The sequence below is a fragment of the Equus asinus genome, chromosome 25, assembly GCF_041296235.1.
Source record: "Equus asinus isolate D_3611 breed Donkey chromosome 25, EquAss-T2T_v2, whole genome shotgun sequence".
NCBI lineage: Eukaryota > Metazoa > Chordata > Mammalia > Perissodactyla > Equidae > Equus > Equus asinus.
The window spans coordinates 15078238-15149551 of NC_091814.1; the positions used below are offsets into that span (position 1 = coordinate 15078238).

Sequence of the window (71314 nt, forward strand, 5' to 3'; positions counted from 1 at the left end):
GTGTGTGTGTGTGTGCATTCACACATCTTTCTTGTGATAGAGGGTGAAGAAGCTGTTGCCTCATGACTGTCTCCCTCAGCTCAGCTTCCCATGAACTTCTATTTGGACGATTCATTCAACAAATATTTATTGCGTTTAGCTCCACATTCATTTGAGCTTGCTAGTAGTCAACCTTCAAAAACTAATACTTGGTTGCTTTGTTCCTTAAGACTGTTATTTAATTTTCCCAAAAGAAAACATTCCCTCAGCCACTGGTCTCATCCATGGCACAGCATGACTTCAATTCCTGGAACATTTACTGGGATCTTGTTATGCACCTGGCTCTGTGCTAGTCTTTAAGGAGGGAATTTGTGGGTCTATCCTCCAGGGTATAACACTATTGGGGTTAACAAATCTCATGCCCAAATACATACCCAAGAACCAAGAAGAACATCCTAGTAGATGTGGGGAAGGCTATGGAAGGCTATGGAAGAGAGAGACAGTGTCTTTAGGCAGAAAGGACATATTTCTTGGGAATGAGAAAGACTTTATGAAGAAGACACCATTTGAATTCTATATTTCAAGGGTATTTTTTCTTTCTTTTTTATTCTATATGGGAAACTCAAAATATCAGAAACTACTCATTTAAAATGTAGATGGCTAATTTCTCACTGTGTCTTCACTCCCTCCCTCTGGAGATATCTAAGCATCATTTCAGAGAGCAACAACTTGTTCCTTAAGTTAGCTTTGACCTCCATGCCCGACAGTACTTCCGTTCTCTCTTTGCCACTACAGCTCTGGGCTCTAGTGTCTCTGAAAATCTCCAATCACATCCGTGTTTTATCCTCTAAATCTCCTCCACTTGCCTCTTTCCCCTGCCCGGACCACAGTCCAAACTACCCTCCCCTCAAGGTTTCCATCTCTAGCGATTTGATTGATAGTGCTCTTGAGTTGATTCCAACTCAACTCCTCGCGACCCTGTGTACAGCAGAGCAGAGCCCTGCCCAGTCTTTTGCACCATCCTCTCACCTTCTGGTGCTATATCAGACAATGTTCCACTGCTATTCATGGCTAATTTTTTTTCAGAAGTGGGTGGCCAGGTCCTTTTTCCTTGTCTGTCTTAGTCTGTAAGCTCCACTGAAAGCTATCCACTATGGATGACTGTGCTTGTATTTGAAATACTAGTGGCATAGCTTGCAGCATCACAGCAACGTACAGCTGCCACAGTGTAACAGCCAACAAGCAGGTGGTGTGGTTCCCTGACAGGGAATGAACCCAGGCCACAGCAATGAGAGTGCTGAATCTTAACCACTAGACCACCAGGATTGACTTCCATCGCTAGTAGGGCCTTTCTATTGGCCCCTATGTGGTCCTCAGACCCAGGTCAGCCCTACTGTCTAATCCTGCTGCTCCTCCTTCTGGACCCACAGTCTTCATGGGGAAATGCATAGGTGCAGCCCTGGCCACCCCCAGTCCATTCATCCCAACCTCCTGCCATTCTATATATTCTTCCTTCTTGAGCAGATTCCTAAGGTCTTGTCCTCTCCTCAGAGAGTGTTATTCCTCTGTCCATAATCTGACTCTCAATGGAAACTGGGGAGTCTATATTTACATAAAAACTGAGCTCCCTTTTGCTCACTTTTGTTTTCTCCAGCTAGACTTAAGCAACTTGAGGACAGGATATTTTTTCACTGCTTCCGTGCTCAGTGGTACTTAGCCCTGTGCTTAGCTACTTGGTAGGTGCTCAGCAAACACCTGGGGTTGCATTTTATTTAGATGTGCTTCCTTCAGTTCCTAGCAAAGGACACTGTGCAAGAGAGAGTCCCCTGCATAGTAGTGGGGACCGACTGAGGGTGTGTGCACGTGTGTGTGTATGCATTTGTGTGTAGTACAGGATATAAAGAGTCTAACCCTCATGGACCCTTGATATGACTCAGAATTCCAGACACAAAGTCTGACCTCTCTACTTGGAAACAAACACGATACCTGCTTGTCTGGGTTCCACACGCCCACTTGCCAGTATTATCCCAGCTCAAGGGTGTGCATGGAAAAGGAGGAGGAGGCATTGTTCTCCACTGCCCCAGTCTACTCAGCCCCAGCCTCACTGCTGAGTGCAGAATGAAGTTAACCAGAGGCCAGGAACCAGGAGTAATGGGACCTGAGGCTCCTGGGATCTGCTCTTCCATGTTTTGTGGCATCACTATGTCTCATGCCCGTAAGTGGTGGGAGACCAGGACCCAGCCTTTTTGCCTGATTATTTGCTGCCTAAAATGGAACTATATTTCAAACTGCTTATTTAATGCATTTCTCTTCAGGTTTCTTAAGAACCAAGGAGTAAGCCTATATTTTAACATTGTAAGGATGCATTTTACTTAGGTAAAGAGTGATGTATTTATAGATTTCCATATACTTGTAGCTAAAATACGTTAGGCCAACTTTGGAAACTCTGCCTTGCATTTTTCATGCAATTTTTCTTTCTTTCTTTCATGCAATCTTTCTTGAAATCTGCATATAATTGGGCAGTTTTGTGGCCTGGGTAAGAGATGTACGACATTCAAAGAAATGCCTCAAAGAGCAACTAAATATTTTAACTTAAGATCACTGGAGAATACCAAGGGAAGTTTCCATCAAAACTCAGAGCAAAATTTCCTAAAATCACATTTCTTACCACCTTATCTAGATATAGACAGATAGATAGATATAGATATCATACAGAAAGAAATTGTCCCCCTCAAAAAAATCTCTCCTTCCTGCCTAAAATTGTGCAGAAACTGTACCAACACCCAGACACTCAGTGTGAGTATGCAGTCTCATTTCTCTCCCCCTGCCCCTTCTGTGGCTCAGTTCTTTAACATGGAGAGCTACTTAGCCTTTCTGTTTTCTTTAGTTTACTTTTAGTTTTTCTCACTTGCCTGTTTCCCTGACTCTGAACAATACAGAAAGACAAGTAAGAGCCCTCAATCTGGAGGAGTGAGATGATTCGTACCTACTTATGGTATCTTCCCTTTAATCTTCATCAAATCTAAACCTAGAAAGAAGACTCATGGTCCTCCTCAATGTTCCTGAGGGAACAATTTGTCCCTCCCAGGTCAGTGAATATATAGGCAGATGTTGCATCCCACAGACCTGGATTTTCCAGGCCGGAGGATGTCCTTCCTCTCCAGTCATGAGAGCCTATTGGAATATCCTCTTGGTTGGGGAAGAAGTCTCATAAATACTTTTTAAGACTAGATATAATAGCCAGTTGACAACCTTAAAGCTGGGGTGAAGGCCGGGATACTTCTAGGAAGAGAAAGCATGCATCTTGTCTGCCTCTTACCCCTGTCCCCACCCCTCTACACACACAGGTGTGAGCACACGAATGCCCCTGGCCTCCAGCTTGAACTTACTGTGCACTGTGCAGACTGGGAGCTTCTTATTCCCTCTTTAGAGGGAACTCACTGGAGGTTTAGTTGTCTCTTTTAAGAGAATCAGGAGTGGAAGAGGGCCAGCCTAGATGACAACTGTCCTGTCCCTGAGTGACAAAAGATAAAACCAAAGATACAAGGGTCCCCTTGGGAGAAATTGGTCTCACCAAAGAAACTCCTCAAGTTCTCTGCACCTATGTCTAACCACTTAGAATCAGAGGCTGTTCCTCATAAACCCTTGAGTCTATCGCAGGGTTAGGGAAACTAACCATAACCATCTAGAGGGAAAAGCTTATGGAGAAATGGGAAGCTCATCTAGCTCCATCCACCATTTCATGTGTTTGACGCGTTCCTCTGACACATCCAGTAGCCAGAAAGGGGCAGGCAGATGTTGGAGATTCCCATCAGAAAGACCATGTGAGCAAAGACTTCACAATGAGAAACAGCAGGTTGTCTGCCAGGAACTGCAAGCAGGTCATTAGTGATGGGGCAAAGCATGAGCCAGGTAGTGATAAGATAAAGCTGGAGGAGGTAGGCAGGGCTGTATCATATCAGAATTTAGACTTTATCCTGTAGGTAGAGGGAATGAGGGCCTTTGGGGGATCTATGTAGGAGAATGGCGTGGGCTCATTTACCTTTAAAATGTGTTTATTTAAAAATTGTTTATTTTGACAAAATTTCAGGCTTACAGTAAAGTGTCAAGAACTGTACAAAGAATTCCTGGATATCCTTCATGCAGATTCACCTAGATTCCCAAACATTGATCTATGTGTGTGTGTGTGTGTGTGTGTGTGTGTATGTATTTACATGTACAGATATATAGATATATATGTATGTTCAGGAAAAAGAAAAAACATATATATAGACAGATACAGATATATAGATATATATGGAAGCATATATACATGTGTATTTGGGTATACATATATATCTATATGTGTATATATGTATAGATAATACATACATATTTATATATCTGTATCTCTATGTATGTGTATATGCATGTATCTCTATCTATCTATCTACGTTTTGTTTTCTTTTTCCTGAATATCTGAGAGTAAATTGCAGGTATGCTGCCCCTTGGCCCTAAATATTTCAGTATATATTTCCTAAAAACAAGACATTCTCTTAAATTTTTTCGAAATTATCATTTTGACTTCTGTGTAGAAGATGTTTTCACTAGAGAGACTACAGACAGTGAAATGGAGTAGGGGATCTCTTCAGCAGTCAAGGCAAGAGTTGATGAAGGCCATACCAAGGTAGGGGCCTCTTGAAATCACATACATCATGTGTGGTATACATCACATACCTAGGTGATAGATTGATAGGACTTGGTGGACGGTGGATGTAGTTAGAAGTTGGGCCAGGTTTCTGACTGGGGCCGTGGGTAAGTGGTATATGGTAGGTGGTGGTGCTGTTCACTGAAATGGAGAGTGAGCAGGGGGAGGGATGACAAGTATAGCTCCAGGCGTGTTAAGACCAATGTGACTTTGAAACATCCAGATGAAGATATTCAGGAGGCAGCTGATGTACTGTGGATCTGAAGCACAAGGTAGATGCCTGGGCTGGAAATACAGATTAACAAGTCATTAGTGTAAAGGTAGTAATTAGAAGAACAGGAGTGAATGAGCTCACTAAGGGAGACAAGGAGCCTGGAGGCAGATCTCTGTGGAACCTCAACCTTTTGGGACCTCATTCCACATCTTGGGGCCATGCGGAACGAAGTTAAGCCTTCATCCCCTAAGGTAGCAAAGAATCCCAGGACATCCCTATTATGACAGTGAAACCACTGGTTCTGAGCATAGAAAAGCAGGCAGTTGAAGAGCCAGCTGTTGGGGACTTGGAGGTGAACTACTCACTTCTCACAACTAGGGGCCTCCTAAGAGTCAGGAAGGGGAGAAGTGATTTGAAGGGTTAATCCTCTCTGATCTGAGAGGCCAGATAAAGGCAAGAGAGAATGGATTCTGGCTCAGTGAGGTCAGTGTGTCCCCCGAGGAGAGGGGCAGGCCAGAGCCTTGCACTGCATTCTGGAGAGCCTGGGAGAAGACAGAGGTGGGATGTGGGTGACATACAGGCCTGGTCCTGTCGTCACTGCAAAGGCCTAGCTTTAAGGAGGGGTAGGGGGACAAGCAGGAGGGGAGGAGAATTTCCTGCTGAAATTTTGACATCAGCCAAAGTCCTGTTCCATTTGTTTGTTTGTTTGGTTTGGTTGTTAGACAAATACCCAGAGTTCAAGTCCTCTCTCTCACAACTGATAAGATGTGATCTCAAGTAGGTCTACCTCACCTCTTCCATATCTGTTAGCGATAAGACTGGATGGACCACATTAACAGTAACCCAGGCTTTTGGATTTCACCAAAACTATTTTTTTTTTAAACAATGCAATCAGTAAAGAGGGACAATCTTTTATTTTGTCAAGGAAAGGTAAAGGACCTTTATAATTACTATCATTTCAATAAATTAAGGCAGTTTTAAAATCAATAACTCTGTAAATCGTATAGTCTCAAAAAAGCAAACAAAAAATAAGACCATCCAAAGAAATAAAAGTCAGCAAACTTATACCAACCTCTATAAAATATAGTAACATTTCTCATTTCTCCATGGCTTGTTGAGAATGTCATCGAGTGTGACACAGCCCTTGGACCAAGAATTGGGACTGTTTTGTCTGGTTCGGGGCTCTATCTTCCCTTGTCTGGAATGTTCTCAATCATTTCACAAACATTTAGCTCAGAATCCGAGCTGGAACATTTGCTGGGTAACAGGATACAAAGATGAAGTCAGTGTTTCTGCCCTGAAGGAGCCCACACTCTAGGAGCTTTTCCTGTTTCCCCTGATGCATTGCTGTCAACGCGAGCCCATCCCATAGTGATGACCACTCCTCTGAGCTCCTGTGCCACCAGATCATCCCTCAGGTCCTGACTCATGGTGTCTGCCTCCAGTTCCAGTTCCTCTGTCACACTGGGCTGACCTTATCTCCCCAAGAGGATCATACACTCCTTGAGGGTAGGGCCTGTGCGTCACTCAGTTCCTCAGCTCCCAGAGTTACTTGGAATGGTGTCTGCTTCCTATACATGTGATAACTGACCGGATCCCTGAAAAGCTCAGCCCCTTGCCCCTTCGCCAGCTAGGTCCTGGTACTTCTCAGGCTGAATGTGCTAATATGTGCCTATAACTAGAAACCAAGTAAGCTGGTATCTATTTGTAAGCCAGAGACATCCTAGGAGGTAAGGTTCCCCTCCTACCTCTTTTTTCCAATACATACCTCTCATCCTCACTGTCTCACCATCATGTTCATGTTCATCCAAGTGAAATGAGGGTGAGATGAACACCATGGAAAACTAGAAGAGGGAAAAAATGTCCTCAAGAACCATATGGAACCTAGGGTATGAGAGCCATACAAAGGAAGTAGGGGTCATATGCCTGCTAGATATGGACCAATGGTAGGTAGTGAGTATGTCCACACGTTTTGGACATTGGTGGAAAATACCACCTCATCTCATCACTTCCATCTTATCAACCTTACTGGGAACAGGCCTTATGCCCCACTCACACTTGGATCTAGAATGTGGCAGAGACCCATGTGTATATATGCACGTGTGAGTGTGTGTGTGTATGCATGTTTGCATAAGAGAGACAGAAGATTGGAGAAGGAGAAAGACAGAGAGCAGTGCTAATGAAAACCAGTGAACAACACCATTCCAAGTGTCCAGGATAAGCGTTTGGTTTTATTGGTGTCTTCTAGATTATCTGCTCCTTTTCTGTCCTCTGGTAGTAGAAGCAATATTGCACAATGCATTCTTGAAGTAGCTGACTCTACCACAAAAAGTGTGTTCTGAGTAGTTGAGGCACATGAAAGAAAAGATTGACAGGATTTAACATCCAAAACTCATGAATTAGCTGATGCTCACACTTTTTCTAGCTATACAGGCATCACTCCAGTGATATTTAGGATTGATTTTTTCAGCTAATCCAAGTCAGACAGTCAAAAACTGTAAGAGTTGGAAGGAGGAGGAGGACGTTAAGCAGTTGTATTCCCCCTTCCCACTTACACAGGCCCAGTCACAGATGCAGACTTGCCACACTAAACCACACCCTCTGCCCTGTTGCCTTGTCAACAGCAAGGGCCTGGCTGTCCTTGTTCACCACTGTCCCCAGCACAGCACAGTGCCTGGCACTGATGCGAATGTAGTACCTCTCGATAAATAACTGGTTATCTTAGGATAACTACCCCTCATGGCCTTTCTTCTCTGCTATTAGCTGAGCTGAATCCTTTTCCAAGGCTATCTGAGGTTGCCTCTGTCAGAGTGACACCAGGTCAAAGGGATTCTCCCACCAGGAAGGCCTGGATTCCTCTGGGTCTGTGTTAGTTACTTGCCCACGTACAGCCTGTGATCTCAATGTGGCAGCACCATGAGTTAAGAGAGAGACCACTGGGGAGTGGCTCGGTGTCATAGTGGTTAACTTCAGGTGCTCTGTTTCCGTGGCCCAGGGTTTGCCAGTTAGGAACCTGGGCACGGACCTACGCATGGCTTATCAAGTCACGCTTTGGCAGGTGTCCCACACGTAAAGTAGAGGGAGATGGGCACGGATGTTAGTTCAGGGCTAATCTTCCTCAATTAAAAAAAAGAGAGAGAGACCACTGTCTTCCAAGCCTGTGTCTTCTAGTTGTGCAGCATGACTTCTCAAGCTCTCGGGATATTGAAAGCCTTTCAGCAGAGCTACAACTAAATTCCACGTCTGAGGTTTAAAACATACCATCTTCAGAACTAGCTTGCCTATTTCCATTTCTCTCAGTCAAGGTCTTATGACACTGGGTGGCAAGTGCCACTACTTGCCTTCAAATTTTGCAGCTACCTCTCCCATACTTCTAACAGTGTGCCTTGCCATGGTGTTCAGAGCCTAGCTACACGGAGCACCCAACAATTGATGATCACTTATTCTGTGCCAAACACTATGCACGTCCTTTACATATGTTGTCCACTTTAACCCTGACCACTGAGATGCAGAATGGTGTTATTGTCCTCTTCAGAAGTTGAGGAAATTGAGGCCCCAGGACATTAAGTGCCCAAGGCCACCCACCTGGGAAAGGTGAAAGCCCCAACCTGAACACCACTCAGAGATTTTTTAGAGATATGTCCCATGCTTTGTCAGATATGGGGAGCATCCAAGTCTGTGCCCTGTGCCATCCCTCTTTGTCTTGGAATCTCTAACAGGAGTGCGGAGGAAGAATGTAGACTGGGGCCATCAAAGGTGAGCATCCAGGACCAGCCCAGGTGACTCCTCCATGAGCTCATTCTAATTGAATGCTTCTTAGTTCCCCCACCCTCTCCACCTTATGATAATCATTTCCCTGGGAACCCTGGAGCCTGGGTGACTTATACATAAGTAGAGAGATACAGAGATAAGTACTGTCTACTGTAACCACCCAGTTTCTCTTAATGAAGCCTAATCATTTTCTCAATAGGAGGCAGGACAAAAAGCTGCATCCCCTTTTTATGCTTAAATAACAATAGGCACAAAAACCAAAGCCACTTGCCTTGTCTTCCCACCAGTTCAGGCCAAATGTGGCTCTGATCCTAGGTTTCCTCGGCAGTCACACTCTACTGAGTTTAATGAGCTTCCCAGAGAACCATTCACCCCCTCAGTCGTTAAGTTTCCCTTAAAACAATGCTGTCTGTGTACTCCACCCAGTCCACCCCCTCCCCTCTGTCAATCAGAACATCCTGGAACACTGCCCTCACACCCCCCACACCCAACATTGTCCTGAATGCTACCTTGGGACCATCCCGGATGCCAAGGTTGTAAGTCAAAAGTCCTGAGTGGGTTTGGAAATTCAAGCTAGCCAGGCCTCATAAAGTGATGGGGGAGGTGGGGCCAGAGCCACAGTGAAGGCACCATTGTCATCCCCAAGTGCTGCCATGCCAAGAGGGAGGCTGCCAGTCCTAGGGGGTGAGTAAAACCTGAAATTTGAGGAAGGACAGGTAGATCCTATTGTGATTAGGGACTAATTAGGACATCCTAATCCTAGGCCACCTCATGGCCTCAGGCAGGGATGTAAGATGTATAAAAGGTGGGCAGGCGCAGAGCATCCCAAACCCCTTGGCATTTGCAGGCTCCAGTCGCTGGTGAACTTGGGTAAGTCTGGCAAAGTAACGTCTCTCCTTGCAGCCTTGTTTCACATGTTCCCAAACTGTGACAGGAAGCTGGGGCTGGAGCTCTGGGTGGTTGGTCAAAGAAAGGCTTCCTTTGGGCATCCTTCTCTTCCGTATCATTTGGGACCAACCTGTCTTGGTCTGCAAATCATCCAGTCAAGGTGTGTGGGAAGCTGGCTGAGATGAGAGAGGAGGGTCTGCCAAGAGGCCAGTGGCTCGAGGTTTCTGCTGGCATGGTGTGGGTGTTGTGTCTTGCCATGCGCTGAGAGGGACTTGGTAGAAGGAGCGGGGTGGGGGCACCAGCTATGGGACAGAGCAGCCCTCAGAGCTGCCCTTTAAGGGAAAGGCAAATACATGGAGGGAGGAGAGCAGGCCGCATCAGGGAGCAGCTGTGCAGAGGCCCCAAGGAGCACAAGAGGATATGGTACAGTGGCAAGCTCCTACTCTGGGAATCAGAGACCGCTGTCCCCAGCCACCTGTGCTAAGGACCTGGGAGCAATCACTTCCCTCTCTGTGGTTTGCTTTCCTCAACTATAATTATGAATCAAGCTAAAAGGCCCATTCTTCTCTAGATTCCTCTTCTCTATAAATTCTCTTAAAGAATGATTAAGATGTTCCTTACCATCCTTTTTAAATTTTTAGAAACTTATTTAATAAATCAAAGCCCTTACACAGTGCTCATCACATGCTAGGTACTCTGTGTGTGTGTGTGTGCACACACACACATTTATGCATAGATGTATGCATGTTTGTATGTATGCATTTTTATATACTCATACAGTCCTTCCAACAACCTTTAGGGAAACAGGTATACAAAAGTTAAGTAACTTGCTCAAAGTCACACAGCTGGTTGCTGGTTTAGCCAGGACTCAGATCCCTTGCAATCCTGTTCCAGATTCCATAGCTTTTGCCATTACAGTATATTGCTTTTTGTTCTTTTTCCCTGTCTTTCCTTCTTACTCTCTCTCATTTCATATTCCTCTTTCTTTTCTCCCCCCGCCTTCCTTTTGTTCCTTCTCCCTTCTTCCTTCCTTCCTTCCCTTCCTTCTGTGTTTCTTCGTCTCAAAAAGAGTTGAAATGATTTACAAACATTTAGCTACAGTTTATACTCACACACACACATGCACACATTCACACACACACACTCCTTAAATTGGTGAAGCGATCAGGGCCAGGTAAAACAAGAGCAGGATATGAATATGGCAGGAGGTTCAGCAGGGCCCAGAGTCTCTCTATGGCTTGTGTTCCTCACTTCTGTGCTTTCTTCTTCCAGTTGCACATCCAGCCCAGAATGTCTCAGCAGAAGCAGAAGCAGTGTGCTCCCCCGAAGCAGCCCTGCCCTCCGCCTCAGCAGTGCTGCCCCCCACCTCAGCAGTCCTGCCCCCCACCCCAACAGTCCTGCCCCCCACCCCAACAGTATTGTCCCCCACCTCAGCAGTCCTGCCCCCCACCCCAACAGTCCTGCCCCCCACCCCAACAGTATTGCCCCCCACCTCAGCAGACCAAGCAGCCTTGCCAGCCTCCACCCAAGTGCCAGCAGAAATGCCCACCGCCTCAGCAGTGCCAGAAGTCCAAGCAGAAGTAAGCCCCCGGGCATGTGACCAGAGGCTAAGCCCCCAGGGACCACAGAGCGCATGAAGTCCACTTCCTCTCCCTCGGACAGCCGACTCTCAGCCCACTCACTCCCTGCTTCTGGAGGCCGCCACACTTAGGAAATGACAGCACCAAGATGGCGGCTCCGTCCATCTCTGCCTCTTATTAATTAGCAGCTGCAATTTCCATCCCAGGCAAGGATCTGATTCTAAACCATCTAATCATCTTTGCTGAAATGCATCGACATCTCCTTGTTGGCTTGTTGGAAACTTGGACAGCGTGCCTACACACTCCTCCTTCCTATCACCCTTCATTTCTGCTCTTGTTTTCCAAACAATTAAACATAATTCCTCTGGCACTAATGTCTCAGTCTGACTTATTTTGTTGTTTAACAATTTTATATTCCTGTGGATTTTGCAATCTGCTCCCCTACCCAGAGCCCTAGGAGAGCTGGGCATGTGGGTGCAGGTAGAGGAGGAGGCATGGTGTGAATGCACTTCTGAGCTGGGGGACATCTACAGTGGTCCTGCCAGGGTAAGGAGGAGAGGTGGGCACTTCTGTAGCATGGAGATACAGAAAATGAGAACACCACAAAGAACCAGAGGGAAAAGATGCCCATCCAGAGAACGTGTGCAAAGAAAAGTCATCCTCATAGAAAAAGTAAGGGAAATCTCCAGCCAAGAGCTACACAGTAGAGGAGAAGGGTTGAGGCAAATAAACTATAACTCAAAGAACACCCTCCAAGAGCTTATGGGTCAAAAGGAGTTGAGGATTGTCTTAAAAATTCTCCTAGGTGCTGGCCTGGTGGCGTAGCAATTAAATTCACACACTCCACTCTGGTGGCCCAGTGTTCGCCAGTTCAGATCCCAGGTACAGACCTACGTATCGCTTATCAAGCCATCCTGTGGCAGGCGTCCCACACAAAATAGAGGAAGATGGGTACAGATGTTAGCTCAGGGCCAATCTTCCTCAGCAAAAAGAGGAGGATTGGCAGTAGATGGTAGCTCAAGGCTAATCTTTCTCAAAAGAAAAAAAAATTCTCCCATAAGTAAAAGAAAAGACCAAAGTTTCTTCAAGCTAACTAAATGTGTAATTAAGAGACAGTCTATGCAAACATCATATGCCCAACACATATCCATCATCAATGTTTGATCAAAATCACAGCTCCCGTTATTTCTCCAGTTGAAGATTTTCCTGGGCTATTTTTCCCCCCACTGCCCTCCTACTTTCAACTCTCTAAATTCTTGGGGGATTGAGGTAACCAGATAATTCAAACCCACAGGTAATCCAAACTGCTGGTTTCTATTGCTTCCACTACCAACTTTCATTCCTCTCTATGAAATACCTCTCTTACAAAGTAGTCCATAAATTTGAACCTCCTCTCCTATACCTGCCTCCTCTCCCATGCCTCTGGTCTCCAGGGGAATCACGAAGAACCAGCAGAAGTACCAAAAAGGAGCCAGAGAGGAAAATAACATAAACTAGAAGGCTGGATTATCCCTAACATATACTGAAGACCCTGGAGAATACAGAGTTAGCTGAATAATGAAGCTTTTAGCACTGCTTCCTGGGATGGCTGGGCTCCTCCTCCTCTATTAGAACTCCTTCCATGCCTTGTCACTATGCTCCATCCATCTATCCATTTATCCATCACAATCCATCCATCCACCGTCAATCCACCAGTGCCCCCTTAGTGAGCAACTTCCTTCCCATTTGCTCAGAATGTGATGGGTGCTGTGAAAACACAGAAGCACAGCACAGGGCTCTGGGTCTCTTGGTTTAACAATCCCCATAAGAAGATCAAGCTAAGACCCTTGAGATAACAAAGAACACCTAGGCAAGGTGGCATCTAATTAAGATGACTTGGGTGGTATGGATGCGTCATTCACGGCCTTGGAATTCAGAGGAAACAGAGAGAGAACAGTGAGGGCTGTGGAGGGAGGAAGGAGAACTTGGCCATCTCTGTCACTGCAGCACCTGCCGCAGGGCTATCAGGAAACAGCTGTTCAGTGTGGAATGCCTGGAGCAGCTGGGATTTCCAGTGGTGGGATGGGGGGATTTGGTTGGGCAGGGAAGAGCGCATTCCAGAACTGGGCACAGCATGAGCCACAGCTGTGAATGTCAGGCATACCCAAGAAGGCCAGCTCTCCCGTGTCTAAGCCCCAGTCCATGGTGGTCAGAGTGTGGCCTCTGCAGCCACCCACACCAGCCAAGCCCCACAGAAAACTGGAACATGTCTTTAGTCTTGTGACCCACATCTGGGAAACATTTCCTCCAGAGTGTTGCATTCAACAGAAACTCAAGTATGACATAAAAAAGCATTGAAAGTTATGTAAACCTTAACTGAACTCCCGGAAAGCGATGAGAAGTTTAAACATTTCCCCACACTCAGATGTCTCATTCAGCGAAGCCTCCAAATGTCTCCTCCCTAACCCCCCACACACCACCTTCCCTGGGATCTCTCTCGATTGGGTTCTACTCCCTCGTTCCTTACCCTCCCTCACTCAGCAGCTTAGCATAAGGCATAATTTTGCCTCTCTGGGCTTCATTTAATTTTCTCCTCTACTAACGATCATAACTAGCACGTGTGCACATGTGCTAGCGTGTGATCATCATGCTGGTTTTTCTTTTATCACCATCATACTGGGTTTGGGCCCCAGAACCACGCCTCTTTCACTGTGTTATCTGAAGCAAATTACGTAACCTCTCTGGGTCTCACTTATCTGTAGTGAGGAGAATTATATCTGCCTCTTGGGGTTGAAGGGGAGGGGTTCAATGAGTCAATGTAAGTAAATAATCATAACCAAACCCATAATAACTGATGGATAAATGTTAGCTATTGCTTTTATTATCATTCTCCAAATTCAGAGCACAGTAGCACCCTCTGCTTCTTTCCACCACTTGAGGACATGGGATCCAGACCTTTAGCGATACAAACGTGTGAGGGACATGGCACATTTTGGGGTTAAGGGCAAGGACCAATTAAATAGAGCAAAGGTCTGAGTGGTGTTCATAGGGGGAAACAAGATTTAGTCTAAGGCATAATTACCCCATTTGGTGGTTGCCGTTTCTTCTGAAATCTTCCCTTTTTGAACACCTGCCCATGATGGATCCTGCTCTCCAGGCAGTCCTGGGCAGCTCTGGCCCGCGTGATTTCCACCTGTCAGGTTACAGTCAGCACGTCTTTTGGGACAGGCCACGCTCCCTGAGGGCAAGAACTGAGGCTGAGAAGCTGAGGAAGCAGGGACAGGGGCAGGGACCTGACCAAGATGGGGTGCCAAGCACAGACACACATTGACACCACTCTAGTGAACCAGGTCTTGCTGTTCCCATTAGAGGTGGGGGAACAGCAGCTCAGAGAAGTTCCTTACTTGCTCGCAGTAATAACAGCTTGTAGGTGGTAGAGCTGAGATTCAAGCTCAGTACCCTCTGGCTCTCTGGTCTGTATTCTTTGCAACATGGCAGGTCCTCTGACCATGTTAGTGACTGGAAGAAGCAGGAAGCCTGCATCCTGTCTTTCCAGAATTTACAATCCACCAATCCATTGGGAAGGTAAAGCCAGCATGGTCACACACAGTCACACATTGACACTTATTTGCACAGGGTACACATTCGTGCAAGTTCTCAAACTCACGTCAATAACACACACAAGGCTGTGACTCAAAGAAAATTCTACAACTTTGTAGACTGACATTGAGCATTGAGAGCGGAAGCTGGAGCGGCATTCAAGAGGCCGCTGCTGTGACAGGCATCGGCCTCCAGTTTCTTGGTGGTATAGAGGGCTGAGCTGGCTAGCCAGGGTGGTGGCAGGGGCACTGATGGGCAAGGGAGTTGGTGCAGTGGCTATTTGCCACCCGTTACAGAAGTAGTTTCAATATTTTAACCATGGATTCAGCAACACCTGTCATACCGGTGTGTACCTGCTGAATATCAGCCCTGTGCATGCTCACTCTTGCACACTCGCACGTGCATGCACACTCATGTTCTTATTCCCACACATATACATTTATGATCCCTCACATGAGGTCACAACTCACCACACGCTGACACACACTTACAGATGACTGAACACACAAACACACATGCTCACATTGTCATCCTGAGCCATGTGCATGGCCCCAGAGCTAAGAGGCCAGCCTCTGTTCTCATGTGCCAGTGGCGTTTCCTCTCACATTTCTCCAGGCTGCTGCCACATTCCAGCAGGGATGTCTGACCATCAGCCTTGAGTGAATTTCCACAGAACAGAGATCCCAAGATGAAGGGTGTGATGCTGAGGGCTTGGAAGGAGGTCTGCCCTCCTCAGAAAGGATATAGTTGTGTATTCCAAATGAAGAAATTCCCTGGAAGGTGGTATGGTGCAGGAAAAAAGAGCACCCACCCGTCTTGGAGCCTGATAGACCAGTGTTCAAATCCCTCCTTTCCTGCTTTTTCACTGAGTAGCCTTGGCCAACTTAACTTTTCTAAACTGTAAAATGAGAACAGCTCAAACTTCAAGGTCTGAATTAGAAACTCCAGCAGACAGGCAGTGGTGGTCTGCCTTTCTCCTGTCCCCATCTCCACAAGCCCATTGGGAAAGTGCAGCATCCCTCAGCTTCCGGGTTGCTCCACACACGCCCTGCTGTGCCCCAGAGGGATGCCCAGCCAGTGGTGGACTTCAGCAAAGAGGCTCAGCTCTAGCCACCAGGATCCCTCTAGCAGAAGCCCTGCTTGTGGGTGCGGCTGGTTTTGACCGGCTCCGCCTCCTCCTGCATGTTTGTACAGGTGCTCTGGCAGCCTGGTGTTCCTGGAGGAAATCACAGATGCCTGGCACCGAAGACTCAGCTGGCTTGGCCTGTGCCCAGGTCTGCAGAAACTCCTCCCGGTCACTGTGGTGCCGTGTGTGTGTGTGTGTGTGTGTGTGCAGGCGTGTAAGTACTGTTGTTGTCTGGGGGGTCCTGTCCAGGGGTAGAGAAGAGTCATGGTTGACATCTGACTCCGGGCTCTGTCTTCTGGAATTTTTATGCCACCTATCAGGTATCAGACAATGGCTGTTTCCATCTCACTCCTCATTAAAATAAAAAGGAAACCATTCTCTCTGTCTTCAGCTCTCCAGGCAGCCCTCTGGCTTGAGTCTCCTCTGTCCCCAAGGGCTGATGGGACGAGGAGGTTCACCTCCAGTGGGTTTTGTGAGGCACTCTAGTTCCAAATAAAGTGCACTGGACAGAGGGTCATGGGACCCAAGTGACTGCCTTGGTTCTGCCCTGGCCTCCGTGTGATCCTGAGCAAGTCATCTCCTCCTCCCAGGCCTCGGTTCCCTCACTGGCACGTGACAGTGTCAGGCTTGCTGGATTCTTTCTCAACTTCCTTCTTGTTCTGACTCAATATGAGGCAACTCACTAATCTTTATTTAATCTCTTCTTCTCCTAACTAGTCACAGTCACGGAAAACCCTTAAAGAGGTAAGGGTAGGGTGGAGCCACCCAGGTACCAGAACATTTCATATGGCTTCCTCACAGAGGCACAGAGTAGCTTAGCTAAAATCCACATCAATATTTTAAGAGCTCTCAGCCTTAGGAATGGCTCTCCTCCCTCCAGCGAACCAACACACACACACAGTCTGGGACTAGTTTTAGATTTATAAATACACACATATATATCAATCATACATATATCTGTGTACACACATATATATACACATATATCTACACACACACACACACATATATATATATATTTACAAGCAGTGGGTTACTACGATAAGCAAGGCGCTATTCTACGATTTTTACATTCTAGGATTTTACATTGTAGGATTTTAACATTCTTATTCTACATAATATTCATTACTACCATATAAGATAAAAATTCTTACTTTCAAAACGAGAGAAGTGAGACCCAAGAAGGTAGCAGACTTTGCCCAAGACCACACAGCTAATGGCTGAAGAGCTGGGATTCAGATATAGGTCCATCTTTCAGACAGGCCCACCCTTTGACTAATTCTACATTCCCCCAGTGGTGAGGCTGAAAACTTTTCCAGCGCAAGCAGAGGCTGAGTTGTTCTCGTTGCATTTCCTATAGTGCTTGGTGGAGAGAGGACACTGGGTGAAGTCTAAAGGAATGCTTAGATGCTAGTTCTGGCCTCCATGGAACTGGCCAGCAGCCATTTTTCTCGCTCATGATGGCACCAAGGAAAAAAGTAATAAAGTGTGAATGGCAAGACAAATGTGCGTGGAGCTAGACAGAGCTTTTCTCTTGGGAGAGGGTGAAAGATTAGCTAGTGGGGTTTTGTTTGTTTGTTTGTCTTTCTTCTTTTGCTCCCCAGACTCCCCCAGTACATAGTTGTATATTTTAGCTGTGGGTCCTTCTAGTTGTGGCATGTGGGGCGCTGCCTCAGCATGGCCTGACAAGCCGTGCCATGTCTGCGACCAGCATCCAAACCAGGGAAACCTTGGGCTGCCAAAGCGGAGCATGTGAACTTAACCACTTGGCCACGGGGCCGGCCCCCTTAGTGGGTTTTAAGACCGACAGCAGGCAGCCACATTGCATTCAGATCTTCACCAAATGCTCTTATTCCATTCTCTGCATGTGACTGGGTCAGGATGGTGGCCTGTGCCTTGGTCTCCTGCAGGCAAAGCATGTGTTTGTGTGTGTGTGTGTGTGTGTGTGTGTGTGTGTGCGCGCGCACAGGTTTGCACGCATGCTATTCTCTTTGTGGACAGTCAGGAAAGCACGACCAGCTACCATAAGCTTAATAAAGTTTCCTGCTAGTCTCCCATCATGTCTTGTATTATAACTAGGCCCCCTGCAGGGAGAATTGTAAAATCAGAATCTTGATTCTAAAGATGCTCATTTTGATACTCCTCAGGACAGACCATGGCTAGTTAATACAGCAGTGCTGGCTCTGCTGTCACAGGGAGCTGGTGACCCATGGCTGCGGGGCAGGTGGCACGTAAGGGGGGAAAGCAGAAGAGACAGGATCAGACAGCAGGGACCGACAACTTTGTACAGAGGGGAGCAAGGCCAGACATGTACCCAGGACACGCCTGCAGGTACCAACAAAGGGGCACGCGCAGCTCACATTGGGGCTGATTACAATCTCCTCTGCCTCCAGATGGGGCCAAGAGGGGCTGTCTGCCCCAGGGCTGGGGGCCAGAAGGAGTTTTGTTTTTAATTATTTTATTGGGGTCATATTGGCTTATAACACTGTGTGAATTTCAGGTGTACATTATTACATTTCAGCTTCTGTACAGACTGCATCGTGCCCACCACCAATATCTAGGTTTTATCCATCACTATGCATACGTGCCCTTTACCCTTTTTGCCCTCCCCCTACCTCCTTTCCCTCTGGTGACTGCTAATCTGTTCTCTTTGTCCCTGTGTTTGTTTATCTTCCACACATGGGTGAAATCATACAGTGTTTATCTTTCTCTGTCTGACTTATTTTATTTCGCTTAGCTTAATACCCTCAAGGTCCATTCATGCTGTCACAAATGGCACAACTTTGTCTTTTTATGGTTGAGTAGTATTGCATCAAAAGAGTGAAAGCAGACCATTATCTTACACTATACACAAAAATTGACACAAAATGGATTAAAGACTTGAATGCAAAACCTGAAATCATAAAACTCCTAGAGGAGAACATAGGCAGTACACTCTTTGACATCAGTCTTAGCAGGATCTTTTCAGAAGGAGTTTGTTGTGAGAAGAAGAATGGGAGCTGCGTGGTAATTGAAGCAGCCTCTGCGAGCAATCTCCACCACCTGAAATGAGAGACTGTCCTCTGAGGTTGCAAAGGGAATAACCCTGGGACATGACCTATGGACCTTCAGCCCAATTCTTACTCCTCAAGATTCACCTCCACCTGGAGATCTCTTGCTAATTGTGGCTTCCTCTTTTTAAGCCCTTGCGTTGGGACTAAAATGAAGCAAGAGCAGGCATTAAACAGGACTGTGCTAAAGGCTCTGTTAGAACCAAAGATAAAAGAACAGGGGGTGGCATGTAACCAGTCTTCTGGTTGATAAAGCTCAGCACAGGCTCCACCACGAGGGTGCCTTCCTGTCTGTTCCTGTGCTGCCTCCATGCTGCCTTCATCCCCCATATCCTCCCAATCCAGGAGCTCGCTCCAGCACTTTCAGGCTCTCCACAAGCCGGCCCTGTGCTTCATGACTTCTTCCCTGCTCCTCCAATGACAGTGGTTTGTCAGAGCAGTGATTTTTAAAAGACAAGATGACAAGGATCTACACTCAGGTGTCGCCTTGTCCAGAAGACTCTTGTGAATTCCCAGGGGAGATGTAAATGTCCTGTGGACTTCCCTGGTGTGCTGCACTTAGCTGGCCCGGAGCTTATCACACTGCTGTAATCACTCAGTCCCTTTTCCAGCCCCATGCACTGCCTGTTTGTTCACCATTCGCAGTTTGGCACTGATTGGTCCTCCATAAATGTATACTGTATTGCTGCGGGACCTGCATGTTTGAACGTCTGAGGAAGTGGTTTCACACTCAGTTGGAGCAGTCTATAATTCAGGCCCACTCCCTGCATACCCCACTTGTCTGCTCAGCAACCCTTCAACTGCATCGTGCGGCCTGTGCCTTCTGAACCCCGCCTGCCCACATGCCCTGTGCTGGAAGGATGCAGTCAAAGACACAGACAGTATATGGTTTTGGGGGGAGGCAGCGTGATGCAGTGCAGAGTTCAGTCTTAGAACAAAACTGACATGGGCTTGAATTCTGGCCCAATATTCACTAGCTCCATGACTTTGGGCCAGTTACTTAACCTCTCTGGGCGTCAGCTTTCTCATTTGCCAAATGGAAGTGGCGTTTCTTCTCCTGCAGGGGTTAGGGGCAACGCTGTAAAGAGCCTTGCATTTTAGGGGCTGGCCCCGTGGCCGAGTGGTTAAGTTCGCGCGCTCCGCTGCCGGCGGCCCAGTGTTTCGTTAGTTCGAATCCTGGGCGCGGACATGGCACTGCTCATCAGACCACGCTGAGGCAGCGTCCCACATGCCACAACTAGAAGAACCCACAACGAAGAATACACAACTATGTACCGGGGGGCTTTGGGGAGAAAAATGAAAAAATAAAATCTTTAAAAAAAAGAATAAAATCTTTAGAGAGCCTTGCATTTTAAACATTCGCCGTTCAGCAAATGGAAGCCATTTCAGCGAGAGCTTCTCTGGCTCTCCATCCAGGTTGGCTTTCCTGGACTCCAGCGAGTCCTTCCCCGCTCCCCACCCTGTGCACTGACTCAAACCAGGCTGTCTACGTGGAACCCCACACCATCTATGACTTGCAAGGGAACCTTGGAAAGGCACTGACTCCAATGGAGAAGTAGCCGGTCCCTCCCTCTGGGAGAAGTGTAGTCCAGCTTCAGAGACTGCAGGAGTGAGAAGACTACCTACCAGCGGAGGTCCTTAGTTTCTCTGCCTCTAAAGTGAAGTGAAAGGATCACTAGGGTCTCCTCTTGGCCTGAGGCTGCCCATCCTGGTACAGCCTTCTGAGGGAGCAACTCCCCTGAAATTGGAAACAGTTGTACTAGTTTTCAGGCCCAGCAGGTGGCACTGTGCCCTAACTGCCTAGGAGCTGGCTTGTGACATAGTTTGTCACAAGGTCCTATGGTCAGAGTGAGGAAAGAGAAGGTTTATTTAGCTTCTCAAGGAAGATAGAAGGTCATTTCTAGGAATATGTCAGTTGTCTGCAAGCAGATGGTCTTTGTTATGTACCGTGTGAGCCCAGGCTGCCTCCTGCATTTCCCTTCCTCTCCCCTCTCCTCTTACATCCTCACCTCTGGGTACAGGCACACACACACACACATGCATGCGTGCACACACAGGCATATACACACACACTTGAGACACTGTCTTGGCTACCAGTTAGTATACACTGGCCTTGAGCATTTACTTTCCCTTTGGCCAGAGTCAAGCAGAATTAGGAGAGGAATCTCCTTGGGAGAAAGATGTCTATTCTTGCATATCCCAGTATTTCAGTCAAGATAGGCTAAGTCAGTAACCAATGAAGCCCAAATCTCAGTGGCTTAAAAGAACAAAGGCTCATTTCCCACTCACTTTACATGCCCACTGAGCCAGCTGCAGCCCTGCTACACATTTATCTGCCTCCCAAATGCAAGTTCATAGAGAAGCCTTGATCTGGAACATGGTCAGTCTCATGGCAGAGAGGAAAGAGCATGCTGAACCACGTTTCTTAAAGTTTACATTTTATGGACAGAGCAAGTTGCGTGGCCAGGGTGCCATCATCAACAGGGCAGGGAATGATGCTTCCCGGGGGAGAGGGACACAGGCAGCAAAATCTTTATAAACACAGCCCAGTCCACCTCACTCACGTGCAGAAATTCTTGGATATCTGTCCTGTGGAATTACTGATCCTGGTGTCGTCTTCTTTTGAACTGGGAGTGTCATCCTAGAAAGCCCAACCAACCTCTGTCAAATTCTCTTATATGCAAAAGACTGCTAATGCCCTGAGGAGGACGGAATCAAGAGTGAGGAGGATAAGTCCCTGCTCTTCACAGGCCCACAGTCCAGCAAGGAGGAAAAGCACAGGCTCCAAACAAGCACACGGCAGGCAGTGAAACACACCAAGGAGAGTCCAGTGAGGTGCAAGACATGGGGCTCTGCTGCGTCCAACAGAGGGTGTAAGTGCCCTCTCACAGCCACACGTCAGAAGATCCACTTATGCAGATCCCCTTGACTGACCATGTATTTGGTTTGTTTGAACACACATTCCTCGTGTATCTATTGTGACAAGATCCTACTACATATACATGTACAGATACAGATACAGATACATCTAATACGCGCACACATATATACTACACGCGAAAGTCAAGGACAGCAGGGAATGAACGCTGCTGCCCTCAAGGAGGTCATCGTTAACAGAGGGACAGACCCACAGATATTCTATTCCAAAGCCACAAAATCGATGATAGGACAGGAGCCTCCTAAACAAACACAGGCACCGAATGCCACCAGGTTACACAGAATGGGGGGCGTTCAGGGAAGAAATGAACTAGTTTCTGAAGTTCTAAGGTTAGTCAGGCACAGATTAGGGGCAAGCCCTCCAGGCAGATGGATTAGCTTATTGGCAGAAGGAGAATGAGAAAGACAGAATATTACTTTCTAAAAAAACTGTAAATAGTCCATGATGGTTTATGGCAGGGACAGTAGAGTATTTGTGCAGAGAGAAAGAGGAGGGTGGGGTGACTGGGTCGAAAGGAGATTAGAAGCCTTCTCAGAGGGGCCAGAGTGTGAACATGGACCTTTTAAACCATGGATTTCAGCAACTGTGGACTGGTGGAGGGTCAGTGAAGGGTTTGGCATCAAGTGGCTTGATTGCTATGTATATGAGCTATGATCCTGCCCTCTCCTTTCTCATTCAGCTCGGGATGGACCACTGAGGGAAGGTGGTGTATTTGTGTATCAGTCTGCTGAGTATGTGCAAGGCCACTCACAGTGCAGGGTGGCAGCTCAGAGCTCTATGAGCCCTGGTCCCACCTGGGGGTCTCAGTCATCACCAAGCATTGTCTGAGGCTGATTCTGGCAGCACTTGCTTGCTGCCTTTTGCAGCCACTTCCCTAAGAAAGGTCTCTGTGGTCAGAGAGCAGGGTACCAACCAGACAAACTGGCCCAGCTTGTGGTATCTGCTAATTTGTCTGTTTGGTTTAGTTTCCTATCTCAGCCACCATCAGACACCGTCTGACCAGAGGGATGATCTGAGCTCCAGTTCCCCATCCCAAGGGCCCAGGGCCCTGGGAACAATCAGGCTCCTCAGTGGGAAGTGACATCAATGGAAACACCTTCTTGTCCCATCTTCTTCTAGGAAAAGAACTACTGCTCCACCATGGCTGCCTCTGGCTGGAATCCACTTGAGGTTAGATCCACTGAGCTCAGTTGACCAGGAATGGAAACCATAAAGAACTCCTAAGAGAAAGAAAGAAAGAAAATAATTAAGAAATGATTGTCCAGCTTATAGGATATATTTCTTAGGGGTTCCTATATTTCCTTTTGTTTTATACCATTAGTCTCACGTCCCCAGTGGGGCTTTCTTTGCTATCTACACTAGGATATACTTTTCAAAAGTAGCCATCAGCCAGTCAGTAAACTAGTCAGCCAAACAGTCAGTAAATCATTTGGTCAAACACTCAACCAGTCAGCTAATCAGCTTTTCAATGAACTAGCCAGTTAGTCAGCTAGTTTGTCATCTTGTTTTTTCTTTATATACTCACTCCCTCTGTCTTTCACTCACTCACTGACTCAGTCACTCAACAGCATCCTTTAGTAACTGGACCACCCACTCACCAACTAGCTAGCCTATCAGCTGGCTAAGCACCAATTTTTAGCAGGGTTTAAGTTCTGTCCTGAACATCCTTCCTGCCCTTAAGAAGCTTGCATTCTGGCTAGTATAAAGAATCTCCCCATACAAACACGCACACAAACATGTAAACATCCAGGCACCCAAGCCTTTTACAGGTAATGAATGATTTCAACATAGATCTTCAAGTTTGAGGGATGTAAAGACAATGCATCCTGTCTTCGGGATAAACAGGAAGAGCTACTTACAGGGGAAAGTATCAACCTGAACTTGAAAAGATGGATTAGTCCAAAAAGCATCTTAGCACCTCCTCAGTTCTGACTATAAAGCCAAAATGTCTAACTATGGGTTTGCCATTCAATTCAACTCATTCATTTATGAATCATTCACCCATTCATTTATCCATTTGTTTGTTCATATTTATGGAGTGGGTGTAATATGTGTTTGGCTAGTATGGGGGGTAGATGATAAACACGTGAATAAATGATGAGAGTGGGACAGCTCCTACCATCAAGGAACTTACATTTGATGCAAAGATAAGTATATATATATTTTACAGTTGATATGTTTGTCAAGTCAAAACATTATATGAAAAGTGATCCAAGTTGGTGTAAGTAAGAAGCTGTGTGTGTTGAGCAGAAAAGGAAAACACATCTTTTGGGACAGATTAAGGACTGAGGTCATGGAGAAAGTAATATTTAAAATGGTCCCTAAAGATGATCTTGAATTTCCCTGGGAAATCTGGGAGTAGAGTGCCGTCACAGATCGAATGATTTGAGGCGAGAAAGCGTGAGGCAAGTTTTGGAAGCAGCAATCCCTTTAACAGTGGTATTAAGACGAGGGGAGATAGATGGGAATTACAGGTGGTGTCAGCGTGTGCGAGGTTCCTAAACAGTTTATATCCTCTCTCCTTCTTCAAGTGTTTCAATTATTCTCATAAATCCTAGCATATCACTCCCTGCTTTAGGCCTGGGGGACGACTACCTGCGCTCAGTGGCCCCTTATTTCTCTCAGAGCCTACATCTCTAATCAATTATGGCACTCTTTGCAGTTGGGCCTGAGCTCAACCTAGTACACTCAAATCACTACCAATCCCACTAGGATGAAACGAGGCTGCCTTGCTGGACGTAATCATACATTTACAGAACGTTAGTGCTCAATCGAACCTTAGAGAAAATGCTAGCCCGTCTCCTCCTATTGGAGAACAGGAAAATTAAGGCCCCAAAACATAAACGGACGTACCCAAGATCTCACAGCCATAAGGGGGAGGATCAGCAGAGCTATTTCTTTAGTCCCTGGCCTCCTTCCCTCTGTCTCTCAACTACACTGTGTCTTGTCCAAGGAAAGGGTGACTAGTGCTTCGGGCCACGTGACACAAAGGGGCTGATCTTGGCACGCTTCCCGGAGAGGGGAGCTTTGCCCGTTCGTCCCCTCCCCTTCCACCGCCAGTCTTCAACTTCCACAGGTCTATGAGTGTTCCGTTGGAACTAGCCTCTCACCAGGTCCAGGACTTAATTCCTCCTCTATAAAGCTCCTGGGACTGTCGAGGGTCTTCTAGAAACATATCGTAGGGAGTTAAAGGGTGGAGGGAGAAGATAAATTAAACACACATTTCTGGAGACTATTCCTCTTACTCTTCTCTCCATGGGACTACTTTTAATACTATTACAGAGAATACTTAACATTACTCTCTGAACATCTCATGTGCAAACAGCTAAATTAGAGAGGGAAATGATTTATGTTACAAATTGATTTCCTACATTAAAAAAAGGTCACAAAGTCTCTTTTTTTTTTTTTTAAGATTTTATTTTTTCCTTTTTCTCCCCAAAGCCCCTCCGGTACATAGTTGTATATTCTTCGTTGTGGGTCCTTCTAGTTGTGGTATGTGGGACGCTACCTCAGCGTGGTTTGATGAGCTGTGCCATGTCCGCGCCCAGGATTGGAACCAACGAAACACTGGGCTGCCTGCAGCAGAGTGCGCGAACTTAACCACTCGACCACGGGGCCAGCCCCGGTCACAAAGTCTCTTTAAGCACCATCTTCTAAAGTGCTTGCTGGCAGATTGTTAAGTAATTAGTGGAGAGAAAGACTTGAAACTAAAATGTTCTAAGCCGTGACTGCTGGTTAGGTATCAACCAGAAATTAATATAAAGCAAATATGACATGATTATGATTTTTAAAATGAGATGTAACGTGCTCAGTTTGAAATTTTCATTTTAGTGGATGAGCAGCTAAAATATAGGAACACTGGCAGCCCGAAACCACCACTGTCCTCTCCACCAAACACAGTCCTTCTCTCCAGAAGCCTTTCCTGAGTAACCCAGAGCTCTCCTTTTTGTCTTCTCCTGTGTCATTCTTAGAAATAGCATAATCAATATGTTCCGTGTGTCTCTAAATGGAGCCATCAACAACCTTTCTTTTCCCCAAAGCCCAGAAACAAAAGTGCCCTGGTGGAGATGGGTCTAGATGGAGAGTTAGGTGATAAGCATTGTCTCTGGTGGGGTCCCCTCCCAGTGTCAGGTCTCTGCTGCCCAGTCACCCCATTGTTTGTCTGCAGGGTGGGGCTAGGGTTTCTCAAGCTTTGACTCACCTTCAGAAATGAGTCTTGCCTGTGCCCTTCCCTCCCGATGGAGTCATGGGCACACACCTGCTCTCAGGTGTCTGTTTCCTAGAGAGGGGAGATGCAGAACCTGGCCTACTGATTTTAATACAAAATGGTCCTTTGAGGATGAGAGTGTAACCGAAAGTTCGGTCCCTGAACCCGATGCCAATCCAAATAACGAGAACAGAGTCTTGAGTGGAAGAGGAAAGGTTTTACTATGCCAGGCACAGGGAGCAAAGCAAGGGCTCATGCCTCAAAAATTGCTAGCTCCCCGATGAGGAAGGGGTAGGGATTTTTATTCGGGTTTTTGGGTAGGGGAGGGGGAGCATGTAGCCTGTGCAGGTCAGCGTTTTTCCACTGGTCTGCCTTTGGCCTTGAGAGGCTGCTTGCAGCCTTGAGGTGGCGGTGCGGGATGGTGAAATAGGAGGATGGCAGGATAGCAGGTGGGTGTCCTTTGCCACTGTCTTGTCTTCCTGTTTGAGGCGGGTTTGAGCGCTGGGAGTCAGGAGTTGAGGTCTGGGAAGCCTCCGCTCCTTGATATTTTTGAGACAGCAGCTTTCCTGGCAAACTTCAAGGACACATGATTAGCTAAATTTTAGTGTGCCTCCAACTCCAGGCCACCTGGGCTGTTAACAATTTGTAACTTCCATTTAGTTGTAAAGCTCAAGGAGTCAAAGGTTAAAGAAACAGGTATTTACATATGAGTGAAGCTAGAGAAGCAGGAAAGGGGGTGGTGGGTTTTAGTTTTAACCCCATATATGCTGGGTTCAATGTGGGGGAAGTGATATCAGGGCTGATGTTAAGAGTCTGTAACAAGAGAACAGATACAGGACCCACGATTGGCCAGGCGACAGTCCCAAGGCCAGGCTGGGGAGGTGGGGGCAGGTGCCTGGACTGCAGAGTTGCCATCCCCCATAGCTTCTCAGGGCCCACCTTATCTGGAGGAGTTGTTCACATGGGATGAGTTGAGGGATGCCAGGAAGTCTCCTGTCCTCCTTTGAAAGAATAATCCACTCCCCGAGCCAGTCAGGTTCTCTAGAAATCAGCCATTACATATTTAATAGACTTGGGTCAGCCATCCCTTCTGACTTCTGGATTCAGCCACCAACAGAGCCACAGTATTCTCATCTCTAAAATTTATAGTACAATTACCATTCTTCATGGAGTATTGTGAAAACTGTATATGGAGGTACTTTGTAAGGTTTGATGACTAATAAAACTGCACTTGTGCCTGGCAGTATGGGGAAGAGGGTTTAGTTAGGGTCTCTTAGAAGATGGCGGGAGGCCCTATCTTGGTGGGTCCTCTTTGGTAGGAAAGAAAGCACCTGAGTGCCAGGGAAGAAGGAAGAAGAGAGACTAGTGCCAGAAGAGGTGGAGACCACCAGAACCAACTTCTTGACTTTGTCATTAACATAGCCTCTGCTAAGACTCTACCCAGCGGCTCGGTCACTCCGGCTACTGATAATAGCTGTGAAGTCAGGAGACCTGTGATCCAACCCTGGCTTTGACACTGACCTCCATGTGACTTTAGGCAAAGCATGTCCTCATTCCAAGTCTCAGTGTCCCCTTCTATAAAATGGGGATAATGTGACCAACAGGGAAGTTGGGTGTCAGGGTTTTGAAAAATTTAATGTCTTGGATGCGTATGAACTTGATTGTGTCTTGGATATTTGTGACCCAGCAGACACGGCCCCTTCAAGGCCAGCCATGTTTAGGTCTCCACCCCAGCCACCCCTGGAGTATCCTTTGAGATGATACTTGTGTTATAAGCCAAATTTTTTTCACTAGATAGAATTCTCAAAACTAAGTTGGACTTGTTTATTAACAAAGTAAGAGACCAATGAGCAGACTGGGAAAAACGAGGACTAAAGTTTCTTCCAGAGATGCCATGTGGGGGACTGAGACACAAGGGGATGGTGCCATCCATCTCCGCATATGCAACACATGTATACTGATGTCTTCTAGGTGCCAGGCACGTGAGAATGCCTTGATCTGTGCCCATGCCGAATCTGTCTGGCCGTATATTTCCCTTTTGGAGAGTTTGTGTCAGGATGAGCATAGTAGAGTGGGAGCATGGAAGCGAGGGTTTCAGGCGGAGAGGGTGTTCATCTTCAAGATGGAGCACAGACCCCAGACTCTGGAACCCAGAATGTTACATTCTTAAAGTTGAGGCTTGGGAGGAGGTGGAGGAGGAGGCCTTGCCTGGAGGGGAAATTAAGGGAAAGGTTAACTTTTAAGTGAGATTGATCTCGAAAAATGAGCAATATTCAGTCTGCTTATGACAGAGAGCTCAGAAAAGATCATTAGCCATGGTCCCTACGCAGTGACAGTCACTTGTCCACCACAGACACACTGGGCACTGTGATATAGTGGAAACGAGCCCTGGGCCAGGAGGCCCACCAAGCTTCACCCCTACTAGCTGCACGTTGTTGGGCAAGTCAGGTAACTTCTTGGATCTACTTTTTCAAACTGCAAAATCAGATTTACACTACCCGACAGAATTGCCATGATGATTAAATGAGACAAAGGGTTTGAAAAATGCTTTGGAAAATACTTTTAGGTATTGTTATCATTTCTCAGGCAGCCTTACAATTTGCTCTGGTAATGACAGAACTCAGAGCATCAGTGGCCTCTTGTCGGGCAGGATCCTGAGGTTTGAGACGCTGGTCCAAACGTAGATCAGCCTCCCGGAGCAGTCCTGCCTCTCTCCATCCCAGGGGCTGGGAGGCCAAGTGGAGCACCAGGTCTTTCCTCTCACCTGAATAGGTCCTTCAGTGAGGTTACCAGATTTAGCAAAGAAAAATACAGCCTCTCCAGTTAAATCTGAATTTCAGATAAACAACAAGTAATTTTGTAGTATAACTACATCTCAGGCAGTATTTGGGACATATGATACTAAAAAATTCTGTTTATTTCAAATTCAAATTTAACTGGATGTCCTATGTTTTATCTATAAATCCTACCCCCAGAGGGGTAATTCTATCCTACCCTCTTTGACCACTACTAATGCCCATAGGCAGCCTGACAGTGGGCAGGTGGGGGACACTGCCACTATGTTGATTAACCTTGGGGGCACCGTCCACATTCATCTACTCATGCTCAAAGGGGAGCCTCACAGAACACCATGAGAACAATCCCCACCGGACTGGAAAGTCATTAGCACTGTGTAATACGGCAGAATGGAGGAGGCACCTGTGGCTAGACTTTTGACCCTCCCTCTATAACATTTAAGAGTCTAGGTCCTTTGTATCCTTCAGATCTGAGTTCAAATCTTCTCTCTCCTGTTTACTTCCTGTGTATCTTTCCTAGTCTCACTTTTCTCATCTGCAAGATGGTAACAATGTCATTGCCTTATAGGGGCTGTAAAGAAAAAAGGAAACGATGGGTGTGAAGGGTAAATGCAGCTCCAGGTACCCATGAGCACTCAATAAGTGGTAGCAACAGCAGCAAAGGGGGTGTTCATATTTTTGTCAGAATTGCCCCACTCCATGTTCCCTCTCTTCCTCCTCCCTCCTCAGTGTTTCTTCTAATTCTCAGTGTGTAGACAGAGCCTCAGATTTGTTATATTTTAATGAGATTTTGAATCTTTGAGCTTGAGCAAACACCTGGGGTTGGTGAAGTCAGCTCAAGTAGACAGGGACCAGAATGCTAGAATATCTGATGGGTGGTTTCCATCAAAACGGGCCAGTAAAGCAGGTCCCTGGAGGAAGTGCAGGTGGAAGAAGTGGGTGAGGAATTTGCTGGGAGGTGGTAATCAGGGCCACACCAAGTGCCTGGGGCAGGTGGGGGCCCTTATCAGGTTTCCAGGAGTGGCTGGCCATGAATCTGTGCTCAGCTTCCCCTCCTAGGGTCCAGCTTGCTGCCCCTCGTAAGTGGGAACACAGTCACTCTCCTGGGATCTGCTGCCTGGAGCCGCTATGCCAAGCTCCTCTCCTATTCTTGGGAAGTCAGAGAGGTAACATGAGCTTCGTGACAATTAAGGAAATGTCACATTAATTGTTACTTGGGAAATTCTGTCTCCATTCTGCACCACTGCTAAGTATGACTAATTTCCTGATCCCGGGTTTGACTCCCTGGCAAGGGGATTTTTCTCAGTGAGGAGAGATATTGAGAGCTATAACATTTTGTAGCAATTCTGAGCCTCCTTCAATGCTTTCTTACTGCCTTTCAGGGGATACCGGCAAGCTGTTTGCAAACTTTGCTTTTAGGTTTATAGAAGCAAGTATATTACATATTGTATTTTATACTACACAGCTCTCCTGCCTCACTACTATGATTGCCACCTGAGACCTATACTTCCCATTTATAATCACAAATTTAAAAGATGAGGAATGTCGCCTGCAAAGAAAGCCAGAAACACACGTCAGAGCTGGAAAGGCCTCAGAGACCTTCCAGATCAGCATCTTCCAAATAAGCTCATGGAAGTCCAGAGAAGGCAGGTTGCCCAGAGGTATGCCTGGCCAGTGAGTGGCAAGTTTGGACCTAGAACCCATGCCTGTGCCTTCTTGGCCAATGCTCTTTCCTCTGAATCAGGCTGCCTCTGGTAAAACATCCTCCCATAACTCCAGGGATTTATTTGGCCTTCAATTCCCCAGTTCTCTGTGGAGGGCTAGAACCACTATTCTACAGCCACATTAAATGACTTGCCTTAGCATTCCGGGCTGAGTCAGGAGTGGAGCTTGGATTAGAACTCAGGTTTCTGAGTTCCTGGAGCAGGTTTTCTCCAGCCCCATCATTTACACACCATGACACTTCCCTCTAAAACAGAGACCGCACCTGACCTCTTCCTCATGCCCTTCCATCCTTGTCCACACTCATTGTCTGCACTACCCAAGAGAGCCACCCAAAATTGCACACTTATCAGCTAACATTTCATGCCTTAATCTTGTCAAATGCCTGGGCCAGCTTTTAATCCTCAACTCAGCACCTCTTCTTGTTTCCAGGTGAGACTGAGAAATAAATTATAAATTCAGTTAAGTTAGGAGTTCATGGGAGGATGAAGGAAAATAGGAAATCAGAACAACATAGGAAAAGGAAGAAAGAGAGAGAGGAAGATGGCAGTGTGTGTGAATCAATCCATTAATCCATTTGAGGATATTAACCACTTATCACCTCCTTGGCTGTGAGAGGAAAACACTCTTCTAGGAGTCAGACGAAAGAAGAGATGAAGAGAGCCCTCCTCACGGCGTCCCCACCCGGGTTTCTTTCATGCTTACCTTTTTCTGCAGCAATGTCTTCTCGGCAGCAGTGCCCACCCCAGAAGGCCCAGCAGCAGCAGGTGAAGCAGCCCTGTCAACCACCTCCTTTCAAATGTCAAGAAACGTGTGCACCCCAAACCAAGGATCTGTGGGTTCCCCAGGCCAGGAAGCACTGTCCATGCAAGGGTACTGCCATCCCAGCCCAGCAGAAATGTCCCTCGGCCCAGCAAGCCCCCAAGAGTAAACAGAAGTAGGGATGGACCAGAATACCATCTGCCCACCCTCCAGGCTATCAGATGGAGCCTTCTCTACTTCCTGCTCCTCTTCCTTCCAGCCCCCAAATTTGTCCTCGTCTCCAACCTCCTCCTACCTTGGCTCCAGTGAAGAGTCAGGAGTTCTTCCCATGGAGCACCTTGTCACACACACTCCCTTTGCTCCAAGTCTCCTACGCCCCACCCTGATGCTCTCTCAGTGGACGTGAGAGAGGCCTCATCTTCTCCACCCTCCAGCATGGGCGCAGCTATGGCCCCATCCAGGTCCCAAAGCAAGGAATACATCTGGACTTCTTCTAGGGCTCCATCCTAACTAACGGGAACACCAGACAATGATGCACAGCTTCTGTCTCATTCCCTTCCCCAACTCCTTCTCCCTGAGTTTCTCTCCTATTTCCTCCCCTAATAAATCTGTGCTTCATGTCATTGTCTATGTCCTGGCCCCGGTCTGTGGTCCATTCATTTGTTCGGAGGGGATATTTGGGAGAAGTAAGTGTGCAAGTACACATGGGCCTGGGATTGCATCCTCCTGGGCATAGCTGCTCTGGTAACTAATGACGGAGGAGGTTAAATCCTGATGCACGTCAGGTAAAAGAGGAGGAGAGAAAGCCCAAGGACTGTTGACAAGAGTCTGGGAGACTCGTGCTAACTAATCATATCTAGGGAAGTACAAAGGGAGGAAAAGTTTAACTCCTACCATCAGAAGCCCCCAGCCTACCCGATGAATGTGATTTTTGCCTCTTGGAAGTTGTCATTCTGAAAAAGCAAACAAAACATACATAAATGATGTAAGAGTACGTCAAAGCACTTCAACAAACATGTGCAGATCCATCTTCCATGTATTTGTTTATTTCTTGACCTTTCGTTTACTCATTAACTCACACTCACTCCTTCATTCACTCACCCATCTCTATCTAGCAAGTTCCAGGATGAGTTCGGTTCTCCACTCCGCCATGCTGATTTCCAGAGCTATCACCACATCGTCCATGCTGATTCTCAGTCTACTCTGGATGTCACAGTCATTTTCTTATGCATGGAAAGGTGTTCCAGGGATGGCCACGAACAGGGCATGTGCAATTTTACAACTGGTTTTGTCATTTAGTTCAACTTTGTACGGCTTATGGGAGACGTCCATTTTTACTGCTGGCTTCCTAACCCAGGTCGAGACTGGCTGCCTATAAAACAAAGTGGCAGCAAAGCTTCCAGATATAAAAAGAGATGAATCTTTGAAAGAGAGACCCTGTGGGTCGGGGGAGGAGGGGCGGCTCAACACACAGCCAGACTTTCTTCTCTTGAGTTTTATTTTTCTTGGGATGTGCTCACTGAATCCAGTTGCCACCATGGGAGACAGCAATAATCAATTTCTTCTTCAGTTAACACACTGGCCTGAAAAGGAATTAATAACCATTTTCATCCTTTCCCCTTAAAATCATCATCCATGGCTGATTTTTCCAAGTAGAAATTACTTTAAAACTTAGCGGGTACAGATATTAGCTGGGAAAGGCAAAGTATAGTAAAAATAGTTAAGATTCAGAAGCAAATGCTTCTAACCCAAAGAATTCTTTGACAGTCTGTCTGAGCCTCAGTCTTTGCATCCTGAAATAACTTTTTGAAAGTTATGACTTTTAAGATACCAACTGATTAAATAAAACTGGAGTGGAGAGTGGAGCCCAGATAGGGATATTTTTTTTAAAAATACCAGATGATGCCAGTTGCACCCAAGATAGAAAAGGCATTGGCTTTAGAATCCAGTGTTTCACAACTTGTATGATCATAAAATCCACCTGACAGACACTTTATGAATATAGATCCTGAGGCCCCTCCCCTAGCTGTTTCTATTTCATTCAGACAAGAAGTTGGCACTACGTTTTTAATAAACACCCCAAGTGATTCTTATGCTTGGGTCAGTTGGGAAACACTCGTCCATGATGGGTACTGGATCCCAGAAGCTCACAGAATGCTGCCTATCTCCCCACGAGAATTCATAAAGGCTGGGACTTCATGCTTGACAGTTGTCTGTCATTCAGCAAATATGCGTTAAAGAAATAACTGACTGACTACTTCACAAACCAAGAAAATTATGGAATGTTCTGAGCCACTGGAAATGAGTTTCTAATAATAGATGTCCTTCAGACCCTAAGAAGAAGAAATGTACTTGATATCTAGTATTCATCTATTACGCTCTAGTCACTATGGTAGTTGTTTTACATATGTAATCTCATTTAATAACAGCTCTGGAAGCAAATATTATCATTCCTAACTAATAGGTCAGATAAATTGAGATTCATAAAGACCTCAGAGTCACAGTGCTGGATTTGCATCTTGGCCCTGCCACCTATTTGCCGCATAAACTTGGGCAGGGGGACTTATTCTTTGGGCTTCAGCTTCCACATCTGTAGAGTGGGTGTAATGACCTGTTCCTCATGCTGCTACTGTAAGGATTACTGTCAAGCAACTAGAACAAAGTCTAACACTTTGTAGGTGCCAATCAAATGGGAGCTATTATTACTAAGAAACTTTCCCAATATTACACACACACACAGCTAGTAAGGAACAGAGCCAGAATTTGAACCCAGGACTTTGTGTTTTCAAACCTGTGATCTACAGAGGCCACTCTGCACTCTGAAGATGCTTGCTTTCAGAGGTGGATCAGGGACAAAGCAGGCAGAGCTGAACAAACAACAGGGAGAACCAACAACCACAAACAGCAGTCATCTCCAAGGGGGTGTTGGACCCTCTGTGGAAAATGTTTAGTGATGTGGTTGTCACTGTTCGCCTTCAACAGGCCAAGGAGCAATGAGTGATCGGTGGGGGAGAATGCCTAAGACATTAGTCTGAGCCATCCCAGGTTCCATTTCAACACCCTCAATAAAAAATAAATCAATCTGTCTTTGACCATCCATACTCAGAGAAACTCCATCTCAAATAGGCAATAGATAGGTAATTGATCAGTTCAACTGTGGGAGAACATCAGGGCCCAATCGGTGTCTCTTCTAAGAGTAGCCCTCTAGCTTATAGAATGCCCACTAGTATTGAGAAGCAACATGGCAGAGTTGTTAAGGGACTGTATCCAGGTACATCCTATCTTTATGACCTCTTGGGAGAGTTACTTAACATTTTTCTTCCTCAGTTTCCTTAGCTAGGGCATTCCCAGGTCACTGCATGATCACTGACAACTTTAGCCACCTCCTGCATCCCAATTCATATAAAGCATGGACTGTGCAGCCACTGTCCAGTAACTCGAGGTATAATCTGACAAACATGACCCTTGAAAGTTTAGTGGAAAAAATGAAGGAGGATAAAGCCATCACAGAGCCTATGCACATTGCTCCACCGATGAAGGGCGCCCTCCCTTCGGGTTCCTCACACATACACACAAACACACACACACAATGTGAGCAGAAAAAGGGAAACACACAGAGAGTGGGAAGAAATTTCATCTGATTTCAAGTGGAAGGAGAGGAAAGAATGAGACAAATTAGCAAGAATTATTATGCACATTTTTAGCCCCTTATCCTAAAAGTGTTTGAAGCATCATTTCAATTAATCTTTACACAATCTTGTGGGTATAATTTAAGGTTTCCATTTTAAAGATGAGGACATGAAAGTGCAGAAAGGTTAAGTAACCTGCTCAAGGTCATCCAACTAATCAGGGCATAACAAGGCTTTGAAACAGCTGGTCCAGACACTGAGCCTGGGTCCTTTCTTTTCTACTCGCCTCAAGTAAAAGAAGTCAGATTTAAATCTTGTCCAGCCCTTCAGGGACTGGGAAGAGCAAAGGAGGGAGGGGGTGTGCTCTGTTCTTAGGGAGACAGTGGTACAGACAGGGAGTCAGGTACCCCAGGTTTGTCTGATTCTGCTGGAACGAGTCCCTTCCCTACCCCATTTGTCTCTTCCCTTCAGCAGGATGAAGGGTTGGGGGGAGGCTCTGCAATGCTAGGATGTCTGTGCTCTCTCTGCCTCCGCATCTATGCTTGCAACCTTCACTTCTCCTGCCTGCTGAGCCAAAGTGTTCAGAAAGCTTATAAACACCTGGGATCTGGTGTTTCTTCCTCCTTTTCCTCTTTTTCAGATGGGGGACCCTGTGTGTAATAGAGATTTTTTTCCTTAATCATTGTGACATAAATTGGGCAGCCAACATTCTAGTCTCCCTAGCTCCTTGCAGTGTTCAGGGGGAGGGTGAAAGTAAAACTCTCAATACTGCCATTTCTGGATGTTACCGTATTTTAAATATGGGCTCCTATGGTAAAGTGACTGGAATTTGAATTCTGCATGACGTTCTCTGCATGCTCTGGGCCCTGGGAAGTAAAGGAGGAGAGAGGGACCTAAGTTGGGAAGATCCTGATCATCGATTAGGCTCAGGACTGCCGTCCACCCTCTCTCTGAGTGAGTGGTGAACAGAGCTAATGCAGGGTCTGTAGCTGGTCCAAAAGGGAACCACTTTTTGACCTGGGGAGAGCAGCAGCCTCCTGTGTCCTAAGGAGGGGCTCCTGTGAAAGGCTGAGAAATCTTGGGAGATGACCTTTCCATCAGAAGTCTTTCCCTTTCCTTATATGGGGAGTTTGTGAGGCCAGATTCACCAGCTAACCCAACGCTGATACTGAAACAGAGTTCCTCCAAAGAGGTGAACAGACTTAATACTAACCACTGAGCGAGCCTCAGATAAACAAACAGGGAGAACAATGTCAGAGGTCAAGGGAAAGTTCTAGAGTCAGGAGCCAGAGCAGCATTGGGTGGAGTGAAGGAAGCACAGGTCAAGGCAGGCAGGAGAGTCCGGCCAGGGCGGGGTACCAGGTGACAAAGATATTCCTTTGCATCCGGGGCCAAGGCCCAGAGGGAATGGAGTACCCCAGCTTCAGAGCTGGGTTCAGATCCTCCAGGGCCTGCGCCAAGCTGGGTGGCAGGAAGAGGAGCAAGAAGTAGGTTCGTTGGGGCTGAGAATCCTACCAGATGCAGCAGAACATTCTTCCTGAACTCCCCTGCCAGGGGCTCCTGAGAGAGGGTTTGGGGAAAAGAGAGGGACCCGGCTCAAGCCTAGAGGGGAGCTAAAGTAAGGCAAGGGGCTTGGAGCTCAGCTGTGGTTGTGGAGCTGGCACCAGCCCAGAGGGAGATGGGTCATTAAACTTCCTGACAGTGAAGCACCATCTGTCCTTTGCTGAGTTCTTATTTCTCTTCTCAGCTCATCCCAAAAGATGAGGAACTTTCCAGAAATCTCTGGGCCTCTCTTCGCAAATAATACCATTCATTCCTTCATCCACTCATTCAGGCAGTCTGTCATTCTATAATCGCCAGCTCACTGAGCAGCTACTGCACATTAGGCACTGTTTGAGGATGGATATGGACCAATGGCTATGGGGATACAGTGGGAGGCTGATTCAGGACTCAGTTCATGAGAGGTCACCCAGCTGTGGAGCCACAGGTGCTTCACAAACATTAAGATGTGTGTTTGGGGGCAAGGGAGGGGAATGAGAAGGAGGAACTATCCTCCACACACCTGGGTTTTAAGAATGATTTGGATTTTCCAAAGGCCACACCTAGTAACAGATTGTGTTTTGAGGGCAGCTCTGAACCGGTGACTTCAGTTTCATGTTATGTTGGTCAGTGAAAATTTCTGGTGTAATGACTCAGGGAATCCCCGTTCTTGTGTCCCCAGAAAAGAGAAGCCCATGGAAAGGAGAATCTTCATGGAGGGAAGGCATACCCAGGCAGGTGTTCAGGGGCTACTCACCTTCTGCCATTGTCAACATCACCACCGGTCAGGGTAGCCAGGCTCTGTCACTATGCCACCCTGGAAACTCCTCCAGAGAGAAAGTAACTCTGGTTCAAAGCAAGAATTTTAGCATTTTAGCCTGTCCCTTCCTCTCTCACACCCTGGTCCACTGAGTGATGACAAACTGAATGAGTCCCTCATTTCCACCTATGCTAATTCATGCCCCCTCCTATTTTTAGCACAGCTAGAAATACCTTCTGGTTATCCCCAAAGCCACTTCAAACATTAAGCAGCTTTATTCTTACTTAAGCTTTATTTATCTCAGCAAAGATTAAGGGCTTACCCAAAAGACATGGCTCTTTCTCTCTTTTCACATGGCCATTTATGCAAAGCTTCCTGAGGACTATAAGTAGACCCAGCTCCTAGCCAGGAAGTCTAAGCTCCCTCTTTCCCCCTTTAATCATTTTTCTACCAGGGCTTAATGTCTTCTATAGGCTTTACGAGTAGGGAGAGGTTAAGACAAAGGAGAACATAGGATTTCTGTGTAGAATTCCTTATCTCATGGAGCTTGTTGTTTAACCTTGGGTGAGTTATTTCACCTCTTGTGTGCTCAGATTTACCCGGCATCACTTGAGGAGTATGGATTAAAGGTTCTCTGGGCTCCATTAAATTAGTGGCTCTGAACTAGGCTGTATCTCACCCTAGGGAGTTCCAAGTCTGTTGAGAGGAAATGATCTCCATACTCGGATAGCTCCTGGAATGAAACATGCCTCACATATATTAGGGTCCCCCTCAATATTTGTTGAATGAATAAGGAAACAAATATTACCATGCGAACACCATTGTTTTGAGCAGGCACACTCTGATGCTCAGAGGGCCCCCAGGAGATGGAAAGCCAGAGAGAGGGGGAAAATATGGTGGCCAGCAAGATCTCCAGGTGTAGGGGCTGGAGTTGGAAGTGGATAAAAGGAAGGGGAGGACTCACCACTGAGGTCTCCGTGGATGGGGTTGGGGTAAAGGTAGTTACAAAAATCTTTCAGGTTTTCAGGTCATGGGTGATAGGTGGTAGGATTAGGAAGGAGGAAAGGGCCATGGCCAGAAGGTAGGGTAAAGTAGAGTGAAAAGGTTATCCCAGAAGAAGAATTATCCCTTGAAAATCTCTCAAGTAGGAGAGGGGTGAAGGTGTGGTTGGTGAAAGCAAAGCAGGTTTACCCAGATTAGCAACCAGTCAGGGAAGGGTGGAGTTGGTGGGGGGGGGGGGGGAGGGGGGGTAATAATTAAGTAGTTCGATGGAGTTAGAAGAAAGATGGGGGAAATAGACAAGGAGTTTATAATCAGTCAATTCCATGATCTCTAGCATCTATCTACCTTTATGAAAGAGACAACTCATGCCCACCTCCCCTTCCCACTGGTTCATGTGCCCCAATGTTTTTCATCCTACAGAGCAAGAGGAACAACCATCTTCAGGAAAAAGAGAGCAGGAAGGTGGCAAGACCACAAAAAGACTCAGATCTCCCTCCAGGGTTAACCTGTTAAACCTCCAGGAAGCCTGTGGCTCACCCCTCCCCCTACAGCTGAGTCTAAGGGCGAGGGTGGCCATGGGAATCAGGCCCAGGTGACATCATTGTCAGACAGCAAGTGCCAAAAAATATCAGGTGGGTGGTTTTCATCACAAAAGCTGAGCCAACTGGTAATTGAGGGGAGTGGGGTGAATCATGTTTGACAGGTAAGGAATGAAAACAGAGGGGCCTGAGGTGATTCTATTTCCGTGAGGCAGGGCTTATTTATCTTATAAAAAGCCAGCTTGCCGTTGACTTTACACCAGACCAGAGAGATCAGACATCCCATTCTTCTCTGCATACCAGGTGAGTCTCTGATTGGAAACCATGTGAAATTCTTATTTATTTTTTCATTATTAGGAGTGGGACAAAGGTAAGAGAATGTAAGAGAATGGCTATAGTGTATTAATTAGAGAGGGAGAATGTTGGGAGATCTTTGTTTTGACTTCAAGCACAGCTTGGGTTTGAAGAGACCTTAGAGGTGGTTCGGTCAGCCACTTCAGTGGACAGCTATGGAACTGGGGGTGGGGGAAGGGAACGGATCTGTGCAAGTTCCCACAGGAAGTTGACAGCAGAATTAGAACTAGAACTCGGGCCCAGGGCACTCTCAGCAGCACCACTATTCTCTGTTTAAAATACCTATTATAACAATTTTAATTCATTAGATGGACCTTCACTGAGCGTTTATTACATTTAAGGCACTATGTTAGGCACTTTGGATAACAGACCAGTATGGAACTTACTCAACAAACTTAGAGCCTAGCAGGGAAGATAACGCAGACACATAAATGGATGAAACACAAAGTTGATGGTGAGTGGTGTAAGGAGAGAGGAGAAGGGAAGGGCCGTGGCAGCTGGGAGAGACTTGCTCAAGAGCTCTAGTGATGGCACATGACATGAGCCATAATGGAGAAGTATTTGGACAAGCAGAGATGAGGAGGAAAGCACGTCAGAGGGGACTGTGTAAGCAAAGGCCAGAGTGACGTCTCAGAAGCTAAGGTTCATGCAGAGTCATCCTGTAAGTCGTGAGTTGTTCTGTGTGGTACTAGGAGTGGGCAGACTGCAGCTGTTTCTAAGACAGCACTTTCCAAAAGACCTGATTTGTGTTCTTGAGTACTTGCCAGTGAGGGATGTGACATGTCTGGGGAAGAAAGGGAGCCAAGGAATGAACCTCCACTGAAATGGAGCAGAACAAGTTGCATTTAAGCTCCTCCTCTTGAAAGAGCCCAGAAGTTATCAAAGCATATTTTACTCTCAAGCATAGGTGGACAGCCAGGGGAGAGGAGAGGCTCTCTCTTCTAAAGGAGCCTAAAACGAAACCTATTTGGCATTGAATATGCCTTCTTCCCTAGTTAACTCCTGTTTAAACATCTGTCTGTCTCTAGTCCGGCCTGCTTTGAAGCATGAGTTCCCAGCAGCAGAAGCAGCCCTGCGCCCCACCCCCCCAGACTCAGCAGCATCAGGTGAAACAGCCCTGCCAGCCTCCACCACAGGAAACATGCGCCCCCAAAACCAAGGAGCCGTGCCACACCAAGGTGCCAGAGCCCTGCCACACCAAGGTTCCTGAGCCGTGCCACACCAAGGTGCCAGAGCCCTGCCACACCAAGTTTCCGGAGCCGTGTCCCTCAAAGGTCGTTCTGGAGCCAGCCCAGCAGGAGACCAAGCAGAAGTGATGTGGTCCACAACCAAACCCTTGAGAAGCCGACCACCAGACACTGATTCTCCTCCCCCATTCTGCTTATGCATCGCATTTACAGTCAGCATGATGTCACTCTGAGTCCTAACCCCTCCCTCTTTTCACCCTCTAAAAAGATGTCCCTCACACTTACTCCTGAGCCTCTGAATAAGGCTGAAAGCCTCACTGGCCGAGCTAGTTTTCTAGCTTTTCAAGGCCCATTGAAGAGGGATTTAGGGGGGATCAAGTGAATTTTCCCTGCTCTGCTCCCATTAAATCACTTTTAACTCCATCGCTGGCTGTGTGTGTTAGTGGCTGACTCAGGGTTCTTCATTGTTCTCGTAACATGAAGCAGGGACTGCACACAGCGAGGGCTATAGCCAGAAAGTCCCTGATTCTGGCACTGGGAATGTGTGTGTGTGTGTGTGCGTGCGCGCTCTCATGTGACTGCTATACTCACAGGACATTCCTGGGCTGGCACTGCAAGAGCAGTCAAGGCCACCCAGAGGCTGTTACTGTGGGCAGCCTCAGCTAGAGCAGGGCTTTCTTCTTGCCCCTGAGTGAGTCACACCTGAATGCAGATGGTGCCTGCTTCAAGCCGTCCCTGACTCTGAGTCCTTGCTCCCAAATCACCCTTATTCTGTTCAGTTTATGCCTTTATTATTGTTGTTATTATTCCAAAGAAATAGTGCTTCTACATATTCCAACATGATTTTCTTCACTCATCCTCTCTTCCTGATGCCCCCAACACATGGGGCCAAGCACTTAAACACTCACAGACACAAATACACATCCACCCACATCCAAACACACACCTATCCACACACTCAAACACAGACACACACACAAATAGACTCCTACACACACACAGATCCCCAAAATCACAGGACGCACACACGCACATATACATGCTGATTTAATCACCTCAGTCAGTCTTTTTCCTTCACTGAACACCCAATATGAAGATCCTGATGCTGTAGCGGGAAGAAGGAGAGAAGGATCCACAGTTTCTGCCCTAGGAGAAGCCTAAGAGCGGTGAGCTTCTCCGCCTCCCCACGTAGACACACACTCACACAAATATGCACTGACGCAAAAGCACACATGCACTCTCTCTCTCCACACATACACACAAAGTAGAAGATAAAGGCAGTGCATCAATAGTAAAAGAAAAAGGAAAAGTTTAGGCAAGTTTTGGAAGGAAGTGAGGTTAATACAGATAAGACAAAAGTCAGCATAAAGTTGTGGAAGAACAGATCATTAAGATATAAAATATTACTGTGAAAGGAGATTTAAAGAGCATGTGGCACAGCCCATCCATTTTCCAGATAAACAAACTGATATCCAGAAAGGGGAAGATAATTCATGAAGTCACCAGAAACCATGTTTCTAAACCACATCCAGAGCCCGGCTCTTCAGATGCCAACCCTCTGTCTCTCGCCCCTGCAGTCCTGTCTTCTTGAATTTGCTGGTGACCAGTAGGTTTGAAAGGCTCTGCTGAGCAGGTCTGGGATACCAGGGAGCTGCCTCTAGAGGCTGGGAAACCAACAGAATTCTCAAAGGGGCTGTAGTGTGTATTGGGGAGTGAACCCCATTTACTGACAAGGTAGATGGTCCGTAATATCGAGTGTGTGTGAGGCAGGTGACAAGCAGCACCTGTGTGATGCACAAGCATTCTGGATAGGTTTGGAAAGAACTCCAGAGAAACTCAGAGACTGTAAGACAAAAACTGTCCAGCAAAGTTTTACAAGCTGATATATAATTCTCAGACTGGCAGGAGAGAATAATGCCACTTGGGTCTGTAAGGTTTGCACAGTTGAGAGATTTCAAACTGCTACTCATCGGCATGATGGAAAATGTCAGTAGTATCTCTAGAAGAGATCAACATTAAAGAGGCAAGCTGTGACTGGGGACTCTGACTAGTGATTCACAGCTGTTACGGGTGGAAAGTCAAGGAACCGTCTTAGAGGGGAGTTGAGCAAAATTAATCAAAACCCTTAAACATCTGCATACACTTGGCATTCCACTGGGAAATATGCATTCGTGTACACAATGATTTATTTATAAGGATGATCACTTCAACACTATATATAATAGCCAAAAAAAAAAAAAAAAAAAAGGGAAAGATGGGAGGGAAACAGCATAAATTCCCCAAAAGAGAAAATTGTTTAAATAAGTTATTGTGTATCTACGCCATGGAAGACACTGTGATCAGAAAATAATAATATTTAGTCATATGGAAAAGTGTTAGACAATGTCAAGATCATGTAAAATATTATGACATGTAATACATAGTTACATTTTTGTGAAACTGTGTGTGTATATATGCATAAATTTTTAAAAATCTGGCAGTAAATACAGCAAAACATAAACAGTGGCTATGTTTGGCTAGAGAGCAAAAGGTATTATTTTATTTTTTATATATCCCTATATTCTAAACATTTTCTACACCATACGTTGAAATTACGTTTATGTCTAACACTTCTTTTACATGTTTTAAAAACTCAAAGCACTCCAAGATGTTGATGAGCCACAGAAAATAATTTTTCCAGAACTTTCCTGAAGCCCTGCAGCAGTGTCCAGGCCAGCTGCCTAAAAGGTGGGGAGAGGAGCACCGTTAAGCCTTATTTTTAATGATATCCCACACAAACCCCAAAGCAATTCTAAATCTTTTCATGGGAAATCTCCCAGAACACCAGTCCCTCTGCCCTACTCACAACCAAGGACTCCAGTCTTGCCCACTGACTTTGAACCTGCGGCCACCAAGGGTTAAATGAGTTTATCTGGCAGAGGTGGAGTTATTCTCCCGCTCTGAGCTCCTCCTCTGTCCTCAGCTCCCTTCCTCTCCCATAAGTAGAATGCCACTCTCCCAGCCAACAGTAGAGGGCAGGACACTACTTTTGTGTGAGGAATTTGAGGTACAAACTCCACACAGGTTGGTGAACTGCAGGTTCACAGCTTGGTTGCAGATCTCACCTGTGCAGATAAAGAAATGCACATTTGATTCTCTTCATGGAGATGTCTTGGTTTCCTCACCCTGACGTTCCTCTGTCCTAGCAGCATCCTGAGCCTCCACCTGTGCTGAAGAAAAAAGATCCTATCTGGCTTAGATGAGAACTGTTCAGTAAGGGAGTTCCCACTAGACTACGGACTGTTTCCTCCTGTTTCTGACTCAGGAGAGTCTCTTTCCTGGGGGGGTCTATGCCGAGCACTTTCTCAGTTGGCTTCCAGCATCTCCCTGTGTAACATACTTGCTTCTCCACCACGTTGCTCCTGCTGTCCTCTCTTTGCCTCTCTTTTCGCTGTATATTTAACACTCCTCCACCACTACCATGCCTACACCTCTGCAGAACCAATATCTGCCAAATAGTAGGAGCTTATTTGATGTCTGCTGAGATGATGAGTAGTGTATACCCTCACCAGATGATGCTGTGGATTTAAGGGGACCACTCTGAGCCTCACTCTTTGAACACTCAATAGCCACTGTCGGGAGAGGCTGGGCCTCCAGTCCTGAGCCTTTGTTTTGTCCTAGCAGTATGGCTGCCCAATCCTTTTAGGAATATCAGAAGGCTTGTGTGCGAGTTGGATAATAACAGCCCAGCAGTTCCACTTCTCTATGAGTGGGGCTGCCTGACTCTATAAATAGCTATTCCTCATAATTGCCGCTCTTTTAAAATTTTATTCTTGATCTGTATTAGGGAATCAAGTGACCTGGAATTCTTGGTATTCATGTCTTTTTTTTTTTCAAGAAAACACATGACAGATATCAAAGTATGATCTCTTAGAACAGCATCTGCATCATTTTCTAAATCACTCTAGTTTCATGGCACATGCCAATGATAATTTCTCCTGAACACAATTTAGAATTTGAATCCTGGAGTTATTTACTGCAGTCAACCAACACTCGCTGTTTCACAAAAGATGAATTTTCTTTGAATGATGACAAAAGAATGGAGGATCTTTATAATATAGAACAAATTGCTGAAAAGAAAAAAAAAAGCCAAAAAATAAGAAATAAGAAATCATCATTATAATCATAGATTCAGGTGGTCAAAGAATACCCTCATAAACTAGACAGGGAACTTCCCAGCTCATTATATGAGTGCTGATTTCTCTTGCCTCTGCTAACTCCTTCACTTGTTTCCTTTGAACTTTCCAGAATTAGAATAAAAGCAAGTGGGTGCAGCCTTTTCTGTTACCACCTGTAATTCTACCCGAGTGTCCTGAGCCGTGTCCCCTCTAGAGCTTAGAGACCTGGACCCCAAAATGCCCAGTACCTTACGCACCTCCACAGAGCTCATCAGCATTTATTTTTTTGCTGTCTACCTATCCAGTGCTCGACACCTCCCCAGTGTCCACCTGCACAGGGCTCACCTTAGCACTAGCCATTTCCACAATGCCAGCCAATGTATTGTCCTATGAAACTAGCTGTAGTGCCCTCCAAAAAAGCAGGAAAAGCCTCAAAAGCTTGTAGGACTAAAACACAAGAAACATAAATGGTTCTTTCTTTTGGAGGATTTCTACCACATCCCCTTCAAAGCCTGTTATAGTGACATGTGGCATCTTCAATAGGTTTCATTCATGATTTCCTTGGGATGATATCGAGGAATGACTTCTTTCTTGAATTTGTTATCAGAGAACATTCCGGGAATCAGCTGAGAAAACATCATCTGTAGCCATGCAAACTTTCAGATTCTTGTGATGTCCTATACAACGTTCTATGAAGATGGAAATGTTCTTTATCTGTGCTGTCCAATACAGTAGCCACCAGCCACATGTGTCTGTTGAGCACTTGAAATGTGGCTAGTGTGACTAAGGAACTGAATTTTTAATTAAATTTAAGTTTAATTAATTTAAATTTAAGTTTTCAAATATATATTAATTCATTTAAAATACCAAATGTAAATCCATTGCAAGTTAACATAAAACAACTATATTTTCCTGAACAAAAGAATTAGTTGTAAGAGTAGTACTGTTTTAAAAATATCTTTAATGTCTGTGTTAGGAGAAAATAGTTGATTTCTCATATCTACTTCTTCATTCAGTCCAATGTGATATACTGTTTTGTCTGAAGTATATGAAGAAAAGCCAGCCTGAAACAGATATGTAGTTGGGAAAGAGGAGGATTTTAATAGCTCTTTCATATAATTGTGGACTTTTTTGACACTACACCAAAACTCAGCAAATAGTAGTTTCCTAAAGATCAGCTGCAATGTGAGATCTCAAACTGTATTAACTGTTTGTATTTTGTTACGCTAAAATCTATTGGTCTGAAAAGAAGAAATAAAATGGTCTCTATTTGCAGACAGCATGATTTTCTACGTAGAAAACGCTAAGGAATTTTTTTAAATCGTAGAACTAATAAGTGAACCTGGTTGCAGGATACAAGCTCGACACACAAAAATTAGTAGGATTTCTACATACTAACAGTAAAGAAATAGAAACTGAAATAAAAAATGCAATTCCATTTAAAATTTCTCTAAAGAGAATAACATACTATAAATGTAAAAAAAAGTGTACAGGATTTGTATAATGAATGTAAACAATACGGGTGAAAGGAACCAAAGAACATCTCAATAATTGGAGAAACATACTGTGTTTATCTATTAGTTGACTCAAAATAGCAATGATGTCAATACATTCTAAACAGAACTATAGGATTAACACAATTCTTATCAAAATCTCTGCAAGGCTTTTTGTAGACACAGGTAGGCTTATTTTAAAATTCATGTGGAAATTAAAATGTCCTGGAGTAGCTAAAATAATTTTGCAAAAGAAGAAGAAAATGGAAAGATTCATTTTTTCCAGTGTTAAGAATTCCTATGCAGCTACAGTAATCAAGACAGCATAGCTCTAGTGGAAGCGTGGGCACTTTCATCAATGGAACAGAGTAGAACATCCAGAAAGATAGGCCAAATTAATTTTTTTAATGAGACAAATTTGGTTTATAACATTGTATAAACTTCAGGTATACATCATATTTTGACATCTGTCTAGAGTACATCGTGTTCACCACCAAAAGTCTAATTTCCATCCATCACTGTATGCAAATGCCCTTTTACCCTTTTCGCTCTCTCCCCATCCCTCCTACCCCTCTGGTAACCACTAATCTATTCTCTGTATTTAGGTGTGTGTTTGTTATAGTTTTGTTTTATCTCCCACATATTAATGAAATCATATGATATTTGTCTTTCTTGTGTGACTTATTTTGCTTAGCATAATACCCCCAAGATCCATGTTGTTGCAAATGGCAACATTTCATCTTTTCTTATGGCCAGATAGTATTCCATTGTATATATATAACACATTTTCTTTATCCTTTCATCTGTCGATGGACACTTAGGTTGTTCCTAAGTCTTGCCAATTAACTTTTGATAAAATTGCAAAAGCAATACAATGTAGGAGGTATCGCTTTTTCAACAAATAAATGGTGCTACAGCAATTGGACAGCCATGGGGAAAAAATTAAACTAGATTTAAACATCTCATTTTATACAAAAACTAACTCAAAATGTTTCATGTACTTAAATAAAAGTTATAAAACTGCCAATTATTTAAAAATAGGAGTAAACTGAGAAAGTACTGTCCTCAGCCACACTAACTTTTCCAGAGAGTCCAAAGGCACTTAGATCAAGTCCAACCTTCTTACAGTGATCCATCTGTCCTTCTGTGCTCTGGGCATGGCAACAAGTTCAGGAAAGAAGGCTGTCTCTGTTAAGGGTCATCCCCAGGAGAGTGGAAGCTGATGCTTGGTGAAGATGCAACCTCTGACACGTGGTGAGAGGTGAGATGCCACCTGTCACCATAGTTGACTGTACATGTGTGGACTTCATGTCTATCTATTCTGCTCCATTGGTCTGTATGTCTGTCTTTATGCCAGCACCATAATTTTTTAATTATTGTAGCTCTGCAATATAGTCTGAAATCAGGAAGTCTGATGCCTCCAGCTTTGTTCCTCTTTCTCAAGATTGTTTTGGCTATTCTGGGTCTTTTGTGGTTCCTTACAGCTATTATTGAAAAAACAAAAGGTAGGTGTTGACAAGGTTATAAAGAAATTGGAACCCTTGTACGCTGTTGGTGGGAATGGAAAATGGTGCAGCACGGGAGGGAAAAGTATGGAGATTCTCCAAAAAATTAGAAATAGAACTACCATAAGATCCAGACTTCCCACTTCTGGGTATATATCCAAAAGAATTGAGATCAGCCTCTCTAGAAGGTATCTGCACTCTCATGTTCATTGCAACACTATTCAGAACAGCCAAGATATGGAGCAACACAAGTGTCCATCAATACACGAACGGATAAAGAAAATATGGTCTATCAACAAAATGGAATGCTATTTGGCCTTTAAAAAGAAGGAAACCCTGCCATTTGTGACAATATGGATGAACCTATAGCACATTAAGCCAAGTGAAATAAATCACAGAAGGATGAATACTGTATGATTCCATTTATATGAGGTATCTAAAATAGTCAAACTCATAGAATCAGAGAATACAATAGCGTTTTTCATGGATGAGGCGGTGGGGGAAATGGAGAGTTGTTATTCAATGGATATAAAGTTTCAGTTGTGCTAGATAAGTAAGTTCTAGAGATATGTTTTACAACACAATGCCTATAGTTAACAATATGATATAGTGTACTTAAAAATTTTAGAGGGTAGATCTCATGTTAAGAGCTCTCACAACAAAAAAAAAAAAAAGAGAGAGAGATACACATGCAAGGAAACTTTCTTGATTGTGGTGTTGGTATCACAGGTTTTTGCATATGTCCAAACTCATATAATTGTACATATTTAACATGAAAAAAAAGGTATATCTCAGAAGGGTTTTCTCTGGGTCTGAGAGAGGGAAGCATTATCTATCAGCTCATGTACTCCATTGGTGAAGTGTGGCCATCGAGCGTTAACTATTCAAGCCTGTTCTTCCACAGATGCATTAAAAATTCCCATAGACATCTCATGCTGTGGCTTCCTGGAACCTAGGATCAAGAAAGGAAAGGCAGAGTCTAAGGGAATGTGTGGGAATGAACCATATAGACATGACTGGCAAAAGAGCAAGACCCAGAAGATTTGTAGAGTGTTTAAAGCTACCCAGTACCATCCACATACAAGTCCCAAGGAAAGCCCAGGCCATTGATGTGGGAAGAGTGGCAGCCTCCTGCCACCAGGAAAGGGGGCCAGGGGGAAAGATCAAGGTACATCTGAAAGTAAGTCTGTATGGGGACCTCTGTCTGGGGGTCAGTGTTCTTAGTGTGTGCAGTGCTAGTGAGGAAACCAAGTTTCTCTGAAGGGCAAAAGGAGCCTTAACACTCAGCCACTGAGCGTGCTTGTCCAAACAAACAGGAATAACAGGGTTGGGGTAAATTAGAAGTTCTAGGGGCTGTTGCCAGAGAGGTATTTGTTATGGTAAACAAGACATCACGTAGAACAGAGCAGGAGAGAGTCCATCCAGGGGAGGAAGACAGGATATGAGAAAGGAATTTCTTCTAGGACCACGGTCCATAATCAAGAAAGGATACATGAAAGACCCACATTCATACAGAGGAACAGGAAGCAGATTCCCCTGGAGATAAGAATCCCAGGTGGAGCAGCAGGGTCTGGTCGAAGCTGCCTGTATTGAGAGGATTCCTGAGAGGTGATTTTGGAGAGAAGAGGGACCCAGACCCAACTGGAGAGGAGAGCTAATGTGATACCAGAGGCTAAAGCTTCAGTGTGACAGTGTCACTGGCCACACCCCAGAGGGAGGCACTGGTCAAACACCAGCAGAGAGGAAAACAGATGGGTGGGGAAGGAAGCAGGAAAGCGGGTGGTGAACCCTCACCCTCTTCTCAGCTCCTGCCATGAGCCTGTCACAAGGGAGTGAATCATTTTCAAGAAGTGGCTTTATGATTGACAAAGCATTTTATAGACATCCTTCTAAAATAATGCTTTTCTCTCTCTCTTTCTCTCTCCCTCTCTCCTTCCTTCCTTCCTTCTTTCCTTCCTTCCATGAACCTACACATCTATTAGGGAAAGCAACAGTTGCCCATTGACTGAGCATCTACAAGACAGCCTGTGAGGATAAAATGCAACTAGGGCATTGGGGAACTGACAAAAGGAGCTCATGGTGGTGGCTGTGCCTGGGACTCAGTTTCATGGGAGGTAACACAGAGGTAGAGCAGTGGGAAGGGAGGAGCCATCCACGTGCCTGAGTTTTAAGGATGTTTAGATTTCCTAGGGGCCACGCCTAGTAAGAGGTTGTGCATTGAGGTCAAATTTGGGTTAGTGACCTTTGTTTCAACTCATCATGATCAGAGGATATGGTTGGTGTATGAACTCAGGGATTCAGAGCTCTCTTCTTTCTGTGTTGCCCCTAAAAAAGACAGACTCTATGAGAGGCAAGGTCTTCAGGGTGTGTCATCACGTCAGACAGATCCAGTCAATCTTTACTGTCCATTTCTAATGACATTTACTAGCTGAAGTCAGGATGGCATCTTAAGCCTCTCTCCAGAGTGAAAACAATTCATTTCCAAAGCAGGGGTTTTAGCCTTTTCTTTCCCAAGCCTGGCTCCTCTGAAAGATGGAATATCAGATGATTCAATTATTCCCTCTTATTGAATATTCACTTAAGTGAGTATCATATGATTCACTTATCTTTCTTCAGAGCCGTCCAGAAGAACCAGCAGTGCCTATTGTTCATCTATACATTCACTTAGGCAACTAAAGTGCTCAATAGGATTGCTCTGAGCTAAAGATTAGGGTCCTGTCCAACAGGCACGGTTGTTTCTGGTCCCAGAAGCCCAGAACATTCCACTGATTTAACTCATAACCACCCAAGAATCCTATTGCCCAGAACAAACTCACCACAAAGGGTGGACAGTGAGGACAGGTGCAGGTGACATCATTGTCAAAGAGTAAGTCAAAAAAATGTCAAGCCTGAGATTTTCCTTACAAAAGCTGGTATGAAGATAGATTACTCCCCCCAAATCTCACTTCCTTAAGGCAGGGCTCATATTCTATATAAAATGCCACCTGGCCAGAGACTCCACGCCAGACCCAAGAGGCCAGACAGCTCGAACTTCTCTGCACACAAGGCAAGTCTCTCCACTTGGAACTTCTTAATATTTGCCAGTTATATTTTATTTGATTGGGATCTCTTTGCTATGTTAAGGATATATTTAGTTAAAACGCAATGGCAATTTGTGTTTAAGGTGACTTTATAGATCTTTTTGACTTCCCACTCAGATTACAGCTTTGGAACTCGGGGTCAGAAAAGATGAGTGGTTCTTTTAAAGATAGCTATTAAATTAACAGGAGGATATGGACTACAGCCCATGTCCGGTGTACTCTCAGTGGTGTCTTAATAGTTCCTCTAACCGGTATAGAGAGTTCGCAATATAGAAGGCACTGCATTAGCTATTTAGATGTTCAAAATATATGTTTTTCTTTACTCCATAAACCTACAATCCACCAGAGAACAGAATATGTGGGTGTAATTTGCAAACATACTGCATGAAAATTGATTAGTAGAGAGGGCAAGGCAGGAATTGTACTGTGACAAAATGAGGAAGGTGACTTGGAAACTGGCAGAGAGTGTCTGAGAGAGGAGCCATGATGAGTAAACGTGTATCTACGAGACAGAATGTGAATCCTTCCAGAAAGTATGCACAGAGAGGACAATATGAACAAAGGCTCCTAGGTGGAATTTTGTGGGGTTGTGGGAGGTTTCCACAGAGTTTTCCTATGAAAGCTAATGCACTGTGTATGATGGACATGAGAAGGTAGACTCCAAACTTTTGACATTTTCGCCTTTTCAAATTACTGAAAACCTGGGACCACACAACAATCCTAGGAGCTGGCTGTTGTGTTGTGTGGCTGAGGCAGGTTTTCAGAATCACCAGGAAGAAAGGAACACAGAGAAAGTCTCCACTCATGTGGAGCAGAACAAATCACCGTTGAGTTTCTCCTCTTTAAAGTGCACAAGAATCACCAAAGTTTCTTTTGATCTCAAATTCAGGGAAACAGAAAGAAGGGGAAGAGAGGCTCTCCCTTTTGAAGGGGCATGAAATGAGACATATTTGTCATTAAACTTGACTTCTTCCTTGTTTCACCAAACCACTGAGCTTTTCTGTCTCTAGGTTCAGCTTCCTTTGAAGCATGAGTTCCTATCAGCAGAAGCAGCCCTGCACCCTACCCCCACAGCCTCAAGAACAGCAGGTGAAACAGCCTTGCCAGCCTCCACCTCAAGAACCATGTTTCCCCAATACCAAGGAGCCGTGCGACATCATCATTCCTCAGCCTGACAACACCAAGTTCCCTCAGCCTGGCAACATCAAGGTCCCTCAGCCTGGGGATGCCCAGTTTCCACAACCCGGCAACATCACGGTTCCAGAGCCATGCTACCCCAAGTATCCTGAACCAGGTCAATCTACATTTCCTGAGCAAGGTCACCCCAAGGTTCCTGAGGCTGTCTACCCTAAAGAGCCTCTGCCTGGCCAATCCAAGTTCCCTGAGCCATATCCCATAACGGTCATTCCAGGCCCAATCGAGCCTGGGACCAAGCAGAAGTAAAACGGTCCACAGCCATCCACTTGAGGAGCTGACCACCAGATGCTGAACATCTTCCTTTCTGCTTCTGTGTCTTAATTGTCTGTAGACCTTGTAATCACCCTCAGTCATAGCCTCTCTCTTATTTGCATCCTAAAAATCTGTGCTATGAAGCTTCCCTTACACATTCAAAAGAGTCCTCTGAGCCTCTGAATTATGTCGAAGGCCTTAGTGGCTTTGCTGGTCTTCAGTTGCTCAGGGTTCATCTGAAGTGGCAATCTGGATGGGAAGAATGTATGTTTTCTGCTGTGCTTCCATTAAATCTCTGTAATCCCACTCTTGGCTGTTTGTGTCATTGGTTAAATCTGCCCCTTCCTTGTTATCTCATCATGAGTAGGACCTGTAGACAGAGTGGAGTTGGTGCAGACATCACTTGCCTAGTCCTGGTCCTGTGTGCTTCCATAAGTGTGTGTGATTACATTTATGGGGCATCCTCAGAATGGCAATAGCTGTTGTATAATGAACCCAGAACCTGTCCCTTTGGGCAGCCACTTCTGGAGCAGAGTTCCACTCTGGCACTGGACTGAGTCATTCCTGAGTTCCATGGTGCCTGTTCCAAGCCACCTCTGATCCTGAGGACCCTGCACCCAAGGCTCCTGTTTACACTAAAAAAGTCACTCCTACATATTTGAACCTGATTATTCTGATTTTCTTCACTCATTTTACCTTTCAGATATCCAATACATACAGACACACACTCACAAAGAGACACATTCATTGTAAATAGCCACGTACTCACATAGTCACCCACACAAGCTCCACTCTTGTTAGCTCAGAAAATGTTGTCTTTGCTTGGTACAGATCATGTGCAGGGAGGCCTGAAACTGTGCCAGGAAGAGGATGAGGAGAATACACAGTGCATCCTCTTGGAGAATCTGTAGTCTTCTCCAGGAGATATGGTATCCATGTCCCTCTCATTCAAACATGTACACAACCACATACACTCACGCACACACACACACACTCCTAATAGTATCTCTCCTAAAATAACCCACAGAAACTTATTTAGCAAGTGATTAGAGAAAGGATGTGGGTTTTAAGTGGAGATTACAAGAAGGAGTACATGATCCAAGTAAGATGAAATATCAGCTGCAAACTGACAGCAGGTCATTAAGCTATAAAATGTCAAGGGTGAAAGGAGAGTTAAATAGCACCTACTATAGCCCCTGCATTTCAAGATAAAAAAAAAATTGATATCCATAAAGGAGAAGATTAATTAAGATCAACCAAAATTTTTTTCTAAATCACATGTAGAGCCCAGTTTTCCAGATTTCTAGTCCCTCACTTTCTCCTGCAACCTGGTCATGATTTCAAGGATGACCAGCAGATTTGCAGGTCTCTGTTCAGTGGATCTTGGACATTATGAGCTTTTCCAAAATCACCGAAGCTAAGATAAAATATCAGAAGGGCTACAGTTGTCATTGTGGGGTGAGTCCCATTTCTTGACAAAGTGGGTGGTCCATAACATCCAGCAGGTGTGAGGCAGGTGACAGATAGCATTTGAGTGATGTGCAAGCACTCCAGATAGGTTGGCAAGAACTCAGAGATATTTGGGACCTGTTAGACATAAATTGTCCAACCAGTCACTACAAAGTGATGAACAGTTGCCAAACTGGCAGGAAAAAAATGACTTATTTGTGTCTAAAAGGTATGCACATTTCATATTACTGCTGATTCCAATGGTGGAAGTATCTAGAGACAGCTCTAGAGCCACTTAAAGATAAATAGACTGATTTTTAATGGGGAAATAGGCACTATAATACACAGTTTTTATGAATATAGATTAAGCATCTTAAATAACAGCTTTGCAGGGAAGAATCAAAAGGTTTAAAGATCTACCTGAGCCGCCAAGTGTATTCTAGAAATTTATTTTCAGGAAATGCTTATGTATGTACACAAATATTTTATACATGAGGATATTAATCTCAGCGTTGCATCTAATATGAAAAAGTTGTATATAACTCAATGCATATCAATAGGTAATGGGTTCAATAATTGATGGAGTGTCTATGTGTTGAGACTATACTGCAACCATCAAAAAGAATGTTATAGAAGAATGATTAGGCTCATTGGAAAATGTCCAGATTATATTATTAAAAAAGCAGACCTGAAACAATATGAACCAAACAAAGCATCTTTTAGCAATGTATGCACATGTGTGGGTTTTTAGAAAAAAATATCCTGACACTAAATACATCAAAATACAACTGTGTTATTTCTGGCTTCTTACATGTTAGTGTTCATTTTCTTTGTTTGAACAACTCTATGCTTTTCCACATTTTACCTTATATAATATTATTTGATATATTTTAGGTTTTTTAAAACTTTTTATCATGATAGCAAAAAATATAGAAGTCAATAAAGATGTTGCTGAGCTAGAGAAAATGTATGTCCTGGCCATCCAGAACATTCTCGAAGCTCTGCAGCAGGTCTCATAAGAGCAGCCCAAGGGCAGGGGATCCCACATCCTTGTAGGGGTCGCCCATGTGTCTCTCCTCCCCACACATCGCCATCTTATTCTAGACCTTCTGGTAGGGACCCTGAATACTCCAACACCCCACTCACACTCACAGCCCAAGGGCCTCCAATCCTGCTCACTGACTTTGATAGCTGATGCCACTTTAGGGTCAAACGAACACTTGTCCCTGTCTTGCCTCAGCTCCTTCTCTTCCCTCAGCTCCTCTCCTCCTCTGTGACTTAGCAAAATAGCCACCTCTAGGCTAGAAATTCAGAGAGCAGGTGCTATTTCTGTGTGATGAGTTTGAGGTTCAAACTGGGGACAGTTTGGCAAGCTTCAGGTCCACAGCCTGGTAGCTGCTCTAACTTGGGCAGATAAATAAAAGCACATTTGGTTTCTCTTCATAGTTCTTCCTTGTTTATTTCACCTTCACTTTCCTTCATCCTACCAGAACTAAGACCTCCAAAATTCCTGAAAAAAAAATTCCTTCTTCTTCAGATAGAAAGTGACAATTGAGGGATTTCCCTGTAATTCCATAGTCCTGCCTCAGAAAAGTCTCATGGTGGGTCTAGGGCAACCGCTTTCCTCGCCTATCCTTGCCAGCCGCCTGCTTAATTTTCTCAATTCTCTCCCCTCTCTTCTGTCTCTTCCCTTTCATGCTCTATATTCAACCTCCCACGCCACCCCTGCTGCCCCACACACCTCCCCAGAACCCAGTGGGCTGTCTGGACTTTTGGGTCTTATTAGACCCCTCTGGCCCCTGACGCATTTGCAGGCACAGCTGTCAGGTGAGTTTTGCGAATCTCACCTCTGAGATCTGCCTCTGCCAAACTGCCCTGTGCCTCCGACACTACGGCTCTCATCACACTCATGCTTGCTGGATTCACATGTGACTTCTCCACTCTGTGAGCACCATGAGGGCAGCAACCTTCTCTGTCTTGCTCAGGGCAGTAGACTCAGGGTCCAGCCTGCCCCCTACCAAACGAGAGAAGCTTATTTGATGTCTGCTGAGATGTTGAGTGGTGTACACCTCTCCAAATGATGCTGTGGGGTTGGGGGGAATGTTCTGAGCCTCACTCTTTGAACCCGGATCACTCCTGCCCTCTGCTAAGTCCTTGAGCCTGGTCCTTCCCCAACCCCTTTCTGCTCCCTACACATCTAAAGCAACAGTACTTGGAACTGCAAAATATCCGCTCTTCCCTGCCTGTCTTGCAATACCCTTGGACAGAGAGGTCTGCATCTCCCAGAAGATGGGGAGCTTCCTGAGGTCAGGGTTATATCTCCCAACTCCATCAAAAGGTTCCTGAGTTGGGAAGAAATCTATGAGCATTTTGCTACAAATCAGCCAACGATGATACTTTCATCATGCCACTTCTACCTGGATATATTACTTAAAAATGAAAAATCTAGGGACCAGCCCTGTCATGTAGTGGTTAAGTTCTCATGCTCCACTTTGGTGGCCCAGGGTTTGCAGGTTCAGATCCCAGGCATGGACCTACACACTACTCTTCAAGCAATGCTGTGGCGGAATCCTACATGCAAAATAGAGAAAGATTGGCACAGATGTAAGCTCAGGGCCAATCTTCCTCACCGAAAAAAAGAAAAGAAAAGAAAAGAAAAACTTATTTGAAAACTCTTAAAGCTATGGTTCCTATAATAATTCTTTTTTTTTTTAAGATTGGCACGTGTGCTAACATCTGTTGCCAATCTTTTAATTATTTATTTATTTATTTATTTATTTATTTATTTATTTATTTTCCTTCTTCTCCCCAAAGCTCCCGCCGGGTACATAGTTGTATATTTTAGTTGTGCGTCCTTCTAGTTGTGGCATGTAGGATTCTGCCTCAGCATGACCCAACAAGCAGTGCCCTGTCCTTACCCAGGATCCGAATCGGCAAAACCGTGGGCTGCCAAAGCGGAGTTCGAACTTAGCCACTCGGCCACCGGGCTGGCCCCAATAATTTTTATTTAGTTAATGTCTCTTACCACATCCTAATAAGCAATGTACTTACCACTAAAACAAACAAATAATAATCAAAAAAACTTATTATTCATGTTATGCGTATTTGTCAGGGTAGTTTTTCTTCTGTGACTTAAAAAACCCCAAAATATCTGTGACTTTTGATGGGGTTCAGGGCAGGCTGCCCCAAAATATGCCAAAAAGGCATACTGATTTTTTTTAATTAAAGTTACTTAAGAAACAGCTAGCGCAAAAGGGACGCTCTGACCGTCCTTTGCCTCCCTGAAAGCAGAAAATAAATCTCCCACGTGAAAAGGCATCCTCCCTGCGCCATGAGGTAGCAAGACATCCTTATTACCAGAGATGGAGAATTCAGGGCTGAAAAGGCTGTGTAAACAAACTCTACTCAGTCTCTTCACTAATTAAGTACTTAAATCTAAGTTTCTTTGTCTTGTCAGTTCTTCACAAAATTTATGGTTTCTTTGTCTAAAAAATATAAAAGCTGCCTGCTGTGGTCATTTCTTTAGGTCTCCTTTCTATGAGAACTCCATATGTATGAATCTAAATTTGACTTTCTCCTGTTGATCTGTCTTGTGTCAATTTAACTATTAGACCAGCCAAAAGAACTCAAGAGGGATAAGCAGGAACGTTTCCCCCTCCCTGAAACTTTATACAATAGAATTTTATTTTTCATATATACACTAGTCTAATGTAGGTTGGCAGGAACTCAGACTCCTTCTCTTGTATGTCTCATAAGCTTCAGGGTCACTCTTCTTTATTGTACTAAGCAAACAGGGAAAGAAGGTAGGGGAGAAAGCACACTTGCCCTTTACCCCTATCTATAGTGATGACAATCTGCATTTCCAATGACATTCCATTGGCTAGATGTCATTCACATGGTCCCACCCAACTACGTATAGCTGTGTGCATCAAAATAGAAGAGAATAAATATGCACAGTTCTGTCACAGTCCAGGCTTCTGGCTGCCAAGTATTTACTTACTTTCTTCTTTCTATACATAGACACACTCACCTCGTCCCCAAGAGAGATAACTCAAGGTCCAGTGTAGGCATTGCATCCACTTCAAAGTCCAAGATCTCTGGGTGACATACAATCCTCTCCATCATAATCTCTCCATGCAGAAACCTCTCTTCTTGGTCCAGCAAACTAGGAAATACAGAGATCAGTCCTTTCCACTCCTATCACAATCAAATTTGCAATAGTGGAGCAAGGACTGGATAACCTCAGTAGCAACTTCCATATGGGGAAAGGAAGAGAAAGGGAGATAGCCAGCATCTGATCCACAGGAATTCTGAGATACCTCTAAACAGGCATGATGAAGCCCACCCTCCTATCAGGGATGATGAAAATTCTTTGATATGACATGGAATGTGCTCTCTGGAAGGCACTCTTGGCCTGATGGTTCTTCCTTTCTCACTAACCTCTCCTGAAGTGGAGTGCTTCCCCTGGGGAAGCGCAGCTTAGGCTGCTCTTTTTGCTTTGGTATTATTTTAAGACTCAGAAACACTCACAAGCTTTTGTAGTCTGGGCTCATGGTTTCTTAAATAAAACAATTTGATCAAAAATTGTTTCCAACTTCTGGTTCTTTTCCAGTCATCTCCCTTGGCAGTAACCCTATTAAAGCTCTTTGCCCTGACCCAATTCTCAGGCCAAGCTCATTCTTTGCTTCCTTGCTGCCATTTCTCTTTTTCTTAAATGTACTGCTGCTGCCCTAATGCTCTGTGGAACAAACTTTCATCTCATCTTTGCTGCAAAGATTTCTCTTATGACCTTTGTTTCTCTGGTGTTATCTCTGCATGTTGATATTTAGAAGTGGTTAACCTTTTTAATCAAATTTCTATTCTGTAATACTTCCTTTTTGTTCTACTTGCAAATTGGCCATTTCCTTCATGAACTCGCTAATATTTTGCCAAAAGAAGTCAATAGTAGCCTATACTAACCGAATTTCTGCATCTTTCCAGTCACTTTTTTAAAAAATATAATTACAAGATTATTAGGCAATTAGTCTGCTTTTCAAGTAACAAGTAATAATTTGACTAAGTAAATGTTTTAACAACATGTAACATTTAGGGAGGTGCTAGAGAAAGGAATAGCAGGAGTGTCCAGTAATGTAGGAAGCCCTCTATTCTGAAGACATCTAAAGCCAATATTATTGACACATTTTTAAAAATCCACAGTGTAGGGATGGGGGGGCTGTGAGGGGATAATTGCCCCATTGGCTGATGCTAAAGAAAGGGGCTATGGTGAGTTCTGGGCCAGGATTTAAGGTAGAAATCCAGGGAGGGCTTTTATTGGGCCCTGTGTAACCAAGAAGACAACAGGTACCATCTGGCCAGTAGTAAAGAGTATATCAGGGGAGTTTTCCCCAGTATTCAGTTACTCATACCAGCATCACTATTTTACCACACCCTCATACACCGGTAATATAATATTGGCTTAATATATCTCTTCAACATTACCTTTTAACAAAGGATTTTTTTTCAAAAATCACAATTGTATATTTACCAAATTAGAGTAACTCAGTGGCATTCTTATCATACATGACAAACTAACACCAGCTGAAAGAACATTTGCTTGGTAAGTAAATTTTCTGTCTTTGAAAAGCTTTTATATGTGACTTTAATCCACTGTTATGGGTAACCCTACTTCTGTAGAGTAGCAACTTTCAAAAAGAAGAAAGCCCAAGGAATGCGAGTGATATTCAGACACCTGAAGAAACATTTCTTAGTGTACTTTCCTCTGAGTTGATTGTTTCTGCAGACTGAGGAGGCGCTGAGGAAGAAGAAAGATTCATCATGTCCTAAGGATGGCTGGTGGCAGAGAGTAAAAGCAGAGGAGAGCCTGCTCCCCTTGGGGCCTGGCCTCTCTTCCAAGCACTCTTTCCAGTCCAGCCACAGTGCCTCTGGAGCACACCAGGCAGGCTCCGGCCTTGGAGCATTTGCCCCAGATAGTCTCTTGACCTGAAACTCTTCCCACAGCTATCTACCTCATTCACCTCCTTCAAGTCTGCTCAAACATCACCTTCTGAAAGAGGATGCGCAACCCCTCCCCTCACCTCTTTGTGGCCCGAATTGCTTACATGACTATTCCTTTTCTAGTAGCTTTTAAAACAGAATTTACATAGTCATGTTCCTTTATTGTTTATTTCTACACTCCACTCTATCATGTGAACTCCACAAAGTCAGAGATCTTTGTTATTGTTCACTGATGCAACCTAAATGTCTAGAAAACTGCCTGACATAGTGTAGGTGCTCAAGAATTAGTTGAATGAATGAATTCGAAGAGTTCCTTTGATCTGGAGTTAGAGAATCCTCCAAATTTTCCATTGCCACCAGCAATTTGCTGTAACTGCAAGGTTGGACAGGGCCTCCAGGGCTGAGCACGTACTCCAGTGGGGAGGTTCCAGGACACGTCATCTCCTGACGCTCCCTGACTTGTCCTTGCAGATGACTTGTATTTAGATTGAGAAATAACTGAACCTGCTCATCTTGGGGCGTTCCACTTCCCTCCCGGTGAGAATGCAATCTCCCGCATGGCTGAGCCTGAGTTCTTGAGATTCACGTCTATTTTGGGGCAATCAGATTGCATTTTGATTCTGAAAAAAAGAAGAATGTGTGATGCTTTTGTCTTTTTCTCATGTGGTGAGGAGAAGATAGAGATATTGTGTAATATGATTTTTTCTTTGTTTTATGATGGATTATTTTGAAACTTTCATTGAGAAGAAAGTTAGGCAGATGACATTAAAATGAAGGAGAATGAAAATGAGAGAGTCTCCTTTTGAGAAAGAATTCCTCCATGTTGACTTCGTAGAAGAGTGAACTAAACTTGGCGGTTCTCCTCAGGCAGGACTTGCCTCATTTCCAGAGGCTATTTAGTTAAAATGAACTTCATGGTAGATAAGGAAAAGGAAAAATTCTTGGATCACAATTTCAAAATTTTGGTATGCCTTCCTTAATTTATCCAATTTCTTCTTTTTTTTTTTTGGCTGAATTAGAAAAAGTGTATTTTCTTTGAATTAAGGCATATAGAGGGAGAGCCTTTGTAGTAAAACACAAATTTCTGATAAGGAAAATGCCAAATAGGAAGAGAAGGGAAGCAATCTAATGTTATAATGATGGTTTCAGAAGATGAAAAAATATCCTCACAGGTTGTACAAGTACTACCTTAGCTCATGGTGTGAACTTTGCCCTCTTTCCTGCTGGAGAGACCACCTGTTAACACAGTCACCTATTTCATTTATGTGTTTCTCAGTATCAGGAAAGATGTTCTCCCAGCGGTTGCCTTGCCAGCCAACTCCTGCAACTTCACCTGCTTATCCTGTGACATGTCCTCCCTAGTCTCTGGAGGCATGGTCTTCAAGTGTCCAGCACCTTGCACATTCCCGCAAAGCCCACCTTGCCACTGTCCACAACTACAGTGTGGATGTCTCCCAAGTGTCTACTTCTCCAGTAACCACCTAGACAGTGTTTACCCAAGTTGTCTCTTTTGGAGCCTCATTTGTATTTCCCAAGGCTAGAAGAGCCTCAGAAGTTGACAGGGCCAAAACACCACACAGACAGATGGATCCTCCCTTTCACAGCACTTTATCAAGTTCTATTCAAAACCTGGCATGGTGACAGGTGGCATCTCACCTCTCACCACGTGTCAGAGGCTGCTGCATCTTCACCAAGCATCAGCTTCCACTCTCCCGGGGATGACCCTTAACAGAGACAGCCTTCTTTCCTGAACTTATTGCCATGCAACATTTTAGGAGTAAACTGAGAAAGTACTGTCCTCAGCCACACTAACTTTTCCAGAGAGTCCAAAGGCACTTAGATCAAGTCCAACCTTCTTACAGTGATCCATCTGTCCTTCTGTGCTCTGGGCATTGATTTCCATCTTGTGGGTGGTTATGTTTATATGTCTGCTTTGTGAATTATAACCATATCTCATAATTGTCTTAACCTGGCTTCTCCAGAAAGTTGTGCCTGATGCTGAAGCCTCATAGATAGAGGTTTATTTGGGAGTGTGATCCCAGAGAAAAGGAATAACGGATGAGGAAATAACTGAGAAGGAAGGAATGTCCACTCAAGGCAGTGTTAATTTTTGCACATCACCAAGAACTACTGGTGGTCAAGCACTTGGGACCTTTTGAGGATCTTTAGGAGATGGCCTCAGAACTCTTTAACCTGGAGACGAAGTCAAGAAGTATTTATCCATAGCCTCCTGTCACTCCCCTTCACCACCACCATTTGTCCAATTTGGCTCCATGTGCATTAACTCCTCCACACTTCCATACTGGGCACATGAGAGTGCAATGTGTTTCACAGACACTCTGCACTGTAGTATCATAGAAGACTTGGATCAAGAAGGAAGAGGAGGCTCCTACACAAAGCCCATCCAAACCTACATGGGAAGGGCCACATGACAGTGTGTGGTTAAGAAGCAGGGCAGAGAGAATGTGTAGGGATGCCCAAGAGGTGTCTAGGACAGTTGACCAGCTAGATCAAGATATAAGAAAATTAGCAGCATCCTATCATCCTGAGAAGGGCATCAGTGTGAAAGTCAGAGGTATGTGGGGAGATGCTAGTTACAATCAGAAGCTATATGTCTTCCCAGAAAATTCATTGGCTAATCTAGCTCTGCTGGTGAAGATATTGAGCTTCCCTGTATAATAGAAAAACACTTAATACCCAACTATTCAGCACACTTTAGACACAAGCAGAAGAGTAAAGGAGAAATTCCAGGAGCTAAAAAGAGAAAGGTGTTGCTGGGGGAAAGGAGTTAAAAGTCAGATAGTTACATCAAGGCAAAGCCTAGAGAATATTGAGTGACAGCCCCCCTTTGCACTCAGGGATGTGGTTACAGGAAAAACATGAGAGGCAGGAGCCTAGCCTCAGAGCTGAGGTTCAGGTCAGCCAAATCCACAACTAGTGCCATGGAAGACCAAGAAGCAGGAAGAAGGTTGCCCTAGGTCTGAGAATCTCACCAGATCAGCAAGAAGCAAGGCATTCTTGGAACTCCCTTTGCAGGGTCCTTAGAGATGGGTGAGGAGAGATTTGTACCCAAGGCTAGGGGAAAGCTAAATTGATGCAAGAGGCCTGGAACTCAGGTGGTGGGGGCAGTGGCCCCAGCCCAAAGGGAAGAGACTATAAAAACTCTAGCAAGGAGGGAAACAGATGAGTGGGAATAGTAGCAGAAACATCTGCATCTTGCTGAGCCCTTACCCCTCTTCTCAGCTCATATCACGAGGCTTGTCACAAGGGCGTGTTTCCCTTATAAGAAACTTTCTAGGAATTCTCAAAGAAGCTTCTGGATGTCTCATAACAAATAATGTTATTCATTCATCCATCCGTTCTACAGGTGTCAATCCACTGAGCAACTACTGCACACGAGGCACCATGTGGGGATGGACGTAATAGGATAATGGTTGGGGCGGGGGGCCAGTGGAAGGAACTTCTGGTGGTGGCTGGCTGGTCCTGGGCTCAAGTTCAGGAGAGGTGATACAGCTGTGGAGCCAGTAGGTACTCCAGAAACATTTAGGGAAGCAAAGTAAGGAGGGAGGAACTACCCAAACACTTGGGTTTGAAGAATGATTTGGATATCCCGAAGACCACAGCTTGTTACAGATTGTGTATGGAAAGTAGGCCTGGATTAGTGACCTCAGCTTCATTTTATCTTGAGCAGAGGGAACTCTGATATAAAGAGTCAGGGAGTCCCACATCTCTTGTCCCTGTGTTGTCCCCAGGAAGGGATCTTCATGAAAGGCAGGGTCTTCAGGGCCTGCTGTCACATTAGACAGAACAAGCAGATGGGCCACAAGGACTGGTTGCTCTGGGGTTGCTCAACCTGACCACCTCCCCGGTGTTTTCACTGATGGGTGCCCATGCCTTGTCTGCTATTGACTCTTAGGCCTTTTTTGGAGCAAAGGCTTTTTAGGGCCAAAAGGATCATTTTGGCTTTTCCTTTCCCCTCCCAGGCCGGGGTACACTGAGTGATGAATAAACAGATTTATTCCTTTTTTCCACCTGAGGGAATTCATGCCACCTTGCCCTTGGCCTCCCAAAAGAACCAGAAGAGATTATTGTTCATGTCCACGTCACTTTATGTATTAAGCAGCCCAACAAGCCTGGTCTGTGCTGAGGATTAGGGCCTTCCAGAAAACAGGGCTATTTCTTGTTCCAACAGCCCTAGAATTTCTTCCTTCTCTCTCCTTCCAGCCCACATCACCCTCACCATAAACATTACACCTGGATACAGAGGGTGCTCAGTGGGGATAAGGCCCAGGTGACATCATTCTCAGAGAGCAAGTGCCAAAAAATTGTCAAGTGGGTGGTTTCATCACAAAATCTGGGCCAACACGTAAATGAGGGGAGTGGGGTGAATCATGTTTGACAGGCAAAGAATAAAGACACAGCAGCTGAAAAAAATCCCATTTCCTTGAGACAGGTCTTGATCTCTGTATAAAAAGCCAGTTGGCTGAGGACACTGCACCAGATCCAAGAGACCACACAGCCTTCTCCTCTCTGCGCACCTGGTGAGTCTATTCCCTTGCAACTTTTTAGTCTTCTCTCAAAGTACTTGATTTTTTATTGGAATCTCCTTGGCCTTCTTGGTATCTTTTTCCCCATTATTGAAGTTCAGTCATCAGAGTTACAGCCTCTAGAAATATCTTTGTTTTTAAAGTAATCATAGTTTGGGCTTGAAGGGACTTAAGACATTTTCAGTTCTGCCCTATCAGTTGTTGCTGTGTCAGTGAGGAGGGGATTGGCTTGTGCAAGTACACAAAGTTAGTAGGACAAGGACCAGAAATGAGGTCCACAGCACTTTTAGTGACATTATAATTCTTTCTTTAGTCATAATTTTAATGCAGAGAATTTTATTCTTTCAACAAATCTTTTTGTGAGAATTTACTGTGTTTGGCACTTTGGCTGCCATAAAAAACAATTTAGACAACAGGGAACTTACTCTGTGAAACCACAATTTATTCAGGAAAATATGGCGTGGGCATGAAGAGCTAAAATACCATGTAGAAAGTCACCAGCATAAGGCAATAAGGACAAGTTAAGTGCTGTGGCAGTTTGGGGAGACACGTAAGTTCTGAAAGGTTTGCTCTATAAAACCTCGCAAAAGTATCTTATGAGGTGCTGTATGATTCATGGTGGCTAGGCAGTACTGGAACAAGCAGAAATAAGGAATACATTTGAGGCAGAGGAGGATTGGGTGAGGGCAGAGGTGGGATCACGTGGGGTTCTAGAGAAGTCAGTAGTTATCTTATAGAAGATAAGCCATTCTATTTATGGTGGGCTAACATTACCGCGTTTTTTTCCAAATAATATCACATTTCCATATGATGCAATATTCTGATCTCACATACCGGCTAGGAGCCTGCTTGTGTGTCATGTTGCTAACTGGGTTTTAAGGTGTGCCAGGAAGAAAGAGAGCACTGGGAGTGCACAAGTGGAGCAGAACAAATTGCTTTCACATTCTTCCTCTTGAAGCTCAGAAATCATCAAAGTGTTCCTTGCGGTAGACAGAGAGAAAGGGGAACATTGGCTTCCTAAGAGACCTGAAGTGGTGTTGAATATGGCTTCTTCTGTGGTTAATCCCTGTTTAAATCATCTGTTCTGTCTCTAGTCCCGCCCACTTTGAAGCATGAGTTCCCAGCAGCAGAAGCAGCCCTGCACACCACCCCCCCAGCCTCAGCAGCAGCAGGTGAAACAGCCCTGCCAGCCTCCACCCCAGGAACCATGTGCTCCCAAAACCAAGGAGCCCTGTCACCCCAAGGTTCCGGAGCCCTGCCACCCCAAAGTTCCAGAGCCGTGTCCCTCAAAGGTCATTCCGGAGCCAGGTCAGCAGAAGACCAAGCAGAAGTAGTATGGTCCACAGCCATGCCCTTGAGGAGCCAACCACCGGATGCTGAATCCCCTCTCCCCTTCTGCTCATGTGTCCCACTTACAATTAGCATGCTGTCACCAGCAGTCGCAGTCCTCTCTCATGTACACCCTAAAAACATGTGCTATTTCCTTTCCTCCCCAAACACTCTGAGCCTCTGAATTAGGCTGAGAGTGTTGTTACCTTAGAACCTCAATTTCAGCTGCTCAAGATTCGTCTGAAGCGGGACTTAAGGTGAAAACAAATGGATCAGCTCTACTCTTCCCCCATTAAATGCATTTTCAATTCCACTCTTGATTATGTTGCCTGGTCTGACTCAGCTCCTTCCTTTCCCTCATGAAGCAGGACCTGTACACAAACAGGTTGGGGAGGAAGGACTTCCTTCAGAGGCATTTGATCCTAGTACTAGGTGGGTGGGAGGTTGTCCCCACCAAACGATCCTGGGCTGTCAATGACAGGTTGTGCAATGCCACCCAGAGGCTGTTGCTTTGGACATTTAGGAGTGGAGCAGGGCTCTCCTCTTGCAACCCACTGAGTCACACGGAGTCTAGTTGGTGCCTGTCCAAGCTGACTCTGACTCTGTAACCTTGACTTCTCTGCCCCAAATCTGGCTCCCAGATTGCTGACTTAGCCAATTCCTGATTATTTCAAGGGATGTTGTTCCTATGTATGTGAATCTGCTCCTCTTCACTGATTTCTTTCTCATACCTATAACTCATACTCTCAAACATACCCAAAGACTCACACACTCCACTTTTGTTATCTCAATCAATCCTCTTCCGTTCACTTAGTGCCCGTTTTGTGCCAGAAAGGGTATGAAAGGATGCATAATGCCTCACTCGGGGCATTTACTGTCTTTTAGAAGGATATAATTCACTGGCCTCCCCACCCCTTATACAAACACACATACACACTCATGCACGCTAGATGCGGAGTCTCTCAGAATACCACACAAAAGCTGATCCACTGGATCGCCAGGTTGGAGACTGCTTACTTCACACGTTAGTGTGACAGAAACCACAGGAAGAAAAGACCAGGAAGCACACCATCCCTTCTTTCTGAAGTATAAAAATGTTAACAGTGAAATGAAATAATAAAATTGTCAACCATGCATTCGTATGTATATGCATTTACTTATATTTATATAAAAAGTATGTATTTTTTATGTTACTGGGAGACAAAGCAAATTTTCCTGCAGCAGTGTAAAGAGACGTATTTTATGGGCTGGCCCAGTGGCATGGTGGTTGAGTTCATGCTCTCCACCTTGGGGGCCCAGCATTTGCAGGTTTGGATCTCAAGTGTGGACCTACACATTGCTCATCAAGCTGGTGGCATCCCACATGCACAATGGAGGAAGATTGGCCCAGATGTTAGCTCAGGGACAATCTTCATCACCAAAAAAGAGAGAGAGAGAGATTTTTCCTTAGGTTGTAAAATGAAATAATAAAAAACAATGAGCATTTGGTATAACTCAAACAATTGTGATACTTTTGATCATAAAGTTTTTACCTTATTGTGCTCTTTAAAATTATACAGCCTATTTGAAAATGTTTACCCTGAAAGTCTTATGATCCTAAATGTCTTTTGTTTAATTGGTAGATAGGTCAACAATCATATTCAAGTAAGTAGTGCTTTCTAGCACCAAAACCAACTAAGCAAACTGAAAAAATTATGTTCTAATCATGCTATATTTATTAGTCAGCACAGGCTAACTGCTATAACAAATACCCCCTAAATTGTGTCTCAACCCATCAGAAGTTCATTCTTACTCATGTCCAAGTCCAGAGGGGTTTGAGAAGGTCTTTGTTTCATGCAGCCATAAAGGAAGCCAGATTCCTTCCCTCACATGGTCTCACCATTACTGAATGCCTTGTCCTCCTCTGAATTCAGGTACAAGAACAGGGAAATGGACTCTGTATGGAGAAGACACCCCTTGCTCTTAACCACCTGGAATCAGAGATGACACACATCCCTTCTGTTCTTTTTGGCTTAAGTAGAACTTGGTCACATGGCCCTATCTGCCTTACAAAGTCAAGAAATGTAGCTTGCCAGTGAGCCCTTCAAGCGTCTGCCACAGTCTGTCCTTCTTGTCCTCAAATATCCATTTGTTCCTTTAGCTTCATAAGTAGAACACATCCCCCCAAGGGTAAAACCTTATAGTCCCATCCAGCTCAAAATATAGGGTCTCTGACTGACATTGAATTCTCTCTATCGTGCCATCCTATGGCTCCTGTTGGTTCAGTAAACTATGAGATAAACAGATGACCATTTCTTCCTGTTACCTAGCATCCAATGGTGACACAGGTACAGGAAAACTGAATAGAAAATACTATCTGCAAGGGAAAATAATGGGAGAAAAATGGAAGTCTCTAGGCCTTAGTTTTCTGAGATCAGCTGGGCGAGCACTATGAAGTCATATGCATCCCCACCCCAACATCCAGAAGTGATAGAAGTTTTGTGTTAAGGTCTTGATTCTGCCCTCTGAAAGGAACTCCTTTTTCCTTTGTTATCCATCATTCTTCCATCGGTAGGATTATTCCTTTTACGTAATCAAATCTGATGTGTGCATTATGGATTGCGCCCTTGTTGATAAGGTAAATTGTGCAGCTCACTTTCTAACCAAGTGTGGTTTTAAGGCTCTTGGAAACAGTTTGTTTTGTTTTGTTTTGTTTTGTTTTGTTTTGTTTGAGATCCAGCCAGTGGTTACCTTGGGGATATGACTCCTCAAAAACTTTGTAGACTTCTACTTGCTTCCAGTCGCTTCTACATTCCAGTAACCATACTCAAATTTCTTTCCCAGAAATCTTATGCTTATCTCATTCATTTGCTTCCTTTTCTCAATGACTTTCTTTCTCAACGGTAGCTTCTTTGGCACTATTTGGAAAAATAAACTTAGATGGGAAAGAATTAAACTTTAATCCAATCTTGGCTGAAAATCTGAGTCTTAACTGTCTTAAAACCATTCTCAATTTTATCTTTTTCTATTTAGTATCTAGAAGTAATCAACTTTCCACACCCTACAGGCCTCTAGATTTCTGGTTTCCCTCTATTCCCTTCTATTTCTGTTTGCAAAAGAACCATTTTTATGTTTTTGAAGTTTTATTGAGATAGAATTCACATACCTTAACATTCAACCTTTTAAAATGTACATTTCAGTAGTTTTTAGTATATTCACAGAACTAAACAATTATCACCACTACCTAATTCCAGAATACTTTAATCATTCCAAAAAGAGATTCCATATGGATGAGCTGTCACTCCCCATTCCCCTTCCCCCCAAACCCTGGAAAACACTAGTCCACCTTCTGTGTCTATGGATTTGCCTATTCTGGACATTGCATATAAATGGCATCATACAATATATGGCCTTTCATCTCTGATTCTTTAACCTAGCATAATGTTTTGAAGATTGATCTGTGCTGTAGTGTGTTTTAGTATTTCACTCTTTTATATTGCCAAATAATATTGCAGTGGATGGATATACCACATTCATCAGTTGATGCACATCTGGGTTGTTTACATTTATTGGCTATTATGAACAATGCTGCAAGGAACATTCATGTACAAGTTTTATGTGAACATATATTTTCAACTCTCTTGAGTATATACATAGAAGTGGAATTGCTGTGTCATATGGTAACTCTATGTTTCACTTTTTGAGGAACTGCCAAAATGGTTTTCAAGGTAGCTGTGCCATTTTACACTCCAACCAGCAATGTATGAGGGCTCTGATTTCTCCACATAATCAATGACACTTCTTATTGTTTGTCTTTTATTATAGCCATTCTGGTAGATATCAAGTGGTATCTCATTACTGTTTTAGCCTGTATTTCCTTAATGAGTAACGATGGTAAACATCTTTTCACGTACTTATTGTTCATTTGCATATCTTATTTAGAAAAATATCTATTCAAAGCTTTTGCTAATTTTTAATTGGATTCTTTTTCGTTTTATTGTTGAGATGTAAGTGTTATTTATATAATCTAGATAAAAGTCTTTAATCAGATATATGGTTTATAAATAGTCTCCCATTCTGTGAGTTATCTTTTCATTCTCTCAATGGCATCCTTTGAAGCATGGAAGCTTTTAATTTTTCTAAAGTCTAATTTGTCTGTTTTTTTCTTTTGTAACTTGCACTTTTAGAGTCACATCTAAGAAATCCTTGCCTAATTCAGCATCATAAAAACCTACATTTTTTTCTAAGAGTTTTATAGCTGTTGCACTTACATTTAGATCTATAATCCATTTTTGGTTAGTTGTATTCAGCATGAAGTAGTGGTCCAACTTTTTTCTTTTGCACATGGATACCCCATTGTCCCATCACCAATTATTAAAAAGACTATTCTTTTACCATTGAATTGTCTTGCCACTTTGTCAAAAATCAATGGGCCAGGAGTGATGTCAGCATCATGGCACAGTGGGCTCTCCCCTTAGACTCTCCCCACTAAGATACAATGAAAAAGACATTCATAAACCAACAGAGGACATTCATACAACACAATAGAGTCTGAGGGATGCACACAGCTGTACATCTGAAGGTGGAGGTGCTGGACCATCTAGGAGGCAATGGATGGAGGTAAGGGGATCTCATGTCCTCCCATAATGGCAGTGACCTAGGGCATGGGACTGCACTTGGCTCTGAGAAGAGGAGGGGAGGGGGCAGTCCTCCACTAGAATGCTTTCTCTCTCTGAGTTGCCTCCCAGCCCATGGGAAAGACCCACACCAAGGAGGCTAAGAAATTGTGGGGACATATTCACAAAGCCAAGCAACTCAGGGGGACAGAGAGCAAGGGCAGAGTGTGAGTGCCCCCTCTGGATTACTCATGCAAAAAAAGCACCCCTTCACCCACCTGGCACACCAGCTTAGCTGGTTGGCCAGAGCAAGGAACCCCCGCCAGAGTGCCAGCACACACGTGTGTAAAGCAGAGGTTACCAGTGGGCAAATGCAAAAAAGATCTGTCAGCATAGCTTCCAGAGGACAGCCACAGCTACCAGGGATTGCAGCAGGCACAGAATACACAACCCCTGCCCCCACCCTCATGGTGGCAGGTGGAATCTGCAACCAGATACTACCACTATGCAAAAGCACAAACCCACCCTATCAAATAGCATGAAGAAGCATATTAATACTCCAGACCAGAAGGAAAATGACAAGCACACAGAAATAATCCTGAAGGCACAGGAATTTACAATCTCCATGGAAGAGAATTCAAAATAGTCATCATAAAAAATATCAATGAGTTAAAAGAAAACTAAGACAGACGGTTCAACGAAATCAGGAATAAAATTAGTGAACAGGGGAAATTCATCACAAGAGATTGAAACCATAAAGAAAAACCAACTGGAAATGTTGGAGATGAAAAACACAATGAATGAGATAAAGAAAAATCTGGAGTCCTTAAATAACAGAACTGATATTATGGAGGACATAATTAGCAATGTAGAGGACAGAAATATAGACATGCTTCAGATGGAGGAGGGGAGAGAACTACGACTAAAAAGAAATGAAGAAATTATCTGAGAAATATGAGACTCAATTAGGAAATGTAACATAAAGATTATAGGTATTCAAGAAGGAGAAATAAGGGGAAAAGGAACAGAGAGCTTGTTCAAAGAAATAATAACTGAGAACTTCCCAAATCTGGGGAAGAAGCTGGAACTACAAGTAAAAGAAGCTAATAGAACTCCTAATTACATCAATGTAAAAAGACCTTCTCCAAGGCATATGTTAGTAAAACAGGCAAAAGTCAATGACAAAGAAAAAATATTAAGGGAAGCAAGTCACAAGAAAATAACCTACAAAGGAACCCCTATCAGTCTTTCAGTGGTTTTCTCAGCAGAAAGCTTACAGGCTAGGAGAGAGTGGAATGATATATTGACAATTCTGAAAGAAAAAAATTTCAGCCAAGAATACTCTATCCAATAGAACTATCCTTCAGATATGATGCAGAAATAAAAACTTGCCCAGATAACCAAAAGC

At 44.6% G+C, this 71314-nt stretch overlaps 4 protein-coding genes and 1 long non-coding RNA gene across 6 annotated transcripts; all 5 read left to right on the forward strand.

The window, feature by feature from the left end:
• Positions 1-9251: 9251 nt before the first annotated feature.
• On the forward strand, positions 9252-11489 carry LOC123280636 (uncharacterized). Its single transcript, XR_011498119.1, has 2 exons — positions 9252-9521; positions 10812-11489. It is a non-coding gene; the product is annotated as an uncharacterized lncRNA (long non-coding RNA).
• Positions 11490-31100: 19611 nt separating this feature from the next.
• SPRR4 (small proline rich protein 4) lies at positions 31101-31477 on the forward strand. Its single transcript, XM_014864836.3, has one exon. The coding sequence runs from the start codon at positions 31190-31192 to the stop codon at positions 31475-31477; it is 288 nt and encodes a 95-aa protein (XP_014720322.2). The 5' UTR covers positions 31101-31189.
• Positions 31478-38931: 7454 nt separating this feature from the next.
• On the forward strand, positions 38932-40731 carry LOC106846286 (cornifin-B-like). Its single transcript, XM_014865002.3, has 2 exons — positions 38932-39070; positions 40150-40731. Exon 2 carries the CDS (start codon positions 40168-40170, stop codon positions 40435-40437), a length of 270 nt encoding a protein of 89 aa, XP_014720488.1. The 5' UTR covers positions 38932-39070; positions 40150-40167; the 3' UTR covers positions 40438-40731.
• Positions 40732-50394: 9663 nt separating this feature from the next.
• Positions 50395-52298, forward strand: LOC106846214 (cornifin-like). Its single transcript, XM_014864847.3, has 2 exons — positions 50395-50509; positions 51554-52298. Exon 2 carries the CDS (start codon positions 51573-51575, stop codon positions 51984-51986), a length of 414 nt encoding a protein of 137 aa, XP_014720333.1. The 5' UTR covers positions 50395-50509; positions 51554-51572; the 3' UTR covers positions 51987-52298.
• An 11519-nt stretch (positions 52299-63817) lies between these two features.
• On the forward strand, positions 63818-65624 carry LOC106846285 (cornifin-A-like). Of its 2 annotated transcripts, none has more exons than XM_014865001.3 (2): positions 63818-63976; positions 65077-65624. In XM_014865001.3, exon 2 carries the CDS (start codon positions 65095-65097, stop codon positions 65314-65316), a length of 222 nt encoding a protein of 73 aa, XP_014720487.1. In that variant the 5' UTR covers positions 63818-63976; positions 65077-65094; the 3' UTR covers positions 65317-65624. The 2 variants fall into 2 exon arrangements, with proteins under 2 accessions (XP_014720487.1, XP_070353770.1); XM_070497669.1 differs by lacking the exon at positions 63818-63976 and adding an exon at positions 64511-64532.
• Positions 65625-71314: the final 5690 nt, after the last annotated feature.

Bases quoted from the DNA above. Each gene is read 5' to 3' on its own strand.
- LOC106846285 (XM_014865001.3), top strand. From the start codon at position 65,095: ATGAGTTCCCAGCAGCAGAAGCAGCCCTGCACACCACCCCCCCAGCCT.
- SPRR4 (XM_014864836.3), top strand. From the start codon at position 31,190: ATGAAGAGAGCCCTCCTCACGGCGTCCCCACCCGGGTTTCTTTCATGC.
- LOC106846286 (XM_014865002.3), top strand. From the start codon at position 40,168: ATGAGTTCCCAGCAGCAGAAGCAGCCCTGCGCCCCACCCCCCCAGACT.
- LOC106846214 (XM_014864847.3), top strand. From the start codon at position 51,573: ATGAGTTCCTATCAGCAGAAGCAGCCCTGCACCCTACCCCCACAGCCT.